Consider the following 72,089-nt stretch of genomic DNA (forward strand, 5'->3'; position numbering starts at 1 on the left):
GGTGTTCGAAAATAATAGTTATGTCACGAGACAATAATTCATAACTTAGATTCAAATAAATTTTACTTTGCCGACTTACTTCATCAACTTCTGTGTAATTAACTGCAGGAACGACGACACTCTTCTCCGCATTCGAAGCTTCTGCTTCTTCCATTTCTTTAATTGAAATGTAATAGTTTACATCAATTCGACAGATTTATTCGTATTACTTGAATTTTATTAAAAAAACGCTATTAAGGTAAACATATAAACTATTTACCTCATATATAACACTTGAATATAACGCTATGCCGATAGATTTTCAAATACAGGATACTTTAGTAACCGAATCCTTCTCTATCGATAAAAATAAATTAATTTTAAATACGATACTATTATTATAGTCTGTATATATTATATAGATATAAAAGGTAAGTAATTCTTACATAACAAATATCTACGTTCGATACACAAAAACTTATTTAATAAGTCTTGTAAATTGACACTTGACAGGAAATCTGTATAATTAATGCTTATTTACAAGTGCAAAATGTTTGAAGAAATTACACTTCGAAGATCGCATTTGGCAGGTGTGCATTCATAAAAATAATATTTTGCATCAAGAAATTGCTGCCTTGTCGAGGCTTCCAGGTTATACTGAAGTCATAATATCATGGCCAAAAACCATTTTCTAAAGTAAAAAGTGAAAATATAAACCTAATTAATGCTGAGTGTAATAAGGTAAAACTATCTCCGGTGCATGTTCACATATGTTGTAATCATATAATTACCTACACTAACCACAGAAAAAATTCCGCAAGAGAAAGAAAAAGCTTTAATCTTATACGAGTTTTACACGGGAATGTGGACTGCCCAATTATATACGAACTTAATAGGAACAATACATATATAAATGGTTTGCTGTATTTGTAGATAATATGAGGAATTTAGCCTCTGTAATCCAAATTATTATTGGTAGACCAATCTCACAGCGATGTCATTGGCAAATTGATTTTAGTTTGTAAAGACTACATCATATGCATTTCGGGCTGGTCTAATATTTTGCAGCCCCTCTTCAGTGCTAAAACACTAACAAAAAAGTAAAATGTTTAACTAAACATGACATCAATGTATAACTCCAACAAATTTACAAACTTCGGAGAGAAACTTACAATAAACGTGGTGGTTTGCCCTTCCTATCCATGGAAATATTGTTGTAATTCCCACCACGTTTATTGTAAGTTTCTCTCCGAAGTTTGTAAATTTGTTGTAGTTATACATTGATGTCATGTTTAGTTAAACATTTTACTTTTTTGTTAGTGTTTTAGCACTGAAGAGGGGCTGGAAAATATTAAACCAGCCCGAAATGCATATGATGTAGTCTTTACAAAATAAAATCAATTTGCCAATGAGATTGCTGTGAGATTAGTCTACCAATAACAATTTGGATTACAGAGGCTAAATTCGTCATATTATTAAGAACAATACAGCCAATTCAATGTGCCCGAGATTTTTGCAAAACACGCACGTTCCGAGGGCCGGCCCAGCATAAACACGACATAAAGTTTAACTGACTTGTGTTTGAAACTTATCAATTTTTCGTGTATTATCGATAATATATTCGATAGAAACTAGTGGGATCGAACTCCTTTTAGCTGTCTGTCTGTCTCTAACTTTTTTCCCCTCTTTGCCATTATATTCTTTGTTTTAAATGTCGAAGGATTGTTGATTGAGTTTTAACAGCTACCAGTTTATGTTTGAATGACCAGAGATAATTGTTGCAGGTTGTAAACATTTCTGAAAGTGTTATTTTCACAATGAAGGAGTTTAAAAACTGCTTTGATACCTACAAAATATAATTTTCTTTTTTTTCTGAATAGAGGATACAATACAAATATATTTTTGTAGGTTATCTTTTAAATCTGTTACGTTGATTGTGACGATCACAGGTTTTATTTTCAAAATACAGCAATAGGCCAAGATTAAATGACAAATTGAATAATATATGTATCAAATAAAATAGGGAAAATTATTATAAAAACTTGCCATTTTTGTATAATAAAGTGCTGGTTTCAATCAACACTTAATTATACGCAAACAGAATCATAATTTCTAAAAATAATTTTATACACGTATTCTTAAAACACCACACAACAAAATCTCGCACGTCTGTAAAATATTTTATTGTGAATTATAAGTATAGAATTTACAGTAACTTTACTATGTACTTAAAAATGAAAAATACCTTCGTTTTTGGTGATATTTTTCGAAATTAAGGGTGGGGGTAAATAGACATAATTAAATACATCCCTACAGTGTATTTACAAGCACTCACGTTAAATTTCACACTTGGTTTCATTTACCGAGTTTCGGAATGAAAAGTTCGTTTTGATAAAGCCACTTCTCGAATTATTATTATTATTGGAATTTATAGTGATAGGACTTACGCATGTCTTCAAATTTTTATTCTTTCGTTTTAAATATAAGTAAATGAAATTCCAGTTGTAATATATGAAGATAAAACTTCAATCAGTCGACTGTAGAAATATGTTTTTGCTGGGTTATCATATTTTATTTTTTATTAGTTTTTATTTTCATATACAGCATTTAAGACTCAAGTTAATACTTAGCGATAAACAGAATTTATGTATATACGGTATATTATACAAACACGCAGCATATAACAGTGGCAGAAGTACACTGGAAGAAATCTCAAATATTTAGAAAGTAATGTTTGATATATCATTTCACAGATTAGACATAGAAATTACTGCAGATTTCGATATAATTTGATTCTTATATCACTTATGAAGAAAATCTGTAATGCATTATGTTATTTGTATTTTAGTACATCTGACAATAATGCTAAGATTGTGTATTAATACATGATATACAAATATTTATTTTCGTTATTTCAGTGTTTACAAAGTTCATATAAAGCGGTGTTAAACAGCGTTTTTAGTGATTAACGCCGGCTCGAATCTCAAAACAAGGTTTCATATTCCCCTTGAGTATTGTGTTCAAGATGCCATGATGCAAAAGGAGGGTCCTGGACAACAATTACAGTAGTTTCCAGTTTTTCGACAGATTTCATAGTACCCAGTAAGACCTGTCCAATTTATATAGCATAAGACTAAATAGTATATCACGCATGGAAATGTTAAAAACTCATTGTTACCAATCGCACCCCTGGAAATGCTTTCTCGAATTTTACGTTAAGTAATACCGATATAAGCGATAGATATCGATTACAAATAAGTTACAAAATAGAAATGTTTCGATAATTTACACATGTCTACAATAACTGAACTGAAAAATTAAACGTTTTGTTAATAACGAAGCCTGGGTCACACTGTTGTACTGCTTGTTTTGCATTTCTTCTCAAAACATTTACATTTGTTTTTATTATAAGAACTTCCTTGTAATAAGATATTCAAATAAAGACAATTTACAAACCTTTCGCAATAGTAAATTTCGTATACGTTTAAGTTTATGAAAATCTAGCAAAAAGTTGGTTAACTTTCAAGGCAATATTTGCAGGCACTATATGTTATGATATTTTATTAAAATTTATATTTTATATTTTTAACAATTATAAAATTAAAATATCTTAACATATAGAATAGGGATAGTTTTCGTAAAAAATTGTAAATTGTCATAACGAGTAAAATCGTCATTAAGTCGAGATATGCCATGCGATTTTGCTTTATTTCTCTACTGTGTCGTGCTTCAATCACCGAAATTTAATAGTATAAATTTCCCTAATACGCAAACGTTCTAAATTTCAGAATTTTTAAACAAAAATCTGGAGTTATTCAGCATCATACAGGAGAGTTCCCATAAACACAAACGCACAAACACTAGCATTCATACATGCAAGTAAAAATCCCTAAAAATTTCTACACTTCTTGATGTTTCAAGGCGTCCTAATTCTAAACGTACAACTCTTAAAGAGTCATTTTCCGAACGATTCTTTGTTATGTTTAACAGAACCGGAGAAGTGAAAATTACTAATCTGAGAAAAAAAGAAATAAGAATAAAAGACAAATATACAGTTAATTATTTTATTCTTAAAGTTTTGACCTTCATAGTAGTGCTTTTCTGCTTATTCTATAATTACGTCATAAATACTTAAACACATACCTATATTTTATGCTTTTTCGTAAGTACATACAATACGTGTGGATTACTGTGAATTTTTACTTACAACTTTACCCATTGCAGTGTGAGAAACAGCAGTTTTAAATAATCGCACACAGTAGAAAGATTTTTAAATGTGTCGTTACACAAGTATACAATATTTCACACCAATGCGCAATTGATTTTTTATCTGCGGAAAATTTAACTGATAAGCTTATTGATCATTTATTTCTGATAATCTATTTGTAGGAGAGAGCCAAGCATAGCAAAAATACACATTTTTGTAAAAACAGTGATACGTGGCATAAATTATTGCTGCGATTTCAAAATAATGTGATCAGGCTGTGAGCTATGACGAGGTTTTTAATACACATAAAGTCCTTCAGATTGTGAAATCCTAAATACACATATTCTATATATTTAGAGCTAAACGTTCTGCTCTGTATTGTTCACATTGCATACTATAATATGTGGTGAAATTTTCAACCCCAGCTAACTACCACCAGGAAAAGTATAAGAACTTAACGTTAACGCATTCGTTAGGTCCGATCATTCTTTATTCAACGAATATATATATATATATATAATATAATAATAATAATAATAACAGATTCACTATAACCGTAAAATAGTATAAAAACACTACACTCATGACACCTTATAAATTTGCAGCCGTGTGTATTCGGTACAAACGAACGTTTTCGGTCGTGTTTAACGACCTTCTTCAGGAAATATCCAAAAAAAAAAAAAAAAAAAAAAAGAAACAAAGAAAAAATTCGAACACAACGAAAATCTGCAAAAACGAACAAACTTCGGAACGTTTTTAAAAATATTCTAAAGAGAATTGCGTGCGCCATCTCTACATCGATGCGTATTAAATAACACATTACATGAGAATAAAATAAAAATAAATAACAGACAATAAAAAGTAATATGCTCCTTGGAGACATTAAAAATAAAATACAAACATGTAAAAACATGTACAAACAATAAAATAATTAACTGTATATTTGTCTTTTATTCTTATTTCTTTTTTTCTCAGATTAGTAATTTTCACTTCTCCGGTTCTGTTAAACATAACAAAGAATCGTTCGGAAAATGACTCTTTAAGAGTTGTACGTTTAGAATTAGGACGCCTTGAAACATCAAGAAGTGTAGAAATTTTTAGGGATTTTTACTTGCATGTATGAATGCTAATGTTTGTGCGTTTGTGTTTATGGGAACTCTCCTGTATGATGCTGAATAACTCCAGATTTTTGTTTAAAAATTCTGAAATTTAGAACGTTTGCGTATTAGGGAAATTTATACTATTAAATTTCGGTGATTGAAGCACGACACAGTAGAGAAATAAAGCAAAATCGCATGGCATATCTCGACTTAATGACGATTTTACTCGTTATGACAATTTACAATTTTTTACGAAAACTATCCCTATTCTATATGTTAAGATATTTTAATTTTATAATTGTTAAAAATATAAAATATAAATTTTAATAAAATATCATAACATATAGTGCCTGCAAATATTGCCTTGAAAGTTAACCAACTTTTTGCTAGATTTTCATAAACTTAAACGTATACGAAATTTACTATTGCGAAAGGTTTGTAAATTGTCTTTATTTGAATATCTTATTACAAGGAAGTTCTTATAATAAAAACAAATGTAAATGTTTTGAGAAGAAATGCAAAACAAGCAGTACAACAGTGTGACCCAGGCTTCGTTATTAACAAAACGTTTAATTTTTCAGTTCAGTTATTGTAGACATGTGTAAATTATCGAAACATTTCTATTTTGTAACTTATTTGTAATCGATATCTATCGCTTATATCGGTATTACTTAACGTAAAATTCGAGAAAGCATTTCCAGGGGTGCGATTGGTAACAATGAGTTTTTAACATTTCCATGCGTGATATACTATTTAGTCTTATGCTATATAAATTGGACAGGTCTTACTGGGTACTATGAAATCTGTCGAAAAACTGGAAACTACTGTAATTGTTGTCCAGGACCCTCCTTTTGCATCATGGCATCTTGAACACAATACTCAAGGGGAATATGAAACCTTGTTTTGAGATTCGAGCCGGCGTTAATCACTAAAAACGCTGTTTAACACCGCTTTATATGAACTTTGTAAACACTGAAATAACGAAAATAAATATTTGTATATCATGTATTAATACACAATCTTAGCATTATTGTCAGATGTACTAAAATACAAATAACATAATGCATTACAGATTTTCTTCATAAGTGATATAAGAATCAAATTATATCGAAATCTGCAGTAATTTCTATGTCTAATCTGTGAAATGATATATCAAACATTACTTTCTAAATATTTGAGATTTCTTCCAGTGTACTTCTGCCACTGTTATATGCTGCGTGTTTGTATAATATACCGTATATACATAAATTCTGTTTATCGCTAAGTATTAACTTGAATCTTAAATGCTGTATATGAAAATAAAAACTAATAAAAAATAAAATATGATAACCCAGCAAAAACATATTTCTACAGTCGACTGATTGAAGTTTTATCTTCATATATTACAACTGGAATTTCATTTACTTATATTTAAAACGAAAGAATAAAAATTTGAAGACATGCGTAAGTCCTATCACTATAAATTCCAATAATAATAATAATTCGAGAAGTGGCTTTATCAAAACGAACTTTTCATTCCGAAACTCGGTAAATGAAACCAAGTGTGAAATTTAACGTGAGTGCTTGTAAATACACTGTAGGGATGTATTTAATTATGTCTATTTACCCCCACCCTTAATTTCGAAAAATATCACCAAAAACGAAGGTATTTTTCATTTTTAAGTACATAGTAAAGTTACTGTAAATTCTACACTTATAATTCACAATAAAATATTTTAGACGTGCGAGATTTGGTAGTGTGGTGTTTTAAGAATAGGTGTATCAAATTATTTTTAGAAATTCTGGTTCTGTTTGCGTATAATTAAGTGTTGATTGAAACCAGCACTTTATTATACAAAAATGGTAAGTTTTATAATAATTTTCCCTATCTTATTTGATACATAAATTATTCAATTTATGTAATTTAATCTTGGCCTATTGCTGTATTTTGTAATTAAAACCTATGATTGTCACAATCAATGTAACAGATTTAAAAGATAACCTAGAAAAATATATTCGTATTGTGTGTTGTATTCAAAAAAAAAAAAAAAAAATTATATTACAGATATCAAAGCAGTTTTTAAACTTCTTCATTGTGAAAATAACACTTTCAGAAATGTTTACAATCTCCAACAATTATTTCTCGTCATTCATACATAAACTGGTAGTTGTTAAAGATCACTAAACAATCCTTCGACATTTAAAACAGAAAATATAATGGAAAATAGGAGGATAAAGTAATAGACAGACAGACGAAAATCAGTTCGATCCAAGCAGTATCTATTGAATATATCATCGATGATACACGAAAAATTGAAATGTATTATTGCACAAACAATCAAAATGCCATTCTTTTGAAAATAAAACAACTCCGCTAAAATCAGAAAAAGTTTTTTTCTTACTTCCAGTTCTGTAAACTTTGTTGCATCTTTTTAACTTTCTTGATCAGCAATTTTATGCTCAATTGCCAACATGGCTAAACCATTAAGACAATTTTGTGTAGTAGTCGAACGTAAAAAGTTCTTAATTAATTTTAACTTAGACAAACTCCTTTCGCCACTCGCTACAGTTATTGGTATCGTTAGCAATATTCTTAAAGCAATAGTAAGATTCGAGGCAAAATTTAACTTTGTAATTAAGCTCAGTACATTGCTTAGGCTTTCTTTTTTGCTAAAAAGCGCAGATACTGCCGAAATTTCCTGTGCTAATTCTACCCTATTTATGTCAACAGAATCACCATCAGTTATAATGCATTCTAAATTCTTACAGTGTTTTAGCAGCATTTCTTTGGACAAGATATTAAATCGTATATACTATATAAGAATCGAAAATAGTTGCGAAATTTGAGCAACTTAGTAATCATAGCATCTAGTGCGTTTAGTGCTTCATCGATTGTAAAATGAAAAAATCTACTTTATATTTTCTTTTGTATCTTGATGAGTTCGTATAAGAAGTTTCTTTTCCTTCTTGTAACGTGGTGTCCTGTTATTGTTGATACATAATTAGTCTCCACATCAATTTCGGTAGCAAGTTTTTTTGCATCACTAATAGTTTCATCGAAGAACGAATCCGATCGAAGATTCTTAAAAACATATTTTGCAGTTTTGTAAAATATCGAGTGCAAAGGCTAGAGCAAAATCTTTTGTTTGCATCAACTTGCTTATTGAATTAATGGCATTTAGTATTTTGTGCCAAATAACTAATGTAAACAAAGACTTAAATTGTTTAATTAATACAATTTAATAAACTCGAGGCCTCGTCTCTTATTAAATTATCAATTTCTTGGTTTTCGTAAATGCTTAGCAAGGCGTCGTATACATCCACCAAATGAAATCTCAAAGGCTCCTAATCTCCCATCTAGTGTCACTAAATGGTTTCAAAGTTAAATCTTGAACATGTTTTAAAAGTATTGCCCATCGAAAAGTAGATGCTGAAAAAAATAAGTATATTTTTTGCACCGTGTTGAAGAAATTAGCGGCTTCCAAGGACGCTTTTGCCATATCATTAACAAGATTGAAGGAGTGGCCACTACACGGAACATAAAATGCTCGCGAATTATATTGTTTAATTCTAGACTGCACTCTCGCTTTATCGCCCCTCATATTGGACCCGTTGTCGTATCCTGACCTTTGATATCCTGCAAATTTAAACCCAAGTGATTAAGTTCTCCAATTATATTATCAGACATTTGTTTTCCTGTGAATCTTTCGACTGGTAAGAAGCCTAAAAAGCTTTCATTAATTTTAATTTCAACATCAACGTCACATTTATTAATTGAAATGTACCTGATTACAAGAGTCATTTGTTCCACCTTACTAATGTCAGGAGTACAGTCTAAAATTATGAGAAAATATTTTGATTTTTCCATTTCATCAATAATATGAGACTTTACACTTTGATACAGCGGATCTATTATCTCGTTTTGTATATTTTTTTCGAGATAGTGAACTTTAGTCTTCTTTTCTCTACTGTACGCACGTGCTCTCCGATAATAGAATCAAATTAAGATAGCAACTCAACTATTTTTAAGAAATTACCGTGTTTATACTCAAACAACTTGTTGCTTGTACCTCGAAAAGCCAGACCACTTTTATCAAGCGTTTTAGTAATTGCTACGATCCTTAGAAGCACCTCGTTCCAACGATTTGTTTCGGCATTAATAATTCGTTGAGAGGCCGCATCCATAGTTTTACAACAATTTAACTTTAGGTTCATGTCTATCCATGATTTTTAGAAATTTCATGTTCTTTTAAAGTTTCGCCGAGATGCTTCCAACTTTTAAAACCCTCCTTTGAAAGAGAACTGACTACACAGCCGAAAATGTTGCAACAGAAGCAGTAAACGCAGTTTTGTGAAAGAGAATACACTCGCCAGTCTCGTAAAACTTGCACTCCGTTGCTTAAAATTCGTGTATAATAATAACGCTAAAATGTCGACCAGTGTCATTGAAAGAAAATTTATAATTATGCAATGGTTTAGGTGGACTTTGTCTTACTAAAATCTTCTTTCGACGTCTCCTAAAATACTTGGCCACAATTCTGAATCTGTACTCAACGCTTTCTGTGGGAGTGAGTCACGTTGGTGTTAATTTTTTCAATGCCTTTCATCTGGTGATGATAGTCAGAGTGTCGTCAGTTCCAATTAGTTCATTTGTTTGTCATCATTTTGTGACGATTTTGTATTTTCTTTTATAACCGGACTTGATCTTGAATTCTCAGAGTCGTCATTTGTTTTGGTACAAGTCTAGATATAACTTTTTAAGACGCCAGCTTGCTTTTGCCCTTAAGCTTCCTATTTCAGCCTACTTTTTTGTACTGGTAACCAGACAGTTTTCTTTGACCTTTAGACATTCTGGAAGAGGCACGCACATAACTCAAATTAAACAATGTAAACCATAAAATAATATTTAAAAAAAATAAACATTTATCCTTGTTCTAAATAAGCTAAAACTGTAATCAACATAACTACAAAATTATATTGTGTCAATGGACATAAAAAATATTTATGGCTTACACATAATATTTTTCGTATCCTGTGAACAAAAGTCTGGTGTTTTTATATATGTATTTTTTATAATAACAAATATTTCAGCAAACCACAAATAGTCACTAAAACAATTTTATAATTCTCGATTTTGAGATTTTATTCAGTTCAATTATTCAAATACGAAGTATATTATTACGAAACTTGTTTTATGGAGGCAATAAACTTAATGAGAACAATAATTTTCTTATTCCCAGCAACTACAACATTTGGTAATATATAATACAAAATTTAATTTTGAAAAACGTTTTTAAAAACAAAAAAATATAACACTTTTAAATTATATGCAAATGAACCATCTTGTTCCACCCATGGGAACAGATGGGGATATAATTTTTATATACAAGAAGGACAATTAAAATGGTTAAACTGTCGTTTTCTTCAATATTGGCGCACGAACAGTGTGCCCATTTATGACAACGGCGACATTTATCCCAGCTCTCTGTAGATACAGCGTATAACCCTTTACAGAATGCCTCCATTAAGGCATTCTGTGTCATTTGTCTTTTGTTTCTTGTTAGGCGTACCCTTGCTGAAGGGGCCTGTTTGTCGTCTCTGCAGCAATAAAGTGTGCCTCCGAAAATACTTTTGAATTCATAAGCCATATTCGTGGTCAATCTGGGACTAGACGGGTATCCCATCTTGCCCCCAACGTATACTTTTCACACTGACTGCGAACACAGGTAAACTTCATTTCAAAACTAAACAATTACAGTCTTAAAGGTTACTTCGAATACCATAATATCTTCATTTAAAAAGTAATGTAAAAGTTCACAATGATACTTTTAGTAGGCGTAAAATTAGATGAAGTATTGCTGAAACCTGAGAAACGTGTCTTACTTCCAAACAAAGAGAGCGATTTGGACGTTCTCTCGCTTCATGGTCCCTTTTGAGGTAGACATTTATTTCCCCAAATAACAGCTAGATAAAAGCACAGTAACCACAAATAAACAGACGTCCCCGTCTTACCCCATGAGTCCATCTCGCACCACCTTCTTTTACATACCTTTAGAAATTGAGAAAACGCACTTAAGTAAATTTTATGAACTTCCACTTGTTATCACTACCGACGTAATAGCAAGAATAATGCTATTGTTTATCGAAACAGGTCTTTTAGTAGTAAGTATAAGCGAGTCTATGCATGTTCAAACACAAGCTGAAGCAGCGCTCTGCTCGCGTGCTAATGCTATTCTGTTCAGAGAAGTATCAATGTATGCATGTCCAAACAAGTTCAAGCCTCATCCTTTACAAATTCTGCGTTAATTTTTCAATAATAGTGTAAATATTTTTAGCTTTTAAACTTAAACAATATAAATTTTTTAGAGAACGAAAAAATCGATACGTGAAATTTTCTATTAATTGAGTATTTAACACATCAATATTTTTCTTACACTTACAGCCAAAATGGCGCACCTAAACTTTGGCGCACCACAAAAATGTCCGGGTTGCCCGCCCCTAGAGCAGGTCCTGCTAACTAAAGTATTGCCATTGAAATAAGGATTCGATAGTATTAAATCACTACTGGAAAAAGATGAACCTTGGCAAAACTTAAATACTGTATACAAGTGCGTCGCCAGCAAATGAGCCAGGGAGAGTAAGATGATATAAATTGATAGATATGAATTGTATGTAGGTAAAATAAAAACGATTCATAAAGTTTAATCATTTACTATGTACCGGAGAAAAAATATCTTAATGAAAACATTTTTTTTTAAAGTTGTTAATATCTGTTTCTGATTGGACAATTAGAAAGGATAATTCTGCATTGACCAAAAATTATTTGTATGGTCATAATACTGATTTAATTTAATGAACAAAATTAATCCTTGAAACTTTGTTAATACTTTATTTATTTCCATGAGCTATTGAAGCTGTATGACTTCAAAAAATTATATTTCTATTTTCATGAGAAAATGGAAGTATACGATAAAACTGAGAATGATGCAATTTATTACTTGAACAATTGTACTTTTCCGTATAATTTGAAGATTTTTTAAATTCTCCAACTTGACGGACCGTTTGCGAGAAATAAATACGATATCAGAAAAACTGTTTCACTTCTTGTCAATTTGCTCGATAAAAACAACACAAATAATTAGGAAATTTTTCTTGTTGCCGTGAAAATGTTTGCCTGAAGTCCATTGATCAGATTCAAGAAAGTAAATCACGATTTGAATTTGTCTCGTGACATGTTGAAATTATTAAATGTAAGTGAAGACGTAGAATTGGTTTCACTAGAATCTGAAATCGCCGGAATACTTTCTATGAGTTTTATTATTTCATGGCAGCAATACGAAACTGTTCGTGATCATATTATACTTCCACTCTGGTCCTAAACAGAATTGAAAATGTGTGATGATGTATAAGGCTTTAAAAATATGCATCAGGATTTTACATGGAAGAATCGTCTAATTTTTGAATGTCGAAGCTGCAATTGATGAAATGAGTAAGCTGAAATGTTAAACGATGCGAGTCTTCGGTTAAAATATCCTTGTGAAAAAATAAATTAGATAAAAAGTAAAATAATTTCCTTCAAGTTCATCGTATAATTTTTAATTTTAAGATATTTTATTTAGAGAATATTAACGCACGTTTTGCAGTGCTGTATGTTTTCATTTACGTGAAATTATGCGTCAGGTTATTTTAATGGAAAATACAAAGTGAATTGAATAGTTGTTCCTCTCGTGAATAGAAAAGGAAATGAAATTTGTATAGTTTCTTAAACAGTACGGTAAACAAGAATGTTTCCTGTAGCAAATACTGTATTCGAAACAAATTGTTTACTACATTAAATTAGGAATGAAATCACAAGTTTAAATATGAGAGTGCTCTGTAATTGACGTATAACAATTACAAGCACTTTTGTATTGTACTGATAAATAATGACAATAAACGCTGTGTTACTTAAAGTGTGTTGTATTCTTAACAATTGTTAAGGCTTGAAAACAAATACGAATGAAAAGTGGCTATCGAAATAGCGCCAAACAAGTAACAATTGTCTTTTAGTACTATTATTATTTTCATTTCATTGTGCTTGTGAGGTATTTATTGAAGATGGAAGAAAACGAAAGGCACGGTTGTTTAAACGCTAAATTATAATTTATGTTTTCATTTCGATAAGCAAAGAAAATAAATTGAGCAATTAATGTATGTTCGTCAACACATAGCACCACGTAACAGTACACTATCGAATTCATGTGTATTACGCGCTCAAAGTTAAATGAGTATGCTAGGGTGTCAGCTGTTTGTGGTTGTTACAAACGAGACGATGACTAAAATTGCTTACACCGGCGTTCATTGATTAACACAGGTAACCTTTTCTATTCTCTATAAACTCGGAGTGATATTATTAACGTAGCAGTCACGATTAACGTAAAACAACAAATTCGGTATTATCGAACGTCTGACGTCACTGGGAAATTACGAGTGACGTTGAACTTTAAACGTATTAGCGAGTGAACTGATAACCTATGAATTATACAACGGTTTCTAAACGATCCAAATCTGCCGTAAATCTTACAAGAAAGGATTTTACGTAGATTTGTAATAGAGTCAATAAGAGTAAGTTATTCATAATATTTTTAAAATCTGGTTATGGAAATAGAAATTACTAATTATTCAATAATTATTTATGTAGTAAATTGCTTAATGATATGTGATATTATTATTATTATTATTATCGAGAGAAAGAGCAAATTCTCTCTCAAATTCGGCAAAAAATGGTGAAAATTCGAGAAATTGAGAGACAGTAGTAAGACAGACAAAAAATAAACATACATAAAAAGTTAGTCTTCGTGTTTTTATTTATGTAAAGCTATGGACTACTCAATTATATATTGAATTGTATATTTAATTATAACTTACGTTATTGTTCAGTTTCGTTTATAATTAAAATCATTGCCATGAAGATAATACGCTCAGATATTTTGGAATTATCACCACTTTAAATGTAAAATAAACAGGAAATATTATCGAACGTTACGAATTCTTAACATTGTTCACCATAACTGTCAAAACTGCTGTTTAATTTGTATTTGTTTAGTACAAATGCAGGGGCCGTATTCTGGTCACTTATCTCTCTCTCTCGTCTCTTCTTTCACCGATGAATAACGTCAAAGCGAGAGACGAAATTCCTCGCGATTCTGATCGTTCGTAACGATCTCGTCTTTGTCGTTGACGTCACGATTCTATTCGGTTGATTATACATGTTCGGGTTATGTGCGCGCGCAACACGGTATAAAATTTTAACCAATGAAATTGTAAAATTTTCGAAAATGTAGAGAACGTAATCATAGACTACATGGCAAGGAAAACACGTGTTCAAATAAAACACGTAATTTCAAAGATGTTATGTTTTTTGTTTTGTAACGATTTTACAGATTGTAACGTCAATTTGTCACTTGAATAAAAATTTTAATAACTTATCATAGAAAAGCGTGCGTACTTAGATATTTTTCGAAATATTACCATCTAATTTCTCTTTGACTATCTAAGTAAGATTAACATCATATTCGATAGTTCAATAATTGATGTAGAATAATTAAATTTTTAAAAAAATGGAGTCAGTGGCTTTTCCGAATAGGCACTGGAAAAAAAATCAGAAGCGTTTTCTCTCTCGAAATATTCTCTCCCGAGATAAGGAACGTTTTGTAATGCGATCGTACAGCACGAGTAGCATCGAGTCGTCCATATTGGATATATCGAAATCGAGGCGAAAGACGATAGAACAGTCGAAAGACAACTGTCCACTCGTCTCTGATAAACGAGAGAAGAGAAGAGAGAAAAAGTTGTCCAGAATCGTGTTTAGAGAGACGTAAACAAATGATTATCCAATAAGTGACCGGCATGTGAGAGACGACAGAGGAGAGACGATGACCGGAATACGGCTCCAGGTAGTAGATACGATATTAACAGTATTATATCTATAATCACTGTATTTAAACAGACAGCAACCTTACGTTCAGCAACCAAGAACGTAGATGTATGAAATGACGAGGCGAACGTCCTTGAGAAGAAAAAAAACTTTTTATATAGAATACACGTCACTTCTGTCTTTTAACAGCATTTCATTAATCGCAATATTTTATTATTTAATACGAATAACGAGTGAAGATTGTAGTTATGGATTCTGTATTTGTTTATATTAAGTGAAATTGAATTTTGTTTATATATAGAGTTCAACAGTATGAAATGGGAGAAAAGTAAGTAGATATTGGGAAATCGCTGTAATTTCTATACTTCAAAGTAAAGGGGATGAAAAATATTTCACTTGTACTTTATAAAATGGAAAAACAGACGCATACCGAAAGCGTGAATGTGAGCACCGCTGCCATTCACCAAAGATTCAAAAATTCGTATTTTTTAAATGGTGACGTGGATGATAGCCAATTCTCTGCACGCTTGTGACCCAATCTATGGTCATTTTAACTTCGTATGAAAACTCTATTGTTTTTGGAAGAATTGTAGCATGACTTTCTTATGCTATACTTTACCATTTTGCATAATAACTACTGATATCCACACCTCGTTAGTGAGCAGCGATCAGCGCTCGCTCCCGAAGAGACAAGCGGTTGACCATCTAACTTGCCGCTGCCCATTTAGCCTGCCCTTGTCACTGCTACATTGCTCTTGCCATAATTCCAATACTGCATTGAGAGTAGTATAGAAAATCATAAATTTTTTTATTATTGCTTTATAAGCACAATAAATAGCAAAACATAAAAATGTCTAGTTACTTTCCACTCTTCCTGCATGCGACTATGGAGTGTTTGCCTCAATTTTAAACTTTTTATTTCATTATATCCAGGCGCAGGAAGTGCCAACATAGTCAACTTATAAAGAAGAGCTCCGAAATTTAGTCTCTTACGTAAATATAAGAAAAGAATTTTTAAAATGTAGAATGCAAAGTAGAATTTGCCATCTAATAAAACAAAACGTATTGAATAAACTACACTCCTGTTTGCTCTTATAAAAAGGTGCAAGAAAGGGTCAATAAATATATATTACCAAGCAAGTAATAAATAGAATCATTCTCTAAATAATGGAGTTATACAAAAAGTAGTGCCACAGCGAGTTAAAGCGATCAAGCTTGAGGTAAAGCGACTCGGTTGACGTTGCTTTCAACACAAAATAATATTTTAGTGACTTCTTTAAGCATTTTTCTTTTTTCAATATCCACGGATTTACGCTTGTATCTTCTAGATGCCATATAAAACTTTACGCACTCATAAAGTCTAATAAGTTCATCTTTCAAAAAATGCTTTGGATAAATGATTATCTTCGATATACAATTAGAATATGCAATAAGTGGTGTTTTCACTGTAAAAATAAAGTTGACCACTTCTTTATTGATTGTGGTGCAATCTATGATGAAATCGAAAATCGATTCCTCTATTTTGTGGCACCCCTCGAAGACACATTTTTGGCGTAATGGTTTTTTGTAGGATGCGTATTTTTTGAATTATTTTAGTAAATTAACTAAAATTGACTTTTTTCTGCATAATTATATACATTACTTTAGTGTTATATTGCACACCACTTCCTTATTTTCTCCATAGGAACCGTCCATAAATTACGGAAGGGCGATTTGGGCCATTTTAGACCCCTACCCACCCCTGTGTAAGAAACTGTAATATTTTCTTTGATCCCTCTTTCCTTCTCAACTTTACGTAATATTTAGGCATAATTTTATTGAAAGATTTTAACAAAAATAATTTTTTTAATGAAACCCTAAAAATCTTAGTTCCAAAATATAACTATTAATTAGTTAATTAATATGTACTATTATTTATAAAAGACTATGTGAAAAAATTTAAAAATATAAAAATTTAATAAATTCAAATGAACAATTTATTCTAAGAACTTTATTTTTTAATTATTAACAATGTTTTTATTGTTATCTTTAATCAACGTCATAACATTCATTTTTATATTAATTTTAATTTTCACAAAAGGATGCAAAAAACTTTGACAGATCGACTAGCTTCTGCGCGTGTAAACAGAAACGTCATACAAAATAAAACGAGAGAATAGAGAGAAACCACATTCCGTTGCCATATTGATTACATATTGGCTAAATCCAAAATAATAAACTGCATGCTGCTAAAATGTACTAGGTGCACCGGGAACTAAATCATAAAGCTTATAAAACTGTATATAATGGGGCAATACGACCAATGCTACTTTACGCGGCCTCTTGCTGGAGGTCGTGTAACTAGTAAAAATTCAGTAGCAAGTAAAACTCTCTTTTCAAAGACAGTCTGTCATCAGAATTTCAAAGTGCTACAGAACTATTTCTACTAATGCCTCTCAGATTCTAACAGAGTTCTTTCCTTTGCCACTATGTATTGTAGAAAGGTTCTAGACTACTACATCAGAACTACAAACATCAAGGCTCAACAATGGTCTCTACTTCTGTCTACGGCTGTTCATATGCTACCATATTGCAATTATCCTATCTTTGATCATCACCCTGTAAACAAGGTTATCCCCAGGGTACATTTGGTGTCATCTGTTTCCTCCATGGATAACTATGCAGACATTAATATCAACACAGATGGGTTCAAAAGCCCCTTCATGTCTTCTCAAATATCTGTATCTTCCTCCAAACTGACACATTTCGCCAAAAATATGTCAGAAGGTACAGATACCCTCACATATCAAACTGAAGAAGACACTGTTTACCGAGCTGTTCAGTAGGCCACTTCACTACCAAACAAAACTCTGTCTATCAACATTTACAGTGATTCTCAGTCTGTCGTGAAAGCTCTATTAAATCCCAATTGCAATAGCAATAAAATCACGTATATCCAGCACCATATTAAAAATATTGTAAATAAGATAACTTTTATAATTGTTGCTGTCCATACTGGTATACTACGAAATGAAAAAGCCGAATTTGAGGCTAAGTCAGCTGCAAAGGACACTGACTGAACTACACTCACATCTCTCTCTCACGTAGCAGCCTTAAAAATTACATTAATGACAACTCTACGCAAGAGTGGAATCAATAATGGTTGAGCAGTAAAACTGGTAAAATAACAAGACTATTTTCTTACTGTTTAAAGGCAGGTTCTTATCATCACTTAAAGATTTAACGTTTGCTACTGCTCAACTACTTACTGTTCATAATTTTAGAAGCCACTTGGCGATGTATAAAGGGGCAGAAACTGCCACTTGCGTTCGCTCTACAGAAAACCTAGACACTGTCGACCATATGATCTATCATTGTCCAATTTACGATCAAGATAGACTTATTCTGAAATTAGAAATCTTTACGCTTGGTTTCAAGTGGCCATATCCACTCGATAAGCTTGTTCAGAAGCCACTATTTGATGCTTTTTATGTTAAAAATAAGGAAGATAAGACTATTTATAATTTATAATTTCTAGTTTCACATTTTAGTTTCCACTAAAAACCGAATACTAATTTTATGTTTACTTTGTATTATGTATTTTGGTTTATGTATTCTTAGTGTTACACAACCATAGCAGTGGTGCATTGATTCTAATGAAAAAAAGAGAGAAACCACCACTGGGCCTTTCTCCTATAATAAAAAACGTGTCTGCTAGCGTTATTATTGTGTCATGTCACACCTGATGATGTTAGTACAACGAGCGTTCTTAATAGAAACCGCCAAATTGAAGCCAAATTCAAAATTCCACCACTCAACGAGATAAAAAAATAAAAATAAGAATATTACGTAAGACGAGATTTATTACCCTTATACCCCTGAGTAAAAATCGTAAGAAATCCTTGACCCCATTTACTTCAAAATACCTTACGTAATTTATGGACGGCCCCATTACATGTACTTCAGTATCATAGGACTTCAGAATTTCATTCTTTAGGTTTTCATAGTCATATTCGGTTTCGGAGAAACATACAAACAATTGTTTAAATGGATACAAATTCAGTAATTGTTTCATCTCATTTAATTCTATATCATAAAAAATTGCTTCGAAATGTGAACAAAATTCCTCCCCGTTCTGTTTTAATAATTTAATTTTTTTGTGAGTTAGAAGCATGAAATTCAGAGTGAATACTCTTTTTTTTAAATTACATAGAAAACTTTCCGAAAATTTATCACTTCCGAACAATCCCAATAAAATAACAATATGTTTTCTGTGATCAAGTTTGAAAAAAAACCGCTGTATTATCTATCGAATAATATCTATTATTTAATCACATTAGTATTAATTTATTTTAGATTTTATATTGATAAAAATTCAATTTTCAGATACAGAGATTAAAACTTCCTTCATATTTTTTTATGATTTTAATTTGAAAAATAAATATACAAAATGGAGGTGAATCGTGAACTGAAAATGGCGGAAAGTGAAGCTGCGGTATATTTCATATCACAGAATCAAGAATGCCAAATTGATCAGGTAAAATAGTGTTTGTTTTGCACATTTTAATTAATATATTCTATTTGTTCTCAATCTTACTTAAATGTTTATATTGTATCTGAAAATACGTATTGCCTGTCATAATATATTCTCATAGTCTGTATAGCAGAGGTGGCCAACAAGTCGATCGCTAAGCCAATTTTGGTCGATCGCTCGCGATGTCTTGACTTAATGTATTATATTTGTAAACGAACGCAACAGTATGCATGCAATTATGACTCGACTCATAAGCTGTGCACCTCGTACTGAAACACAGTGTACAAACATAGTATGTATTTCACACCTCCCTCTTTCCACTTAGACTGTGCCTATTACAACAAGTAGATCGCGTCACATTTTTAAAATAAAGAAGTAGATCTTATGTAGGCCTACACGAAAGTTGGCCACCCCTGCTGTACAGTATATGTATGTTTCCGGCATATCATAAAAAATAAAAGTTATTAGATGTATGAACCTTCTATCTTTGTCGGGGTTTCGATTATACTTATCATTGTGTTTGCATAAAGAGCCATTTTTAAGCTGTCTTTTCGCGCTTAACATGTAAATGATAAGACTTAATCTTTTTCAGTTATCAGTTTAAAGATTAGATTTCATTTGCTTCATTGTTTTAAATGATTTTGTAATTGCTAAATAATTAATTACAGAATACAAACATAATTTATAAAACATAAAAACATATAATTAAAATACATTACCATAAAGGATATTCACGTATGCTGCTGTATGTTTCTATCCGAACTAGGGATTGCAATTGCTGGATCCCTCATCCAGCAATCCAGCTGGATCCAGCGCATTCTTCGGCCTGCTGGATCCAGCACCAAGTGCTGGATCCAGCGCTGCGGATCCGCAAATACTCAATTAACTTTCTAAATAATTGCGAAAAAGTCTACGTCGTCGCGTTGCCGCTTTGCTAACTACTAGACTGCTACTAATTACTTACTCACTACTTTACTAACACTAATAATTAAATTACTCATAAATAAACTATACCTTAATCAATCCAGCAAAATTTAATAAAATAATAACGTATTCAATCGCTTTTAACGATCTTTCTCAGTTACAAAAAATACATTAACTATAGAACATAAAGTGTGTTTGGAATAAATATAAAAAGAATAGTGCTTAATTACATCCCATTTTTTAAAACAAGATACATAGATGTACTGCTAGGTCTGATAATTTTCGTATTGTATACCGACGTAATCCCACTGTTTTCAAACTTTTAAGAAACGATAAAAAGAAAGAGGATCGGAATTCAACAACGGGTATATATTCGGTGCCTTTACACAACCAACGTTTCAATTCCAAGCTTGTTTATGTGGGTGCAACGATGCGCAGTTTAAAACAAAGGCTCAAGAGCACAAATATACAATCAGTAAGAACCTTGACAACACTGCGCTGGCATCATACACAAGACAGAAGGATGTTAACGTCCAATGGGATCAAGTGGCAATTATAAAAACGACGACGAATAGGCAAACGGTCAAACATCTTGAGAGATTGGAAATCTGCAAGGCGCACATGACAACTGGTTGTATAAACCATAGAGATGCGGACTCATTGTCTATCATGTGGAGATCCTTTTACATTAATTAATGTTATTAACGGACAATGCTGGTTTCATTGGATCTTATATACAGGGTGTTTTTTTTTAAACTGGCGGTACTCAGAGACATCTGTAGAGCAATCTAGCAGCCGAACTGTCGCCAAATTTGGGAGAGTGACTAAGGACCACATGGGAAAGAGATTCCGCGAAGAAAAAAGTAGTACCCAAATTTTCCGGTAGGGGTGGATTTGGCGCTGTTGTAGCAAAACAGCTAAAAATCTGCGTAAAATCCAGCTGCAATTAACAAACACACGAATGAATAATCAGACAGAGGTTTCAGTGTAATAACGAAAGTTTAATTAATCAGCAAATAACTTTCTCTCTTTTTCAATGTGATCACCGTCCTGCTGAAAAAGGCATTGCATCCTGAACACCGTGTTCTCTATGGCCGAACGTAACATGTCCGCAGGAATGTTCATCACAGTTCGAGAAATGTTGTCCTTCAAAGTCATCAAGTTTGGGACAGTACTAAGATAGACCTTGGACTTTAAGTAACCCCACAGGAAAAAGTAACACGAGGTTAGATCCGGGGAGCGAGGCAGCCATGCAAGTGGAAAAAAGCGACTGATGACCCTTTCTTCAGTGAAGTGCTGGTAGCTTTTTCGCTACAACTGCGCCAAATCCTCCTCTACCGGCGAATTTAGGTACTACTTTTTTCTTCACGGAATCTTTTTTCCATGTCATCCTTAGTCACTCTCCCAAATTTGGCGACAGCCCGGCTGCTAGATTGCTCTACAGATGTTTCTGAGTACCGTCAGTTTAAAAAAAAACACCCTGTATATATTTTTTCCGCTATTTATTTTGTTTATTTATCTACATTTTGTCCGTTTCGGGCGTTTTCCGTTAATTTTCATATTTATTCCGAACACATTTTATGTTCTATATTTAATGTTCTATTTTTTTGTAACCGAGGAAGATCGTAAAAAACGATTGAAAATGTTATTATTTTATTAAATTTTGCTGGATTGATAAAGGTGTAGTTTATTTAACTTATTCTACTTCCAGTACATAGTTTTACATACCTATAAATAACTACAGACTAATATGTAGAGCCTATATATATGAAAACTGGTAAGACTGATAGCCACTTAGCCACTGATTATCCGTCCTTACATTATTATAATATATTAATATTAATTAATCAGTAGAATTATCTTTGCTATTATTTAACTTAAAGATTACATTATAATTATAATCTAACTAAACGTTTAAAGTTAATTATCTCTATCACAAATGTTAAATTGAACCAAAGTTAATTTTACTACCTAAATGTGTAAGAAGTTTTACTGATTTATAGTGACCAGTCTAAATAATAAAAGCTTTTAAAGTATTTTTTAAAAATGTTTTATTTCATTAAAAAAACATAAATTGCAGGATAGATAGATAGATAGATAGATAGATAACACTTTATTGCACCAAAAATACATCCACGCTGGATCCGCGCTGGATCCGCGCTGGATCCAGCTGGAATGATTTCAATCCAGCAAAAATCCAGCTGGATTCAAAACACTGCTGGATTGCAATCCCTAATCCGAACGATGTAAGCTTCGGTATATCGACTAAAAATACTTTATGGCGCAGTACAAGAAACATACAGAATAAATAAGGTGGTGTTCTCTCTCAATTTTCTGCTTTATTATAACCCAGAGACACTTAGGGAGGTGTGCATTAACGGATTAGCCATACGCAATATATCATGGCAAAACCTGCTTCTGTTCTCTGAGCAGAAAGAGTAAGAATGGGTTCTTAAATGAAACCTCTTTGATAAAATAAACACAATATGCCATAGCCAACAGCCATAGAAACTACATAGTAAAATCTATTCCTATTTTTCATCTACCAAACGCACGCATAAATACAATGTCATTCGAGAGACGTGGAGCGGATGGTGTGTTATTTATTTATTTATTTTTGCATAGAAATTTATAGGGTAAAAGAGTTTGTTTTCCTTATAATTATAAGCAATTTTTATTTATTTTTTGACAGATTACTTCAGCGGCAATATCGAGCCAACACTTATCCAATAATTCCACAGAAGGTAAGGCAACTTTTAAATTCTGTTCAAGAGTTACTCAGATGTAAACTAAAATCAAATGAAAACTGGAAAACACAATTGTAAAAGCGTTAATATAAGTTATTTTATTTTAGTTGAGAACGGTAAACAATTTTCCGTATTATTGAAACACTGTAAAGACGTCCATATCGGACCAAGAATAGAAAATTACTTTCAACAACCGATTGTGGATGATGTGACAAAGCAAGGTAAGTTGTCTTCGTACATAAAAATACTTTTAATGAAGAAAGTTACACGAAGAGATTCATTACAATTCTCAGTGTGCATGCATGTATAAACCTGTTTATGTATAGAACATGTAGAAACAAACTACTATGTCTGACCTGTGCACTGCAGAGGGTCTGTAAAGATAATGAATGCATCGTCTTAAGGCCTTAGATATAATTTTTCATCTTCATTGCTGACAATCTTTCTTCGTTTTCATATAAATTACATCATTTTTTGGCACTATATCTAAGTTTCCTGCATGTATTTGCAAAATACGTTATCTTACATGTTTAGAATAGTGTTAAAACTAATTTTTTAAAAATATTTTTATCGTACAGAACGCCTTTCAAAGAACGTCAAGAGGCTGAAAAACGTGTACCAAACCAAACACGCTTATATGAGGTCGTTTTTATGGCAAGGGAAGAGGAAAGATTTTGCCATAAAGGATCATTTTGTGGAATTAGTTGTGGAAAAAGCCTCTCTTTACGGAAAGAAATTGGGAGAAAAAATAAATATAACAGAGATATTTGGCGATAAAGAATCAGAAGAAGATCATCAAACCATTCTAGTTACTGGAGATCCGGGTTATGGAAAAACAACTCTGTGCAAGAAGATCGCATACGATTGGTCATCAAAAGAACCATCAATAGATTACTGCAATCATTTTCACGTAGTAGTGATCATAATTTTACGTGATTTAGGAGATAAAAGTATAAAAAACGAAGTTTTAAATAATATTTTCCAGAATCCGACGGTACAAGACGAGAATCTGTTGCAAAATCTAAACATTTTAGTAATTTTAGATGGATTTGACGAGGCATCAGATAAGAGCAAAGTTGTGAAATTTGTAAGAAATGAATCTTTTGATATATCTTTTTAAATGACAATTATCGTAACAAGTCGTCCTGAATCCGCCGAAGATATTAGAGAAGATATGAAATTTCGGTTTTCGGTAGAAGGATTTACTGAAGAACAGCAGATAAGATACGTTTCTTTAATGTTCTGTGAAGATGTTGTCAAAGGAAAAGATCTCCTGCGAGCACTTAGCAACGATGAGTTCTATAGAGAATTAGCAAAGTGTCCATTAATGCTACACATGTTATGTTGCCTCCAGCAAGTAGTAGGCATTGAAAACATTGAAAGTATCACCGATTTATACATCCGCATCATCTCTCTAATTACCGAACGTTATGTGAGAAAGCACAAAGTGGATAAGTATGAACGAGGTATGTTTTTCATAAGAGAAAAACTGTTAGTGACTCTTGGAAACTTGTGTTATCCTCCCTTTACCTTAATTGAATCTAGTGATTTGGAAATCATGTTTCCAAAGAAAGAAGAGTACAACTTTATTATAAAATTGGATGTGCTTACATTCCATTCTTTTGCTCCACTTACTGATGATGTTAGGTATGCATTTGTGCATAAGTCTTTCGAAGAATTTTTCGTAGCATTGAGTATTTGTCACAAACAATCATTCTGTTTAAACAAGGATTATTCTGAAAACACTCTGTTGTTTGTACTGGGTCTGTTACGAAGTGATAAAATACCGAGTCCTGTTTTACGTTACATGAGTAATAGCATATTTACGCCTTCTTTTATGATTCGTGCTTATAGGGAAATTAAACTGAAAAGCAACTGGGAATTGTTCTGTTCGTCCGTTCGTTTGAAATTCTTCGACTACGAAATATCAATGATGAAAGAATTGTTACGTCTCTACAAATTCTCTGAACTTTATTTTTGTTTTCCCCGCGTGAATGTAGATTTTGGTATAAGTTCACCGGAGATTTTTGATCTATTCGACAACTTACCTTCGTCGTATGATTTAAAACTGAATGTTTTTATTTCAGCAAATAAAGAAAGTTGGATGGAGCAGCATAGATGTACGCCATGTGTTATTGATTTCATTCATCATCTATTCATAAATTCAAGCATTAAAGTGTATTTTTGCGGAATATGGAAAAGTGGAGAAATCGATCGTTTCATTGATGTTCGACCTATGATTTTTGATAGGGAAGTTCCAATGTGTTTTGAGCATGCTTTGCAAGAAAATGTTGCTCTTGATACCATTGACTCCACCTTTTATATTACAGGGGAACAATTTGAAATTTTACGCGATCGTATCGAAATTGATAACGCGTTTTAAGGAATCGTTTTCACTGCATGAACCTGAAGATTCGACTTAGCTTAGAATTTTAATACATTTTATAAACATTCACGAGTCAAAAAGACCCCTATTATACACTTGAGGATTAAAGTACTACCACCCTTTCGTTTAATATATGTATTTCAGTTGTTATTTTATATTGTATTTTATATTAATATTTTATATTAAACGATGTAAGTTAAAATTGTGTCTGTTGCCATCAGTTATAGCACTTTATTTAAAGAATCTTCATATAAGGAAAAAATTAATTTTGAGGGTAGAGTGAGTTTTATACTAATAACGAATAAATTGCTTTTTAAGTCGAGCCCACACGAGATATGACACATTATCCCTCTATCTTTTTACTCCGTTGTCCTTTAATTAACCAACAAAATTTAACAGAGTCACACCCCAAATACACCAAATTTACTGCCAAATTTCAGAAATTTTCGGAAAAAGGAATAGGAAGCTCTAAATTGGATGAACAGAATCGTGCCCCCATACACTGTAGTATATGTACAGTACAGTACATACAGATAAAAACCTTAACTTTTTTTCATTTTTCGTCATTTCAAGATCCCCTGAGTTTAAACATCAAAATCTTGGAGTATCATTTTTTCACTGATTGCCATACTTTTTCTCTGTTAAGTCTCGTGAATAGTAGTATCCACAGTGCTCATTATCAGGACTGTAGATCTGGAGCTTCTTTTGTATACATAATACATCACACAAGGGCAAATTGAAGTACTGTCTTCTGAACCAGTTTGCCGGGATTCAGGTTTCTGGAGTAAATAAATTATCAATTGCTGCTGTGGAGTCCACTCGGCCTCATTGTAATGAGTACAGTACAGCTATTATGAAATATGCAGTCATGTACCTTTTTGGATTTATAAGTACCTAATGTGTCACTCGGGAATACAATTAAAATGAAAACATTTCCTAGAATTCAAAACTAACTAGAAAATAAGGTAATTCATGAGGAAAAATAACAATTACAAGGGTAGAAGGATAATGGAGACAGGAGTAGAAAGAAAAACGAGCAGGAGAAGGTTGTGTTGCAATGAAATGGGCAATCTGTTTAAATGCGGTATCAAATAAAATGTCTGTAAAATATACAAACCTTTTTATAATGTGGAAATATTTTCAGTAGTATTAAGTTTATGTAAAATTTTATCATAAATACTTTGATGTTTTTTATTGTGGTATTTATACTGTACAGTATATACCCGTATATATTAATAATTATATTCAATAAAAGTTGAAGATATACTGTTTAATATATTTACTTTACATATTTTACTTTTTTATACACTCTTTACACACTAAGATAGGCAAAATATGTCCTTGTACCGAAGGATATATCTGGAATTTAATTTAATTGTTTATTCCTTCTTCTGTTAAATCTTTAATTTAAAGTAAGTGGGACTGGCTGGAGAGGAGGTTAACGAGAGGACCGGAGGCATTAATAAGAAAGAGTAAACTCGTACAGAACACGAGTAAAGCTAAATACAAAGATATTGTTTAATTACGTTAAAATTTTCACAATGTCTTATTCTGAAATTTAAGTTGACCTTTTTCATTGGTTGTTTTTTGTCGTCTGTCTTGCATCATCTGTTAATGTAACTCCTTTGTATTGTCATTTTTTTATCTCTCCACCACAGAATCTTCTCCCTTGATTTCTTCTATATAGCAAGCTGATTTTTCTTAAATGTAGAATAAATCTTTGTAGGCATAGCCGTGTAAAGACAGGCGGATCCAAGGCAGTCCCTTTACTTATACCGAGCGATAATTATATATACAGTACATACGTGTTTAGTGTATTTATTTGTTAATTTATTTTTATTCTGTTTAATCTTCCAAAATTTCTTTCTATTTAAAGAACCTGATGCGGAGCATCAGTTAAACTTTCATTTGCGAGTTTCTATTTCAACGTTTTATGTAACACCTATTTTACTTGCAATTAACAAATAGTATTTTAGATAATACTTAAAATATAAATTTCTATTTAAAGTTTCTCGTTACAATTATAATAAACATAAAAATAACAAAAACTAACAGTCACATAGACACAGAGTGAAAAATGGAGATTATACAGTATCTCTAGCAGGTTCCTTTTTCCAATTTTTCATTTTTTGACAAATGAAATACGTCGAATGTTTTTTAAATTAATTTAATAGAAAACAATCTTAAACAATTTTATTAGTAGTAAAACTTCAGTTTAGAGCTATCCTTACAAATTCATATTATTTTCCTCTTGGCCACTACGAACTCCTAGTTCTTTCCGGCCTGGGTGGAAATTCTCAAATTTCCCTCTCGACATGGCTCTATTGCAATGATTGTACCTGTTACAAGCTTTACAAGTTACAGATTACAAGCCCGTAGTTCACCCAGGAGATGGGCCAAGTGGCCCTGGAACACCCGAAGTAAAAGGAAAAAAAAAAAAAAACACTAGTAAATTTTCCAAAATTATTTTCTTAATTAATATATATATATTTTTGAAGTTACATTGTGTCTTGTGTGCTTTTTCTATATTACGTATGAATTAGAAGTCTTATAAGGATTGAATTTTATTGAGTTCGCATTAAAAGTTGTTCTATCCGTTCAACTCTGCTTCTCCACAATTAAATCTTCAGTCACTACTGAAATTAAATTTAACACAACGCACAACTTCTAATACAGCACAAGCCATACATTATTGGATAGACGTTTACGTCAAACTTGAATTTTTCTTACAATCGAATCTCAAAACAAGTCTAAGTCTCGAATGAGATCACTCAATTCCACTTGACTCAATCTGTGTCATCTTTTACCTCAAATTTAGGGTCATAAAATGTCTCAAGCTTGTTGAGTGTTTCTTCTACCACACTTTCCACTTCAAGCTTATAATGTTGCAGTGGAGTTGAGACTGGTAAACTATCTGAATGTGGAATAGGTCGGATAGCAGATGCAAGATTTGGGTATTAAACTATTCCTTTTTTCTTCATTGACAATCCTGCCATTATAGGTGGAGGCAAGCAGAAATAACAGTTACCTGTATGGTTTGTAGGCTCCTGCAAAATCATAAGCACAGCAAAAGCCATAGATCCTTAGGCTTAAAAAACATAGAGCGAGATGAAGTAAATATTATCACAGTCCTATCTATGTAGTTACTAATGTAAAAACTATTTAAATTTTTCTAACATCCGGCAATCATTAAATATAAGCGAAGACGAGCTATTGATTGCATTGCAATGTTTAAATAGCCTAGTAGGTAAACCCATCACTTGTATTCTATTATTGTTGCAATACGAAACTTTACGTCATCGCATCATATTTCAGCCTGACATTAGAGTTTAAACTGTGTGATGACGTAGAATACTTTAAAGATATATATTAAATTTCAAACTAAAAAATCGTCTAAACTTTGCTTATAAAAGTAAATCAGTGTATCAGTGACGAAACTCTAACTAATAATAAATAAAATATAGTTTATATATTTTATAAACTCTTAAAGACTTTAAACATTAAATTCCAGACAAAAATATACAATAATGAATTATATGAGTATTAATTTAAGTTTTAGGTTAAGGTTAAATATCAAAATAAAAAATAAATATTTTAGCTCGCTTATAGGTTATCTACAGTTACCAAGTAACTTTGATAAACTCCTTCAAAAGATAGCAGCAGTAAACGGTGTGACATTTCGAGATAAAAATCGTTTCGTTTTCGAATTTCGTAAAACTTCATGTCTGAGTGTGATGTTTGCCAGCTGTTAATACGTTAGAACGAAATACACAAGTGCTGGCGGAAAATAATACAGGTAATCCTTGATAGTAACCATATTTATCGAGTAGTTGTTATTATTTAAAACAATTGGCATTTTGTTACTTTCGAAAGTTACTTTCAATATCATAAAGTATATTGATGACGTGATGCAGTCACGCGCTACTCGACTAGATTGACACTTACATTTCATAATCCGTAATCATCAATTGTATGAAATGTTAATACAAAAATTGGACACGGAAGAAATATTCACTTTGAAAAGTAAGATATTTTTAATATTTTTTGAAATGAATTTATCGAAGCCGCCATTCCCAACCGGAGTTACGCGTACCCTCGGGGGTTTGCCTTTGTGATTTAGGTGTGCGCGAAAAAAATTAGTAATGGTGACTATAAGAACATTTGGCTTCGGCGTTAAAGTTTTGACGCTCATTGTTTATTTGTTAAATGAAATTATAATTCTGCCATTTTTTGAAACCGTGTCGTATATTTTATATTTTTTGCGCTATATTGCGCTTATAGAACAAATATTATAATTATATTTTTATATTTCTGTGTGTAATTTTTCCAATGCTTTTTTATTTTGAAAAAAAATACTTGTATACATCTAGTTGAATAATTATTAAATTTTTTAATAATTCGTATTTCATTAATCTAAAAATGTACTTCTCCTCAGCAACAGGAAATTTTCCTACTGCTAATCAATTCACTGCTTTTCATAATTTATCACTACGAGATAAAAAATCTGTTAAATTTGAAAATTTCTTAGACGAGCTGTATTTATCATATAAAAAACATAATTTTGGAAGTTGGGAATGCCGTAGTAAGGTATATGAAATTTTATTTAACTTATATAAAAAGTACGATACAATTTATTACAAGGGAGAACAATTTGAATTTAATTGTTTAAACTTAACCGAAGCAAGATACAACATAAAAAATTCTATCATTTGAGATTGAAAAGTTAGAAGTACCTAAATCCTCAAAAATTAGCAAAAGATGGACATATAAAAATTTTTATTTTTTTAATGGAACTACAATTATTTAGACATCGAACTTCTTGGGTGTCGAAGATTAGATAAAATTTAAAAAATTGTTATTACCACAAATATTTTTTTAAAAAAATGTTCTTTATGCGATATTCTATCTTACGAACAATTTTTAATTAGACAAGTAAGAAATATAATTTAGATAATTATGATATTGAACTATTTCTGTATTTTACTTTGTCTTATTGTTAAAATGTTAAATTGTCGTGTTTTAATTTATCGTTTGTATTAGAACAAATTGTAAAACTTATTAATGGAAATTAATTTTATAATAATAAATCTAATAATTAGAAAGAATATATCAAACTTTGCCTAACTGTTACACTGTTACATGAAAACTAACAAAATAAATTGAATTGAAAACTTTTCTAAATATGAAAACTGAAGAAATAAACTGAATTGGAGTATTCGACAAATTGTTATTTGTAACCTTAAATTAATATACTCAATAAATTTTTATAATAAATATCAATTTAAAAAACAATTAACTTAAACACATAATTTCAAAAAAGTAATTTCAGTGTTGATAATCAAACTATCACTCGACAAATTTTTATTTGTAATCTTAATTTAATTTCCTCGATAAGTTTTAAATAAATTATCAATGCAACTTAATTTTATAATAATAATAAAAGAAATCTTAAAAATTAATTTTGTGATTCAAAGCTTTCCAAACCACTACTACTCATGTTTGTAGGTTATTTATTATCATCAGATTATATTCTGGGAGAGCTTTGGCAAGAGATAAACGCAATTAATGGCGAGGAATGTTTCAAGATTAAAATTTACGTTCGTTTTAAAAATTGCATAAAAGTATCCCCTATAATGTCTAGGTGTAGAGTTTTCCTGCTGTTACCACGGGTAAGACGAGATGTCCAACTGTTGGTTTGACTGAAAGACAGTGATTAATTAATACAGGTATATTTTTTAGTCATTACGCAATTATACCGGTTATCAAATACCTGCTATTATTTTATTTTAATCTAAGATACTTTCAATGTCGCGAAGTGATATCACTGAATTTACTGATGACGTGATGCAGTTAGGCGTTACTTGAGTGAGTGAATACATACATTCAGTACTTCATAATAGTTATTTGTACGAAATGTTAATATTACAGTCAAAACCCGTTTTTAGTTAGAACACGTTTTAACTAGTTGAAACCAGTTTATACTGAATGTTTTTGCTAAAACCCGTTTTGTCTAGTTAAAACTTGTTTTAACTCAAATTCATTTTTAACTAGCAGTAAATTCTAGTTTAAACTCAACAAAACTGGTTTTAACAGAGACATCCAGTATCAACTAGTTTCAACTATTTTCATGTCAACTCAGGATGTTTTCTTCACAATCTTGAAGTTTAGACTATTCACAAAAAATAATAAAATATTTTTGAGTCTATCATTAATCCTTTAATCCGACCACCGAAGTAACAGCAATAATGGTTAGAAGAATAAACTTCTTTAACAACAAGTAAAACGTACGTAGAAAATTCACAAAGTTAAAACCGATTTAGTGTCAGCCTTTTATTGGAGGATCTGACACTTTTCTATTAAAACCACAAAAAATTCTTCTCATACATACTGTCCTTATCCCATTTTAACTGCTCCTAGCCCTCTGGTGGTAGGTACGTTCTACCACCAGAGGGCTAGAAGCATCTACGTACATTTTACTTGTTGTTAAAGAAGTTTATTCTTCTAACCATTATTGCTGTTACTTCGGTGGTCGGATTAAAGGATTAATGATAGACTCAAAAATATTTTATTATTTTTTGTGAATAGTCTAAACTTCAAGATAGTTTCAACTAGTTAAAGCGCATCCTAACTAAAAAATGGTTTTGACTGTAACATACAGAGTGATTCAGGGTAAGATAGTAAGGGGTGGAAGATGCCTACTTTTTGATATTTTCAAACGATGACGTCAGATATTGTCATGTGTTTGTATGATTAATGGTTGGGCCAATATTGAGTGCGCAAAGCTGTAGTTGGCTACCATTACATCGATTTCTACATCTGAGAAGAATAAAAGCAAGATAAGAACAAAGTTTTTGTTGCGAAATGTTTCTAGAATTATTTTAAAACTGAAAGTTAAAATAGAATTTATTAAAAGTTAACAATTTGTATGTGATGTAGTTAAGGTTCTAAAGTTTCCATTGTGAGCGACCGCCGATCCCGATCGGACACGCTAGAACACGTGACTCCATTAGGCATCTTACCCCGACAACTGGGAAAGAGGCCACATTTTTCTTGGGGTAACATGCCTATTTTTTGTTCATTGAATTCCAATATGCCTATTTTCAATAAACTTTTGCTTTCTCGTTTTATTAAAGGATATGCATAGAAATTATACAAGGACTTCTCAAAAAGGTTTTTGGACTGAGAAAAGCTTTCAGCTAGCTATAGAACACGTTAGAACGGGCGGAATCTTAACAATACTTATACTGCGCTGTTATACTTACTATGAAGTACATTGTACTACATATGCAATAAATTAAATTTGGTTGAGAAATCCGAAAATTAATTTTATGCAATTATATTTGTTATCTTACCCTAATGTCATTTGGCATCTCACCCGGATACTTGGGGTTAGATGCCTAAAATGCCAGACAGTAAAAAAGTCGTCATTGCAAACAGAATATACAATTATTTTTGATATACCCCAAAGTTTTATTTGAAAAACATGCTCAAGAATATGGTAATATCGTTAGAGGCCTCCAAAACCCAAATTATCGCTATAATTTTTTTCATAAGCAGAATGTTAAGTATCTTCTTTCGAATCACTATACATAACTTTATTTATTTCCTTCAAACATATTTATGTAGCTAAAATTAGTTTTAACTAATGTCAAAAGTTAAAACTAGTTTTATCTAAAATCAAAACATGTACAGTACAGCAGTAAATTACTTAAACAAAATGAGTTTCATCTAGTTAAAACTAGAATTTACTGCTAGTCAAAAATGAATTTGAGTTAAAACTAATTTTAACTAAATAAAACCGGTTATAACAACGACATTCAGTATACACTATTTAAAACGCGTTCTAACTAAAAACGGGTTTTGACTGTAATATTAGTGCAAAATTTGGATGTGAAACGAATCTTTACTTCGGAAAAGTAATATATTCAATAATTTATAAATAATTTATAAGTTATTAAGTTATTTAATATATTAATAACTTATATATTACTTTACGGTTATAGTGAATTCATTATTATTATTATTATTATTATTATTATTATATATATATATATACATTTTCGTTGAATAAGAAAAGATCGGACCTAAGGAATGCGTTAAATTCAAGTTCTTATACTTTTTCTGTTCGTATTTAGCTGGGATTTAACATTTCACAAAATATTATAGTGTACAATGTCAACAATATAGAGCAGAACGTTTAGCCCTAAATATATAGAATATGTGTATTTAGGATATCATAATCTGAAAAACTTTATGTGTATTAAAAACCTTGTCACGTCTCTCAGCCTGATCAAATTATTTTGAAATCGCAGCAATAATTGATGCCACGTTTTACTGTTTTTACAAAAATGTGTATTTTTGCTATGCTTGTCTCTCTCCTACAAATAGATTATCAGAAATAAATGATTAATCAACTTATCAGTAAATTTACCGCAGATAAAAATTTATTGCGTATTGGTATGAAATATTGTATACTTGTGTAATGAAACATTTAAAAATATTTCTACTGTGTGCAATTATTTAAAACTGCTGTTTCTCACAATGCAATGCGTAAAGTTCTCAATAAAAATTTACAGTAACTCACAAGTATGTATGTACAGTCTAGGCCACTGACGTTGACGCCAGGTAGATCGATTGCGCAGCTCAGGCAGTTGATCGCTTAGTATGCCTGGACGTCCTATCTGTTAGCATAGGCGTTTCAGGTGGACTGACCCGATTTCCGCCATAATAGGGGCGAGGAAATCGAGCTGGAGGGACTTACCTGTGCAGTCAAGCGTGCTACAGGTTGACAAGACTAATCGCTCATCGCTTGCCTAGCACTGGGATCGAGGCATCGGTCGTTTGTTTTTTTTTAATTGTAAATTTCCGTCACTGATCATCAGAAATATAATTTTAGCTGTTATTTTCATACGTTTCTTTCCTTATAACGTTTTATTCGCGTTTATTTTCCTGTAATTTGAGACGATACAGCTTTAAAATAAACAGATCAGGTCTCACTTGCCAATAGACTATCTCAACTTTCACAGATTGTCGTCGGTTCCTTTGTAATCGGAGAGGAAAAGATCGTGTGTCCGTGTTAAGTGTTTATTGCTTTTGCGGTAATCTGAGTAGAGCTGGAGAGGTCACTTAATAAACCGCCAAGTGTTTTATTATCCTTTAAACAACTCCTCCCCATTTGTTATTTTTAGTAATCAGAGAAGGGTAGATCGTGGGTCAAGGTCGGTGAAAGTTTATTGCTTTAGCAACAGGGTGTCATATGAGCTGCCACCCACTCCCCACTCTTAATGACAACAACGCGCTAAGTGTATTATTACTATGTAAACAAAAACTCCTTTCCTTGTCAGAAGTGGGTCAGATGTCAAGGCTACTGTTTAATTGTATTGAACAGAATGCTGTCCATGATATTTACGAATCATTTTGTCAGAACTGTTTACTTTTAATACCTTTCTTGTAATTTATTTCCGTTTCGGTTATAAAATTGTTTTTATCATATTTTAAATCTGCGCGTTTTATAATACGCTTGTATAAAGTAACGAATTAAAATTGAAATGCACATTTCATTGTTTCATAAAATATTTATTGATTATACAGAGTTGAAGTTTGCAAAAATGTTTCCATATCTCTACATCTTCGTTATTACATATATATGAATAAAATATATTGCCATTTTATAAACAGATCTTATTGAATTCAATTTGTTTTATTTTCTTGCATTTATATTCGTATTGTATTCGAATTCGCCATTTTATAATTTGTAAATATGCACGTATCACATTATATTTCATTCGTTTAATTCTATACTACTTATGTAAAAACTATTTTTATATCATTTAATTTCCTTTTATATGTTTTAATTAGTTTTTTAAGCTAATGCGACCTAATCTACGAATGGCAGCTTCCCACGCATCACATAGAATTCTACGGGGAAGCCATCATTGCAGGCGTAAAGTTGCCTCTGTAAAGTTGTTTATCTGGGTAACATACCGATCAGGAATCCTTTTCGACATTTTAAAAGAAAATAAATATACACACTTGTTTAAATTTTTAATGAATACTTTTTTATTTTAACAAAGCTATACATTTTTCTGAGCACGATTTCGATAGAAGCCTTCTAATGAAGAAGTTAACATATTGGAAACAATCTGAAGATGTTTTGAACTACAATGACAATATTTATTCTAAATGGCATAATTGAGAGCGATACATCGCATTATCGTCATCATCAATTTTCGGGTTCTGAGTTGACTCGACAAACACACGATTTGTAATGCTACGAATGTCAAACCAGGTAATGAAACTTTTATTCTTACAATTCGGTTGATGAATATCGAACATTGTTCTTTCTCTACAACTGATCTAGTCTGCCGTTACCTGGATATAGAAAAGAAATTAATTGGAGAGCAACGACAGGAAATTGGGACTCATGTGTTGCTTCGAAGACCCACTCTTTAAGATTCCAATTTGTTTTTCTAAGTAAACAGGTTCAACTATAAAGGTGACATGCTTTTGTTTTTTTCCACATCTACGTTTCTTTCCTAATCGCTTTTTCTTTCTGAATTTTATTTCCCCTCCCCTTTTCGCAAACACACCACTGTATTGCTTACTGATTAAGTTTTGAAAGTTGACAGACAAAACACGAAGTTTATTGGTTTGTTATTATCCAATAAAACATTGGAAAATTTCCTTGAACATGATTTGTTAAATGGTTTTAGCCACACCTTCTTCTAATTGCTTGATTGGTCATTATTGTTGGTCACACCCTGCATAAAGCGTATTGGCCGTAAATCATTACCGACCTATATCAGAATCGCCAATCAGAGGTCACAAATATATGTAAGCGACCAATCTGCCAGCAATGCACATTAATATCAAGTAACAGTTATAATAACTATTATAACATTTAATTCTGCAACGATTTTATGACTTCTTTGCAAAACAATCAGATTAGAAATGAGTAAATACATTTATTAACTCTAGTTACAAACAACTCGTTAACAAAACTCGCTCTTAATTACGCCATTTAGAATAAATATTGTCATTGTAGTTCAAAACATCTTCAGATTGTTTCCAATATGTTAACTTCTTCATTAGAAGGCTTCTATCGAAATCGTGCTCAGAAAAATGTATAGCTTTGTTAAAATAAAAAAGTATTCATTAAAAATTTAAACAAGTGTGTATATTTATTTTCTTTTAAAATGTCGAAAAGGATTCCTGATCGGTATGTTACCCAGATAAACAACTTTACAGAGGCAACTTTACGCCTGCAATGATGGCTTCCCCGTAGAATTCTATGTGATGCGTGGGAAGCTGCCATTCGTAGATTAGGTCGCATTAGCTTAAAAAACTAATTAAAACATATAAAAGGAAATTAACCCCTAACGCCCATTGACGTCTATAGACGTCAAGAGTTTTCTTAATGCTACAGCCCATTGACGTGTATACACGTCAAATTTTCAAAAATCGTTTCTATTTTCCCTATAGACGAGATAAGTCAGGAAAGGCTTTTGATACATTCTATTGGATGTCGTTTATGACCTCAGCAAGTTTTGAAATTATACATCCAATAGAAGTTTATATTTTGGACCATTTTTTCGGTCCCCACCTATTGAAAGAGTATTCATGATCGAAAATTTCGTAATGTATTTGAGTATTCACGGTAAATGATGCACATCTGGCTAAAAGCCAGTCTTCCCCTGAAAGTTACTTGGGAATATCCCGCCAGCTTAGACAAACAGCTGTTTTCAAGGACATTAAGCATAGTACACCGAACTGCGGCGCGTGTCACGTGATCCGTCGCGATTTTTTGTTATGTGACAGATAATTCGTTTCTAAATAATACCTAACAAAAGAAATAAAGTTTTATGCTAAAATCTTTTAGAAATGTATTTCATAAATTGGTGTATTAAAATGTTTTTTTATTTTTGTGGGTGTTTTTCCTGTAAAACACAAAAAAACAATGTTAGGTTAATGATATTAGTCTCAACATATAATATAAATGATAAGAAGAAACTGGTATAAAAATTATTAGAAAATAACGAAATACATTCGAGTATTTACAGTAACTAGTTCTGACGTGTGTAGAAAACTTACACCCCCTCAAGCGTTGTTTTGGAACATCCCGCGAAAAGTTTACAATCAGCTGTTCTCAAGGTCATCCAGCTGTGTATCTGCCTGTGCTAGGTGTCTCCTTGCCAGTTTTGTGTTATATGAAAAATAATAAGTTTCTAAATAATAGATAATAAAATAAATAAAGTTTTATACTAAAACTTTATAGGAATTCATTTTATAAAATGGCGTAATATAAATTATTCTGATTTTTCGTGGGTTTTTTGTAAAGCTTTTATGTCAGCATATAAAGCTAGAAACTAATAATTATAAAATAAGTATTATTGTGATATAAGAAATTGTTTGTACTGTACTTGTGTAAAAATTCTTTTTTGTACTAAACGAACTGCACCCTTGTATAGCCTTATGGTGTCAAATTTCATTGTTTACAATATACTATTTCTCTCTTCATGACAAAGTCCAGGGGGTAGTGTGGCTCAAGCAATGTAGGACAGATAAAAATCTTTCTCTGATAATAAGATAATGAAAAATATTCATATACAGAATTTTCATAAAAACTCTGCGTTCTTCTATCAAAAACATGATGTTTTGCAGGAAAAGCATGTTTACAGATGCAAATGTCGTTTCAAGTGTTGTATCTCGCTTCAAATTCGCGCTATATTCAGTCTGTTTTTTTCGTTTACTAGCAAAGTCATATTACAGTTTACCGTAGTTTTGTATTTTGTTATTCACTAATTTAAAATTATAATAAAATTTTAAATTTCCGAACAAAACAGAAAACAATTTATTTATTTATATAAATTCGCTAAAATATCGTGCATTTATTAGTTACACATATCTTTGGTTTGAAAAGAAAACAAACTGCTAGCTACAGCAAGTGAGAAGTTATTGCCATTATTCACACTACTTCTCTAATTACTCTCCTAGGAGGGGAGTGGATGAGTCATCTGAGGGTCAAAGTCAACAAAAGTTTTTTTAGTGATAATGTATAAGAAACATTATTTTTATATTATTTCGGCAATTTTTACAATAATCGACTATACTACGCAATTTTACATGCAATTGTTTACATATTTTCTCATATTATGTAACAGCGAGGGGAAATGTTTACTTTCACAAATAATTTATATCTTCACATTTCTAAAATAATGTTTACTCACCTAAATACTCTCCAAGAACAATAAATTAGCTAATTAGAGCTAAAAAACGATAGAAACAAGCAATTTTATAACGATTGTTTACATATTTCAAAGACTGTAGCCTGTGTGATGTTTAGGGCGACAAGTACAAGGTCCAGCAAGCACGATAGTAGAAATAAATAACTATATTTTATTCACGTGACAAAGTAATTTATTTTCGCTCTAAACAGGTTCTTTGGATCCCAACAACTACAAGTAACTACTATACACACACACGTTACAATCTATACTAACGAACAAAAGATCAACGAGCGCGACAACTATACGCGGGCCGAAACTTACAAACTAATACTTATGCTAATTATAACTAAGGAAAGAAGAGAAGATGAAAAATAGAAGAAAAAGAAAAAAGGTAGAAATACCCGGAACTTTCCTGTTTTTTTCAAAGACTTGGGTGGGATACTAGTTTGATGTTTTTCTTGAGGTGAATGTTGCTCCTCGTGTTATCCGTCGGCACTCTTTTCAATTTTTCTCGCTAGCTTCCTTGGGGTGAACGTAGCCTTCAATCGTCTCAAATTCGATCGGGTGGCTACCCTAATTCCGCCCTTATTCTTCAGAATTCGAGTATAAGTTTCTTTATCGAAACCTAGTTGTCTCCGATTGTCGTGCTAGCTATCTCGTGCTTTCCTTCTCTCCGTCCGTCCTCGTTGAGAGTTCTGACCAAAAGTGTCTCTTCCCTTTGTTCGTCAGCCCCAGGGCCTTGCCTCACCCTTTGTTTACGTACACCTTTCTTGGAATTGGTAATCCCACCCAAGGGATAATGAACCAGAAAGACAAAGCAAGAAAGTTCTAGAAGATGAGACAAAGAATAGAAAAAGGAAAGATACTAAACTAAACTTAAATCTATATTTACAACAAAAATATATAGCGTACAGCTACACCTGAGAGGGATGGTACTTAGTGGAAATTTGAGCTCCACTGTTTTCACAGGTGGATGATTCGTCGATCTAATATCAACATAGACAGAAAGTAACCGACTACAGTGTAAAAGAAGTTGACTATCGATTTTATCAGCCAATAATCTGCCTCCTCACCCTCTAATTGCTTTACAATGGAAGAGGACGGTATTTCGCGAAATATTTATGGTTCAGAGGTGGTGACAAAACATTTATTGGTTGAGTCAGTCAAAAGACACATACAAACAAGCAAATCAAAGCTCAGATCGCTACAGACTTGATTACAGTTTGTACAATACTCCTCCTTCCCATGTTATATCTATAGAACAACCTTCTTTTGTTTATTGGATAAAACAAACTGTCGGTCACATGCTTGTTGAGCTGTAATTGATACATTATAGCTAATTGACTATCCTTCGACAAATAAGCTTCGATTCGGGTTTGTGGGGTGGGAATTTTCAAGCAAAAAGCCGTGCCTTCTCGAAGATACTTTGTCAGCTATAAACATATGCAACCAATCATAAATCATTACTCTCATTTATTTTTACTCGAGTTTATTAAATTTATATGTATATTCATACTATTTTACGTTTATAAACGTTATTTCAGAATCATCCAGCCACAAGTCTTTCTAAAAAACAAAGTAATTCCGGTTTATTGTGGTACTTCCGTAATACATAAAAAAATAATACATGTATAGTAGTTCATATAATAAGGTAATAATCGCTTATTATAGTGCTCTGTTATTATAATAGTATAAATAACATAAACAAATTCAAATACACACCATCGATGCACAAATGTGTGTTGACCTACTTTTACAACTTCAACCGCCCCCCTCAAACTAGTGGCGTTGTAAACTATAAGCTATATTGTATGTCTACGTCAGTTTAGTAAGCTGCGTGATTTTTTTTGAGAAAATATACCTGTCTACGTAACATATAACAGATTGATCGAATGTTTATACGAAAAACTTTTTTGATTTTTTCAAGTCTTGAATTTTATAAATTTTTGAAAACATATATATATTATACTCAACAATCATAAACGGTGATATGTTATTCATATTTCTGTAAAATTATTTACGTATAAAGGCATTTAGAAAGAACTTCCAAACACCTGCATGTAATTCTTAGATGAGCAACTTGTAATAAACATTTGCTAAATGGAAATGTGTATTGTACAGTAAGTACAACAGTTTCCGATAGCAGGTGTAGCGCTGCCTGTGCCAATATCTTTGGTCTTAGTCCGAGAACTCCAGGTCTGCTTAGACTGACGGAAAGACATTTCCTGGACCTTCTTCCGGCGACTGACAAAAAAAAAAAAAAAAAAACTCCCGCTAGACGCTGTGCCGTATGTAAAACTAAGCATGACGGTGCAGGGAAAAGAATAGAAAAAGAAACCCGGTATTACTGTCAAATTTGTGATGTGCCATTGTGTCCAGCACCCTGTTTTAAAATATACCATACAATGGAAAAATTTTAAACAAACTTTACTCTTTTTTATACCATAAATTTTCTTACGTCTTAGATCACAGTATTTTTTGAAAACTTTCATTATTATCACTGTAAATAATTTTGTAGATATTGTAAATAATAATAAGATATATACTTTTATTCGTAATTATATGACTTTTATTCACTTTTTTATATTATTTAGTTGTGCAAATGTATCACTTTATATCGCATTATTGTTTTTTATATTTGGTATATAATCACAGCAAATATATAAATAATATTGTATTTTATTATTTTTTTCTATGTTTGGTATATATTCATAGCCAATTCATAATAATGTATTTTATTATTGTTTGCTACATTCAGTAAATATACAGAGTACTGTACATTCACGTATGATAGTATAATATTGTATTTTATAATTATGTTTTATTCTTTTTATTATTTGTAATGATTTAGAATATGTCTTTGTCAATAAATTTATTTTCATTTTATGTTTTGTCATGTTTTCGTTTTTAAATTATTTTTAAAGATAAACGACGAATGGCAGCTTTCCAGCATGACAGAAATATTATGCAAAGAAGCCACCGTTTCAGGCTCTGAGGCCCCTGTAAAGTTGGCTATCCATAGGAGAAGGTGCCATTTAGGAACCAATTTTTACAAATTGATAAAAATTCGAAAAAACAACTTTTTTCAATTCAAATAAATAATATTTTTCAATGGTATTTTCAATTTTTTTGTCGAAAAAGTTACTTCAATAGTAATTAAAGGAGCTAAGGGGTTAAACAGATCTAGAAATAGTTATTTACATAATGTAGTATAGAATTAAACGAATGAAATATAATGTGATACGTGCATATTTACAAATTATAAAATGGCGAATTCGAATACAATACGAATATAAATGCAAGAAAATAAAACAAATTGAATTCAATAAGATCTGTTTATAAAATGGCAATATATTTTATTCATATATATGTAATAACGAAGATGTAGAGATATGGAAACATTTTTGCAAACTTCAACTCTGTATAATCAATAAATATTTTATGAAACAATGAAATGTGCATTTCAATTTTAATTCGTTACTTTATACAAACGTATTATAAAACGCGCAGATTTAAAATATGATAAAAACAATTTTATAACCGAAACGGAAATAAATTACAAGAAAGGTATTAAAAGTAAACAGTTCTGACAAAATGATTCGTAAATATCATGGACAGCATTCTGTTCAATACAATTAAACAGTAGCCTTGACATCTGACTCACTTCTGACAAGGAAAGGAGTTTTTGTTTACATAGCAATAATACACTTAGCGCGTTGTTGTCATTAAGAGTGGGGAGTGGGTGGCAGCTCATATGACACCCTGTTGCTAAAGCAATAAACTTTCACCGACCTTGACCCACGATCTACCCTTCTCTGATTACTAAAAATAACAAATGGGGAGGAGTTGTTTAAAGGATAATAAAACACTTGGCGGTTTATTAAGTGACCTCTCCAGCTCTACTCAGATTACCGCAAAAGCAATAAACACTTAACACGGACACACGATCTTTTCCTCTCCGATTACAAAGGAACCGACGACAATCTGTGAAAGTTGAGATAGTCTATTGGCAAGTGAGACCTGATCTGTTTATTTTAAAGCTGTATCGTCTCAAATTACAGGAAAATAAACGCGAATAAAACGTTATAAGGAAAGAAACGTATGAAAATAACAGCTAAAATTATATTTCTGATGATCAGTGACGGAAATTTACAATTAAAAAAAAACAAACGACCGATGCCTCGATCCCAGTGCTAGGCAAGCGATGAGCGATTAGTCTTGTCAACCTGTAGCACGCTTGACTGCACAGGTAAGTCCCTCCAGCTCGATTTCCTCGCCCCTATTATGGCGGAAATCGGGTCAGTCCACCTGAAACGCCTATGCTAACAGATAGGACGTCCAGGCATACTAAGCGATCAACTGCCTGAGCTGCGCAATCGATCTACCTGGCGTCAACGTCAGTGGCCTAGACTGTACTTTACCGAGAATGCATAAGAGTATACGTATGTTTTTTGAGTCTTACAGCATCAAAAATAATGTTTTTTTTAGTTCACCTGAATCAGGTAAACTAAAAAAAACATTATTTTTGATCTGTAAGACTTAATATCTGCATCTATAATTTCTAGTATAATAAGTCATGTTAATATATAGAAAGTACTAGTATACAAAATAAATTTTAAATAGAGTTATAAAGGCCACAAAGGCATAATAATTATACGTGTGTGTTTAAGTATTTATTACGTAATTATAGAATAAGCAGTAAAGCATGACTATGAAGGTCAAAACTTTAAGAATAAAATAATTAACTGTATTTTTGTCTTTTATTCTTATTTATTTTTTTCTCAGATCAGTAATTTTTACTTCTACGGTTCTGTTAAACATAAGAAAGAATCGTTCGGAAAATGACTTCCTAAGAGTTGTACGTTTAGACTTAGGACGTCTTGAAACATCGATAATTTTCGGGATTTTTACTTGCATGTATGAATGCTAGTGTTTGTGCGTTTGTGTGTGTGTGTAGGGGGGGGTTCTCCTGTATGATGCTGAATAACTCTAGATTTTTGTTGAAAACTTTTGAAATTTAGAACGTTTGCGTATTACGAGGATTTATGCTATTAAATTTCGGTGATTGAAGCACGACACTGTAGAGAAATAAAGCAAAATCGCATGTCATATCTCGACTTAATGACGATTTTATTCGTTATGAGAATTTACAATTTTTTACGAAATCTATCCCTATTTTATATATTAAGATATTTTAATTTTATAATTGTTAAAAATATAAAATATAAATTTTAATAAAATATCATAACAAATAGCGCCTGCAAATATTGCCTTGAAAGTTAACAAACTTTTTGCTAGATTTTTATAAACTTAAACGTATACGAAATTTACTATCGCGAATGGTTTGTAAATTGTCTTTATTTGAATATCTTATTACAAGGAAGTTCTTATCATAAAAAACAAATGTAAATGTTTTGAGGAGGAATGCAAAACAAGGAGTACAGCAGTGTGACCCAGGCTCCGTTATTAACAAAACGTTTAATTTTTAGTTCAGTTATTGTAGACATGTGTCTACAATAATCGATATCTATCGCTTATATCGGTATTACTTAACGTGAAATGCGAGAAAGCATTTCCAGGGGTTCGATTGGTAACAATGAGTTTTTAACATTTCGATGCGTGATATAGTATTTAGTCTTATGCTATATAAATTGGACAGGTCTTATTGGGTACTATGAAATCTGTCGAAAAACTGGAAACTTCTGTAATAACTACTGTAATTGTTGTCCAGGACCCTCCTTCTGCATCATGGCATCTTGAACACGATACTCAAGGGGAATATAAAACCTTGTTTTGAGATTCGAGGCGGCGTCAATTACTAAAAACGCTGTTTAACACTGCTTTATATAAACTTTGTAAACTCTGAAATAACAAAAATAAATATTTGTATATCATGTATTAATAACCAATCTTAGCATTATTGTCAGATGTACTAAAATACAAACAACATAATGTATTACAGAGTTTCTTCATAAGTTATATAAGAATCAAATTATATCGAAATCAGCAGTAATTTCTATGTCTAATGTGTAAAATGATATATCAAACATTACTTTCTAAAAATTTGAGATTTTTTTCAGTGTAGTTCTGCCACTGTTATATGCCTCGTGTTTGTATAATATACTGTATATACAGAAATTCTGTTTACCTCTAGGTATTAACTTGAATTTTAAATGCTGTATATGAAAATAAAAACTAATACAAAATAAAATATGATAACCCAGCAAAAACATATTTCTACAGTCGACTGATTGATGTTTTATCTTTATATATTACAACTGAAATTTCATTTAATTATATTTAAAGCAAAAGAATAAAAATTTGAAGATATGCGTAAGTCCTATCACTATAAATTTCAATAATAATAATAGTAATTCGAGAAGTGGCTTTATCAAAACGAACTTTTCATCCCGAAACTCAGTAAATGTGACCAAGTGTTAAATTTAACGTGGGTGCTTGTAAATACACTGTGGTGATGTATTTAGTGATGTCTATTTACCCCCACCCGTAATTTCGAAAAATATCACCAAAAACGAAGGTATTTTTCATTTTTAAGTACATAGTAAAGTTACTGTAAATTCTATACTTATAATTCACAATAAAATATTTTACAGACGTGCGATATTTTGTGGTGTGGTGTTTTAAGATTACGTGTATAAAATTATTTTTAGAAATTATGATTCTGTTTGCGTATAATTAAGTGTTGATTGAAACCAGCACTTTATTATACAAAAATGGCAAGTTTTTATAATAATTTTCCCTATTTTATTTGATACATATATTATTCAATTTGTCATTTAATCTTGGTATATTGCTGTATTTTGAAAATAAAACCTGTGATCGTCACAATCAACGTAACAGATTTAAAAGATAACCTACAAAAATATATTTGTATTGTATCCTCTATTCAGAAAAAAAAGAAAATTATATTTTGTAGGTATCAAAGCAGTTTTTAAACTCCTTCATTGTGAAAATAACACTTTCAGAAATGTTTACAACCTGCAACAATTATCTCTGGTCATTCAAACATAAACTGGTAGCTGTTAAAACTCAATCAACAATCCTTCGACATTTAAAACAAAGAATATAATGGCAAAGAGGGGAAAAAAGTTAGAGACAGACAGACAGCTAAAAGGAGTTCGATCCCACTAGTTTCTATCGAATATATTATCGATAATACACGAAAAATTGATAAGTTTCAAACACAAGTTAGTTAAACTTTATGTCGTGTTTATGCTGGGCCGGCCTTCGGAACGTGCGTGTTCTGCAAAAATTTCGGGAACCTTGAATTGGCTTTATTGTTCTTAATAATATGACGAATTTAGCCTCTGTAATCCAAATTGTTATTGGTAGACCAATCTCACAGCAATCTCATTGGCAAATTGATTTTATTTTGTAAAGACTACATCATATGCATTTCGGGCTGGTCTAATATTTTTCGCCCCTCTTCAGTGCTAAAACACTAACAAAAAAGTAAAATGTTTAACTAAACATGACATCAATGTATAACTACAACAAATTTACAAACTTCGGAGAGAAACTTACAATAAACGTGGTAGGAATTACAACAATATTTCCATGGATAGGGAGGGCAAACCACCACGTTTATTGTAAGTTTCTCTCCGAAGTTTGTAAATTTGTTGTAGTTATACATTGATGTCATGTTTAGTTAAACATTTTACTTTTTTGTTAGTGTTTTAGCACTGAAGAGGGGCTGGAAAATATTAGACCAGCCCGAAATGCATATGATGTAGTCTTTACAAACTAAAATCAATTTGCCAATGAGATCGCTGTGAGATTGGTCTACCAATAATAATTTGGATTACAGAGGCTAAATTCCTCATATTATCTACAAATACAGCAAACCATTTATATATGTATTGTTCCTATTAAGTTCGTATATAATTGGGCAGTCCACATTCCCGTGTAAAACTCGTATAAGATTAATCTTTTTCTTTCTCTTGCGGAATTTTTTCTGTGGTTAGTGTAGGTAATTATATGATTACAACATATATGAACATGCACCGAAGATAGTTTTACCTTATTACACTCAGCATTAATTAGGTTTATATTTTCACTTTTTACTTTAGAAAATGGTTCTTGGCCATGATATTATCACTTCAGTATAACCTGGAAGCCTCGACAAGGCAGCAATTTTTTGATGCAAAATATTATTTTTATAATGCACACCTGCCAAATGCGATCTTCGAAGTGTAATTTCTTCAAACATTTTGCACTTATAAATAAGCATTAATTATACAGATTTCCTGTCAAGTGTCAATTTACAAGACTTATTAAATAAGTTTTTGTGTATCGAACGTAGATATTTGTTATGTAAGAATTACTTACCTTTTATATCTATATAATATATACAGACTATAATAATAGTATCGTATTTAAACTTAATTAATTTTTATCGATATAGAAGGATTCGGTTACTAAAGTATTCTGTATTTGAAAATCTATCGGCATAGCGTTATATTCAAGTGTTATATATGAGGTAAATAGTTTATATGTTTACCTTAATAACGTTTTTTTAATAAAATTCAAGTAATACGAATAAATCTGTCGAATTGATGTAAACTATTACATTTCAATTAAAGAAATGGAAGAAGCAGAAGCTTCGAATGCGGAGAAGAGTGTCGTCGTTCCTGCAGTTAATTACACAGAAGTTGATGAAGTAAGTCGGCAAAGTAAAATTTATTTGAATCTAAGTTATGAATTATTGTCTCGTGACATAACTATTATTTTCGAACACCTCGCAGATTTTATTTAATGTTTTATAAAATACTGAAACACGTGACTTCGCAACCGGATGATTTTAAAGTGCTGAAAATTAAGAATATAAACTGAGGATAGAGTTGTTATATACGGAATTTTCAAATTATTTAGCTGAAAAATTGATTGCCGTAATTTCAAACAGTAACAGTTACGATGTGACGCTTGCTGAAGAGGTTACTCAAGTAAATTCTTAACTAAAACTTAAATAAAAATGTACAGTACGTGTCATCCACTATTAAATGATCATAATGTATTTATTTATAGCAACAAAAATTAAAATTGTTGCAATTAATTAATGACGTAAGATTTTGAATACATAACTGGAAACTATCGAAAATTTTATTTTTTATGTAACTTCACAATAAGAAGAGAGAGATATAACAAGAATTATATTTAAGTTCCCTTCGTGGCGTGTGAAATATATTCATAGCCACCAGAATAAAACAGTTAAGTGATGAAGAAGAGTTTTAGTCAATCGCATTCAAATTGAGTGCTTTCTAAACGTTATAGTGGTGCAATAATATTAAATAGACTTTATATTGTTAATTTTACTTTGTATAAAGTGTACTTTAGACTAGTTTAATAAGTGTAATTAATATACTATTTAATTACAGGCTACGTATGGGGTGAAGCAAAATGTTAATATAGTTAAAGAACTTCAAAACGGTAAATGTTTTTATATGTCTTATTTCATAAATGTAACTGTATATATGATGTAACAGAAGCTATTCGCAAAAATTTATTTATTTTTGATTATTTTCTTTCTCGTGAATTTCATGCGACGCCATGAAAATTCGCCACTTATATTTTCTATAGAACATATATATATACTAACAGATGAGCCTGGTGTTGCTCGGAAAGAAAGTAACGATAGCGAAGATTAATATTATTAGATTATAGCCAATCTTATCTGTTTTAACCGAGTGCAAAAATTGGGTTTACTTTCTTCCGAGACTAATTAGAGAATTTTTAGATGGGTCTTAAAATACTGTTCGACTTCCCGAAAAACTCGAGAAACAACATTTAGAGAAAAACAGTGGAGTTCAGAGTAATCTTTAATTGTGCCACACTCTTCCTTAAAGGGCAGTCTACAAAAATTCCTTTTTGGTGTTCATTGTTATGACCTGTTTTAACTGTTTAAGAAATTTGAACTTTTTACTCCTAACTGTTTTAGATCTGCGCTTATATAATGATAATAATAATTATTATTATCAACCCATCTCGATTATATATATATATATATACAGTCGAGTTCGCATAAGTCCACGCCTCAAGAAGAAGTGAAAATGTGTCGAGTTATCCGATGTGACGACTAATACGAAGTTGAAAAGAAAACCACAAAACTACAATTAGGAAAATACGGTAGTGTATTGTACTGTACCTCTCTTATCATTCATCACTGGCACTAAAGTCGGTTTCTACTCCAAATACCCCAGCAATTTCTATCGCAATTTTTTTCACTATCGGTCCCGAAACAGGAAGATTTAATGAACGAATTTGTTTAACAAACGTACCAGAGCATCTTCGACATTATTGTACGGCGATTTTCTCTGACGTTTTCGAGACAGCTGCGACGAAAATACAAAAACTATTAGTTAATTTTTTCTTTTCAATTCAGGATTCTCACCAATGTTGTGTATTTTTTGTTTTGCAAATTCGGTTAGCGAAGTTTTCTTACCTTCAAATTCAGAAACAGGTTCGTATTTTTTTTCCGCGGAAGCGTTGTTAGCTTCCGGATACTCATTTCTAACAGAAATGTGAAACACATTGTACAGATAACGCTTGACGTGAGAAAATGGAAGATCGGATTCCGATGTGACGTTGATATAGATTGTGTATTTTTTTTTTTTTTTTGTTTATCAGTTATTATTTCATATATAAGAATGAATAAAACGTTAAGGCATTTTTATTAATATGTATATATTAATAAATAAGTCGACTCACCTCCCGAAAAAATTAGTTTACACCGTACTGTACTGTGTGAACTCACTTTTTTTCAGGACGGGAGTCGACTTATCGGACGTCTAAACGAGTGTGGGACAGAAAAAGTATGTCGATTTATGTTGAATTCACTGTATATATATTTAATACTTAAATTTTTCAGCGTATAAAGAATTTATTATTTTAGATTTTTACAAAAAACTAGGAGAAAAAATTACTATTATCAGTTTGTAAAAGCACGAATGGGATATAAAAAATAGGAAAATCCAGAAAAACGCATTAAACATTAAAACACGGTAATTTACTGTCATTAAATTATTGTATTTTATACAAAGATAACCAAAAGCGTTTGTAGATTTACTTTAGCCTGGAAATAATAAATATTAAATAAATTTACAAAGATTACTTTTATCATTATTTACGTTATTAAATTACGATGTACACTTATAATTCGGTAGAAATAATATGAAATTGCCTATTAATTTCAGAGGAGAAATGTAATCAGTATCTGACGAAGGTGAAGAAATCTAAAAATGTTCACGTTGGACCAAAATTTATAGTTAATTTCCCAGAATCGAAAGCAAGTTCCTTAAAGAAAGAAGACGAAGAAAGAGATGGTAAGTATCTGTTTTTACAGTAAACGTACGAAAGAGAATCATTACAGTTATAAATTTAGTGTCCTTCATGAAAAGATTGAATACTCGTAATTTATCACAATAAACACTACTTAAGTACATATAGTGTACTTATGTAGTGTTTATTGTGTAAGTAATTGCGAAGTTGTCACACCTTATGAAGCAAATTAGAAATATACGTATATTTAGCGTGCGACAAAGATATCTTATGTAAATATATGTTTTTAAAAACTTCAAAATGTAAATATTACATGTTAATAACAAACATAAATAATTACAAAAACTACCGTGTTATTGACAGTAAAAAAATTATACTCACACAAAATAAAAATAAATGCAATTCGATTTTTGACATTACCTTTTTTCATTTATTATTAATATGTGCTTTTCTGGTACTACTTTTAATTCTAAGGATGTAAGTTAAATGAGTATCACTCAACCTACTTTTTCAGCAGCTTTTATGTTTTTCATGTACGTAAAGAATTGTTTACAACAGTATTTACTACCCCAAATGCATAACAGTTTTCTAGATAAACCAATTTTCTAGCATTAATTACTTCGTTACGACGTCAAAGTGTATCCAGTGAAACGAAAGTATATTTTTACGACATACCTTACCAAAAATGAATGAAAATGTACCTTAAAAATTTAGGGTGCAGTTGACCGCATAAAATCATTAAGTGAAACTCGAATTGAATATTTGTGCTTAATAAAGAATATAAGCTTAATGAAAACAATTATAATTTTTTTTGTTCAGTTTCTATAAAACTCCAGTGTTTTGTATTTAAAAGAAGCGTAGTATATTTTGAACCTAAAATAATAGAAACTAGTAAAGATTTCAGCTTGATGAAGTATTTGCAATAAGTTTTATCGCAATGTTTAATTCTTTCAAAATTAATTTATAATCACAAAACTCAGTTGTATTTCTGTGTTAGTTCCTTATAAAATAACTTACAATAAGTATCTTTTACTAATTTTTTACTCATGATTTGGTTATTCAATAAACCTCCATTTTAAATTTATAAAAGTCAAACACAATGGACTAGCGTGATAGGCCTTCTATACTTTTTTTATACTTCTAGCACATAGGGGATGAAGTCCCGGGAGTACTGACAGGTATTGCACTGGTGTGAAGTGAAGAGAAAAGTAATATTTACAGAAGAGGCGAAGGTAAAGTATAAAGAAATATAGCAAAGGGAATGAAAAAGGAAGGCTCATGGGCGTCTGCATCGTTATATTTTCCAAAACCAACAAAATGTAACAAAAGATTGAGTAGATAGTGGCAGCGTCGTAACTAGTCTTTTATGCGCCCGGTGCGAGCTTCTGTAATTACGCCCCAAAACTACGATATAAAACCAGGTCATTTCTACGCTCCCCAGGGTCTGCTTCCTGTGCCTGGGCACCGCTGGCACCGCTCTAGTTACGGCACTGAGTAGTGGTAACATAAGCACAAAATACATGTACAAAGCCCACCACCACTTGTGGGTACGGATAAATAGATATATACAGTATTTATATTACTGACAATTTTCAAGCTACAAAACAAAGTCATGGGAGACTCGATATACAAATTTTTTAGGCAGTTTATGGACTCAATAACGACATCTGTGTTACACGTTCATCATAGATAAGAAACAGGCTCTTTCTTATCTAGGATGATGGTTGAAGCAAACAGCACAAAGTCTTGTCTACACGTTGTCTGGCATCTGTAGAATTCTGTGAATGGAATTGAAAGTCCATAGCCAAAGTATGGGCTGCCTATCGGTGGTCAAGCGGTTTCCGTCTCTGAACGCTGCGAGTTCAATCGTGTTTTCGCGACGAGCTCAGACGGACTAGCCACGTGGAGTTTTCCGGGTTTTCTTGGCGTCTGTAAGGCCTAAATAGGCGCCAGTTACACTTAAAAAGAACTTTCAAAATGCGTCCCCCTAGGCAGATTCTCCTAGTCTTGCGTTAATAAAACAAAACAAAAAAACAAACGAAGTATAGGCTGATCCATCAGAACCTAGAGGCTTTATTTCTCGGGTTATTATTATTTGAAATGTCTAAATATGATTCGTCAACGACACACAGTCTGTTTACCGTAATGCAAGGAGACCACGTTTATTTCTACTATTTCTAGCGGTCGGATCGCCAAGATATGTATTTCTGTGTTACTTCGAACCTTGTTCTTCAAGAGAGAATATAGATCATCTTCCTAGTATACTCCATTACTATACAATAAAGCGATTGGAATTATCACGTTGGCAGATGACCTGTCCTGTCAGTAAAATGCTGTTCATTGTATTATTAATTAAAGTTGCAGTTTCATAGAGAAGTGAATTTATTCTCAAAATTGAATCGATGGACAATGATCAAAACTTCGTCATTTTACTTCGTCATATGATTTCATTGATATAAGACGAGAAAATTAAAAATGTAATAAAAACTCGGGTTCACGATTTCGTTTTTAATATGAAAGAGAACAGAAAAAGGGCAATTTTCTTTTTAAAATTTTTTTAATGCAACAAGTGGTCGTTCCCGAAACAATATTAGATACTTCGTTGAGCTTCGACTCAGTTCTAGTTTTACGTAAATACACCTGTCTGATGCTATTGAAAGTAATATTGTACTACATTTCACACAATTTCGAAAATATATTCATTGAGATTTGTTAAATTTACGATTTTAACAATATTAAGAGCAAACTGTAGTGATTCGATTTTCGAGTAAACATGTCATATTCTTATTATAATATATACTAATTAATGCCTATTGTTTATTCGAAGTAAATAGTTTCAAATCACATGAGATTCTCTTTCTATTTATTTTGTCAGAATTTCTATTCCGTTTCGTTCCCTGTGAACGGAAACCAATAAAGAATCAGGAAAGAAAATTCTTAATAATAGTTTTGTTAAAAAAAATACTATTTAGCAGTGAATTTATTTTAGTATTTCTGACCGCGCGTGAAGAACTTGCTCCCAAATTACTGTGTTTATCGTTTATGCCGAATGAAAATTTACTTTGTTTTTATTCGAGAAATTGCCAAGTTTGTTCGAGTTTATTTTATTTTTTTGTTGTTTAATGTTTCATCCGTGTATTATTCGATAATATGATACAATGCTTGAGTTCTGCTTTTCATTTAATTTTCCTATTATTTTGTCCTACACTAATAAAAGGCACATAAGGATAGTATAATTTTACAGAATCAGTTTATCTTTCATTGATTATTCAAAGCGTAATATTTTTTTTTGTACATTTACATCTGACAGACAAACAACTTCCAGCGGTCGGTAGTTTTTACACATGTATTTTAGAAGCACATTACGTCAAAAAATCAAACGCAGTGTTTAAAGTGTTCGGTAATTTCTTATAATACTACGTAATATACATTTTTCCACTTAACATTCAGCATCACGCGAGCTGACTTGCCTAATTTACACACTTTTTCATTCAGTGACGTTACATTATTACCTCGAATTTAAGACGAAGTTTTTATTTCAATTTTTAAGACGTAAAATTAAACCCAAGTTGATATTCGAAGCGAAAAAAATTAGAATGTTTTTCTTATTTTAAAATCCTACTGAACTGATATTCGAAATAATACGGTGTTTGTTTATATAAATATATATAAACATCAATGTTTTAAAGATATTTCGAGTATTTAAAACTTTATCTATATATATATAAAGAGAGATGAAATTTCTGTGTAATTTCTAATACGCAAGTATCATAAACTTTACTAACTAGATTTTCGATTAATTACTATTATTATTATTTTATTACAGAAATATTCGACATTTGCTGCAAGAAGATGAAGAACAAATATGTCACTCGTTTTTCCTATATGAGATCTTTCTTATGGGAAGGCAAAAGAAACGGTTTTCCACTAAAAGACTACTTTGTAGAATTAAAAGTAGAAAAGACAGATTTATTTGGAAAGGAAAACGGAGAAAATATAGGTTTGAACGAGATATTTTCCACCCAACAAGATGGACTTCAAACTATTTTAGTTACAGGAGATCCCGGTTATGGCAAATCTACTCTGTGCAAGAAAATTGCGTACGATTGGGCATCCGCGGATTATCTCCAACATTTTCAGTTAACTTTTATTGTAATTTTAAGAGAATTACGCGATAAAAGTGTAAAAGATGCATTACTCGATGACATGCGTGAATACTCGCCAACTAATAAAGATTGGAAACTACGTGACAGGCGGCGGAATATTTTGGTGATTTTGGATGGTTTCGATGAGATCGTAGATAAATCTAAAATTAAGAAATTTATAGGAGAAGAATTTTCCGATATTTCTTATCGAATGACGATTGTTGTTACGAGTCGACCTCACGCAGCGGAAGAAATCAGAGAAGACGTAAAAATGAGGTTATCGATAAAAGGGTTTTCTCCTCAAAATCAAAAAAAATACATTCAAATAATGTTTAAAAAACAGAAAAGTAAAGCCAACGAACTCTGTTCTGCACTGAATGAAAACGGCTTTTACAGAGAAATATCAGAATGTCCTCTGATGCTGCATATGTTGTGTTGCCTTCATAACAATGGAGAAATAGTAAAACTTGAAACTATGGCTGATTTGTACATAAAAATATTCACTCTTATAACTGAACGTTACGTGAGAAAAACTAATCAGGAAGGCAAGTTCAAAAAAGGAAAATATTTCGTGGGAGAAAGTTTGTTACTTGCATTGGTAAAGGAATCATCAGTTTCTGTCGATTCAGAAGATTTAAAGGCTTTATTTCCGAATGAAGATGAACGCAATTTTATCATTGGACTGGACATTCTTATTCTCGATCACTTCTCTGAATGCGATAATATTATTACATATAGTTTTTTACATCGCACATTTGCCGAATTTCTGCTCGCTTTATCGGTATATATCGGTTATTCGACCGATTCAATTCGCTTTTATATCGGTTATTCAAATAGATATAGTAATTATCATATGGAATTATTATTTTTACTTGGATTATATAAGCATGATTTTTTACCCGAACAGATCCTAAAAGTTGTGGAGAATCGTACGTACCCGCCTGATGTTATGCTTCGCGCTCACAAAGAAATCAAACTGAAAGAAAATTGGGTACAATTTTGTTCTCATGCAAAAATTACATTCGATTCATACACAGATATTAGTTTATATCGAGCGCTATGGAAGTTGTATGAATTCAAAGAATTATATGTATATTTTAACATGCACCTTTCTTTGAACGAAAAACGGAAATTTAACGAGAATTTCTTGAATCACTGGAGTGTAGCGAAGAATTGTAAGATTTATCTTATTCTCTTAATTTACAAAAACTGTTCAATTAGTTTATTCGATATAAGAGAACCTGTTTCATGCCTTATCGATTTTGTTCAAGCATTGAACCGAAGTAATGAAAACATTTATTTTATTGGAGTAAATCATTTGTTGGATAATTTTATCTATAGATTCACCAATGTAAATAACTCATTAATTTTCTCTAACATTCGGAAATCATTAAATATAAGTGAAAACGAGCAATTGATTGGATTGGAATGTCTGAAAAACGAAAGAATTGGATTACAATCCATCAATTGTATACTATCGTTTTTGCAATACGAAACTTTACGTCATCGCATCATATTTAAAACTGACACGGAACAGAGTTTTAAATGGATGATGGTGTAGAAGACTTTAAAAATATATATTAAGTTTTCAATCGAAAAAAGTCTTCTAAACTCTACTTGTAAAATTAAATCAGTGTATCAGTAACAAAACTCCAACTAATAAAATACATAAACTAAACTGTATTTATTATGCATACTGGATACATTACCTTATGCGAGCAGCAATACCATCTCTCAAAAACAAATTACTTAAATACATTGAACATAAAATCACAGACAAAAATATACAATAATAAATTATATAAGTATTTAACTAAAATTTAAATCAAAGTTAAAATTAGAATTTAATATTTAAAATTTGGAAGGGTCTGTCAATAAAATAAAAGAAATAATACCAATAAAAAATATATATAATAATTTATTAATAATAATATTAAAAATATAAAAAATAAGAAATATTAGTATCGATGATACAACAGTGACAGGTGCTCCCAAACCGCACCAGCAATGAAACCAAATTTAGCAGAGGAATCACGCCCACTTAACCAAAAGGTCAACAGAATTTTTTAGAAAACAAAACACTTTAAATTGAAAACGGTTCCGATAAAATCTTAAGAAAAAAAGGATCAGAAAGAACAACGCAACTAAAAATTTTTTCTGTTAACAGTTAAGATGCCAAGATTTAGCCAAAATATGCCAGCATTCGCAGTCTCTTCCTCCACACACAAATTACACAATTTTCTCAAGTAATTATTTAAAATAGTACGGTGAACTACACCTACCCTGTATAAATAAAGACAAAATAATAAGAGAAACATATTGATAATATAAAGAATTATGAAAAATGTTAACGAGAAATAGAGACCAGTCCATCATATCTAAATTTTCACTTATAAAATTAATACCGTGATCGTTACAAGTCCTAATAAGATAACGTGTTCAATTTATGAAATTCTTACCAAGTAGAAATTTCAAGCAATCCTTACTCAAACGACAGTCATCAAGGTTAGAAATCCTAAAAATCGAATTTCCTATGCTACTAAATATAAGTTTTATTGGAGTCAAGGCACATTCCATCATAATTAAATAACGTGGTGTACAACGAAGTAAATAACATAGGATTTCAATGAATTCAATCTCTATACCATCACCATTAACCAATGAAGACCCCAGATCTGTGAGGCATAAAATAACAGGCAAAACTACAGTTTTCAAAAGACATAAGTATTCGTTGAAATTACATAACGTCTTCGCATTCTTACCATCTACAAAAAGCAACAAGCTTTGAAACTGAATTAGAACAATTCTAACTAATTTCATCTAATTTGTCAATTTATCAATGAATCTTTGAAGCCCAACCACAGAATCAGATAAAATTACAATATCGTCTTCCTAAGCAATTATTTTAATTTAGAAACTTTCTGTTTCTATATCATCACGGGAAGAGTTAATAATACCGAAAAGATGATTCAAACAATACTAAACAAAACTCGGCTCAATATACAGCCTTGCTTAATACCAATCTTAGTAAGCATTAATGGCGAAGAGTTAATCTAAAACGGGATTTCTGTGTAGAACGTGGTTAATACGAAATGTGTCGTTATTGTTAGATGTTAGTAAATAAATATTACACTTACCCAAAGGGCATAAAATACTAGTTATGGGTTTAATTATATATTATTAAAATTACTAGAAATTCCATATTCATAAATTCCTATAAAGTATTATAGAGATAAACTCCATTTATTTTACTGGAATATTTTAATAATAGATGTACAGTACATTTTCGAGCATTGTAGCAAAACCGTTTTTGGTGTTTGCGTATAATTAATTGTTAATCGGAACGAACATTATATTATTCAAAAACAGTAAGGTTATGCAATACTTATCGCTGTTTTATTTTATGTATCTATTCTTAATTTGTTTCATTTTGTTCTGAATTGGCAGAGAGATATGTAACTCTATCTTTTAATTTAAATCTACGTTCCTCCCAATCGATATGAAAAGTTTGATAGAAAACAAGCAACAAATATTTGAATGGTGTCTCAACTTTAAAACATAAGATCAATTATTTTACAAGTCTTGAAACTCCTCCTTTATAAAATTTAAACTCTTTCAAAGGTCTGCTGGACCCAAAAGTGGATTTTGGTGATTATAATGTAATTTCGTCTTCTTAAATCAAAATTAAACCATTTTTGGCAACTAAACTAATGAAAACTATAGATGATATATATATATATGTGTGTGTGTAATATGTGCTATATATATATATATATATACACTAGCACATGACAACGTTGTTGCTCGGGCAAATGCAATGATAGAAAAGATTATATTTATTTGATTATAACCGATTTTACTCGTTATCACTGGATGCAAGAGTTAGCTTCCACCTCTTTTGAGATTAATTAGAGAATTTCTCGATGGGTCTAAAAATATGTTCGATTTTCCGCAAAACTATAAAAACCACATGTAGTATCAGTACAGCAGAAGCCGAATATTTAAGGGTAATGCTTAATTTAACCTTCTTACTCTCCCCACTATAGGGAATTTACAAACATTATTTGTTAATGTGTATTCGTATGACGTACCCGAACTGTGTACCAAATTTGAACTTTTAACTCCTAACCGCTTATTATTATCATCATTATTGTAATTAACCCATTTCGATTATATATATATATATATAATCGAAATGGGTTATATATATATATAATCGAAATACACACACACACACACACACACACATATATATATATATATATATATATATATGTGTGTGTGTGTGTGTGTGTGTGTGTGTTGTGTGTGTGTGTGTAGAAAAAAAGAAAAAATGAAACGAATGAATTAAGAAAAATATTTGCTTTTATCTTTTCCGACAAAAAATGAAACAATTTAATTTATTAAATATTTTAAAATAAATAACGTTTTAATATATGATTATACAATTGATAACAAGTTTGTAAATATGAAACCGAAACAGAAAATTAACATTTTATCATTTGTGAACCACCGGGGAGGTACTAAGAAGTCGTATCTCCCTTTTTCGGCAACAGGTCGTTGATCTGCTCACTTGTCAAAATGGCGTGTTTACGTTAATAGTTCCGAGGGGACGGATTGTTTTGCCCAGTCGAGTGGACGGAGAGAGGGGGGTTCGTCGATTCGGCGAGAGTGATATCGGAGTAAATGACGACACCATTTAACAATGAAATAACAATTTATTGGTTAACTCAATAGACGTTACAAAAATCTAACATCGAGGAAATTGAATATCTCCTCCCTATCTAATTAATACTGTGAAGATTGGAATCTTTATATTGTGGACTTTAACATCTTTATATAATCTTAATCAAAATATTTAACTACATTGTATACGAAAACGGAACGAAGTAAACCGAAAAAAATTAGTTTAACGGAAAATCGACTAATAAAGCTTTCTGATAAGATCGGTTTAAACTCGATTCCCACGAGTTGAGTTTCTTGTTAAGATGAGTAAAATTTCTGTCACGACTATGTCACCCATCACTTTATTGGTCCAAGAAGATCGTCTCTTCTGACGAAATCAAGGAAGGGCCTGAAAAACACCTTTCCATATAAAAAGGATGTACGGTGAATAAGACGGTGGAAGTTGTCACTTGATGTGTGTGTGTGCGTGCTCTGTTGGATATCTACCGCCGATGTCCATCCTCATCAACTCGATTTTCGCCGAACTGGTTGTCGTCAAGTTTCCAACCCTCCTTTCTGAACAACTTATAATACTCCGAAGATAATTGGAGACTTTCCTGCTGTAATACTTGCAACTGTATTATCGTAAGATATTTATCTATTTGCGGCATATTGTAAGCTCTCTCTCTCATCCTTTGTAAAGTTGATTACGGTCGCGTGCTTATCTAAATTATGTATACTTATGATATTCATCTAGAAAACCTGTCAATCTATATAGCAAGAAATTTAACTAGATTACCTGTACTTAACCGATATTTACATCTAAATAAACAAGTATTATTTATTTACAAAAACTTCTCCGAGTGCATTTTTTCCGCCATTCTCTCTGTTAACTCCATTCCAGGTCTAACCCATGCGTAACCGCTCGCGTGAATTTACGATATCTGTATCGATTTAAGGATACTGTGGTGTCATCCTGGCGCGGTATCGAAGAGATGCCGGCCCTACGGTCACAATACTAATTTACTAAAGCGAGACGGGGGCTGAGAGAGAGTTCAGAGGAGATGGTTTCATATCTCTTTGATCACCTGTATATAATCCTTATAAAATCTGTAGGCACAAGGGAAAAATTTAAATCCACAGTGACTCGTTCGGGGCGATGATCGACTTTCTTCAGGGGAGAGGAAGTAGCTTTTATAGCTTTGTGATGGAAAAAATCGGTCATGTGATAGATCGTTATAGGCGATAAAGGCCATAGGTGTTTTCGGGACCCAAAACAGATGAAATTTTGATGTTAACTATAACTTATCGTGCAAATCAAGCTGCATGCTTCGTGGGAACGATAGAATGTCGCTAGTTATTCGAAGAGGGTTTCAAGTTGTCCCCGCTAAAGGATTTTGTTTCTACTAACCCGTTATAAAAGGGAAAAGAAATGAATTAAAATTTCTTTAGGAAAATTCCGGATTTTACATTCACTTCACGCTTTCTTTAAAATCGCACTTAGTAGTTTGATTTTAAAAAGGTATTAGGATCGTGTAGAGTTTAGTACACATTTTTAAATAAATTTCACACGTTAGTAGTAGTGGTTTGGGAAGCTTTGATATACAAAATTAATTTTCTAACTACAAATATGACACATACCGAACAGGAATTTAAATTAATTATTAAATGTTTTTAAAAAATTAATTATTTCTTCTAATTCACTTTATGAACTAATTTTTGTTTCGATTATGAAAAATTTTATAGAAGATATTTGATTGGTTGGTTTTTGATATAAATAAAGTTTTAAGAAATGTTAGAATTTATTTTAATTTTCTAATCACAAATTTTAATTAAATTAATTTTATTTTAACAATATTAGAAAGATTTGATCACAAAATTAATTTTCACGATGGCTGACGATAATTCTTCATTTAATTTTTGATAATTTAAAATGTGACACCACGAAAGTTGATTGTGGAACTCGTCAATAAATTGTTTTTCAAGATTTTAGTAACGAGAAACAAAATTCCAGTTTAAGTAATCTTTTAATTCGCATAAAGTTGTAGTTTATAATTTTTGGTATTTTAAAACTTCTTTTATATCTAACTTATGTATGAAAAGAATAATAAAATTATCTGGAAGAGGTTGGAACTCGGCGACTTTATTCTAATCAAATTTTAAATAAATTAATTTTTCAAGAAAAATCTTAATCACAAAATTAATTTTAGATGTCGATTAAATTAAGATTACAAATAATATGTTGGGTTTAATTTTTCAAATTATAAATTATTTTCAGTTCAAAAATTTCTTGGGTAAATGACAATTATAAATAATTTCCTTCTCAATCTGTTTTTTTAGTCTTCATACTTAGAATACTTTTCAATTTAATTTATTTCTTTAGTTTTCATGTAACATCTTGTAACAGTGTAACAGTTAGGCAAAGTTTGATATATTCTTTCTAATTATTAAATTTATTATTATAAAATTAATTTGCATAAATAAATTTTACAATTTGTTCTAATACTAAGGATAAATTAAAACACGACAACTTAAAATAACATTTTAACAATAAGACGAATTAAAATACAGAAACAGTTCAATATAATAATTATATAAATTATATTTCTTACTTGTCTAATTAAGAATTGTTCGGAAGATAGAATATCGCAAAAAGAACATTTCTTTTTAAAATATTTGTGGTAATCACAATTTTTTAAACATTATCCAATTTTAGACACCCAAGAAGTTCGAAGTCTAATTAATTGTAGTTCCATTAAAAAAATATAAATTTTTATCTGTTCATTTTTTGCTAATTTTTGAGGATTTAGGTACTCCCAACTTTTCAATCTCAAATGATAGAATATTTTATGTTATATATTGATTCAGTTAATTTAAAAAAATTAAATTTAAATTGTTTTTCATTGTAATAAATTATATCGTACTTTTTATGTAAATTAAATAAAATTTTATATACCTTACTATGACATTCCCAACTTCCAAAATTATGTTTTTCATATGATAAATACAGCTCGTGTAAGAAATTTTCAAATTTAACAGATTTTTTATTTTGTAGTGATAAATTATGAAAAACAGTGAATTGATTAGCAGTAAAAAAAGTTCCTGTTGATGAGGAGTAGTACATTTTTTAATTAATAAAATACAAATTATTGAAAAATTTAACAGAACAGTAGTTGTAATCAATTAAATTTTAGTTTTACTTTGATGTATTTAACAATAAGTTAAATTACAATTTACTTTTTATATTAAAATAATAGTAATACAACGGTATATATATAATAAGCATTATTTTTTCTAATTTAGTATGATAAAAAAATGTAATAAATTGATCATAAAAATCTATCTTCTCAAAACTGTTTGTATGTCTTGCTACAAACCCAATTTGTCTACATAAGGTGTTAAATGGAAGATTTTCTTCTCGAATCGTGAAAGCTTCGAAGTCAAGGATAACTCGTATATCACTGTTTAATGTTTTTATGGCCAACAGTCAATAAGTGAAAAATGCTTCAAAATCTATCCGCATGGCATTCTGTAATTTTATATAAATAAAAATTAGGATTAATATTATTTTATATTTAGTAAGAAAATAACGAAAAGATTTCATACATAAATATTTTTTACTGACTATATGAAATGTTCATTGATATACCAAATTGTTAATGTAAAATCTATAAAAATATAATTTTTTAAATTTATATTGTAATTGAATTGAAATGAAACTTGTTTTTTTTTAATTGAAAAAATATAGTTACTAAAGTGAAATGAAAGTAAAATATATTATAAGAATCTAACTCAAATTGTACAGTAGCAATAATAATAATAAATATTAAATCTTCAAATCGAATTTATATTGTGTGATCAAACCAACTCAATAAAATTTGAATTACTCTATAAATTATATTAAACTTCATTTATTTTTCGAAAGAATATTTGTTGACTAGAGTCGGTACATGGACAGAGTCAAAAGCTTTAGAGATATCAATAAAGGCAGCGTAAATTTTTCTTCGTTTTTTTTGTAAATATATTTGAATAATCGAAGATAAAAGAAAAATAGCAAATTCCGTTCCTCTGGATTTAGTGAAAGCGTATTGAAATTTTGAATTAAGGTTTATTTCTTGAGTCCATCGCTGAAACCGGATTACAAGAATAGATGTAAAACATTTCCTTAGTACTGGGAGAAGAGCTATTGGTCTGTAGTTCTCAGGTTCTAAACGGTTTCCTTTTTTGTAGATCATAATTAGTTTAGCTGTATTCCAATTTTCTGGATATTTAGACGTTTTGTAAAAGAAGTTAAATGAGTCTAGTAATATTTGTTTGCCCGATGGTGGTAATGCTTTAATGAATCTGGAAGTTATTAGGTCCATACCAGGAGCAGACTTTAATTTCAGCTTTCGAATTGAATCTTCAAGTTCATCAGAGGTAAACGGCAGATCGAATAAATCATTATTCGGAATGAAGGAATTTGGAGATGGTGGTCTAATAATGTTTGGAAATCTATTAAAAAATTTATTCCAAGTTGAAGTTTCTATATTTATTCGATAATCTAGTTTTTTCCTCCTTAGTCTCTGAATAGTTGTCCAGAAAAAATCAGTATTTTTTGTAGAAATCAACTTATGTTGTAAATTCTTGAAGTAGTTGATCTTTTTTGACTTTAATAAATTAAAATATATTGTTTTTAATTTTTTATAATTCGTAAATGATTCATTTGAGAAGTTTAGTCTAAATTGTTGTAAGGCTTTATTTTTCTTTCTTTTCGCCACATAGCAATGGAAGTCATACCAAGGTTTTTTGAATGTAGAAATTTGTCGTCGTTTGAGAGATCTAATTTTTATAAACTGTTTGATTAAATTTACCAGTTGTAAGTATTTTTCGTTGCCATTATTTTCTTCACTAATCATAGTGTTCTTGATATATTCGCTAATCTGTGATAAATATGCTTGGTAATCATAATAAATTGTTTGATGGAATAAAGGTTCTTTCTTAGTAGTAGTTTTATTTGATATCTCAAAGGAGGTACAGGTCGGGAAATGGTCAGACATATCACAGTTCAACACTTGAATAGATGCGCACAGGTCCGACATAAGTTCTGAACAAATTGTTAAATCTATAACAGAGCATCCATTATAATTTATACATGTAAATTCCGAAGGGTAATCAAATCGCAATCTTCCATTCATAATGTATAGTTGTAAACGGTGAGTATGGTCAAGCAGTTGCAGACCAACTTTATTGTATTTTTTATCCTTGGATTCTCGAGTATTATTAATTAAGGTATTGGGGCCGTAGTATATGGTATCCATTAGCTGAGCTATTCTAGCATTCATATCACCTATAATGATAGTGTATGGTGAAATGTGCTTCCATTTTTCGTATTGGTCAAATATTTTTTTCATAGTTTCTGGTTGTTCTGGAGGGACGTATATCAATAAAATTATTAAATGTTTTTTAAATAACAATGTTATAGTTGAATTCGTAACCTGTAGTAAAACCATTATATAATTATCAGTTTCTTGTTTAAATTTAATTTCACCAATATTTTTTTTAATCAGTAAACATAAACCTCCATACGGACGGCCAGGTCCATCAGGTTTTCGAGCAGTAGTTAAAAAGATATTCAATTGATCATTATTATTGTCCCATTTAATATTCGGATTAGTAATCCAAGTTTCGGTGATACCTATTATATGATTGTTATTAAGAAGGTAAGCAAGGTTATTACTTTTAATTTTTTTTCCTAGACCTTGGCAGTTCCAATTAATTATACGTAACAGATTATCTTGTTGAGCTTTTTCATTATTTAGTTCTTCTTTTGCGTTATTTAGGGTGGTCGAGTTAATAAATCTGTTGAAGGGATATACTCTAAAAAATCTTTTACGTAAACCAACTGTTGTTGTACTAAACTGTAAGTAATTTTATGCTGATTTAATAAGAAATAGTCATCTCTTAGTTTAATTTGAAATCCACGTTTTTTTAGGTCGATATAATGTGGTAAAAGCATTTTTCTTCGCAGGCGTGAATCTTTGACTAAATCCGCCGCCACATTTACATTTTGCCATTCTCCCAATAATTTATTTTGTCTCAGATTATTAAAATTCATCAATATAGTATTACGTATTTGTTCAGATTTTAGTGTTATACATTTAATGTTGATTCTAGAATTGGGAATGTCATGAATAAGTTTTATATCCTCTTTTTCGTTAAATGGCATTTTTGAGACGAATGTAAGAAAGGCTAGAATTTCTTTATGGTTCTTATCTTTCATAATGTTTGTAAAATCATAAATTATTAGCTTATTATTATTAATAGAGTTAGTCATAGCATCCATTCTAAATTGCGTTTGTTCTGTATAAGCAGGGCCTGATTTACCAATCCAGGGGCCCTGGGGACAAATTCGGTGGGAATCCCCCCTTTAATAGTAGGCAAATTTGATGATTTAGAAGTTTTAACACAAAATACTGTACTTTCAATTAGATTTTGAGACTAGGAAATTGTAAATTTCATTTAAAAATAAGGTTATTGTAAACATACACATATTTTATAGCGTAAAACTAATTATTTTAATTTAACTGAAAAATACCTATGTGAAATTCTTTCCAGAAATTTTCCGATGTTTCATAGGTTTTTTCCTGGGTTTGGTTTTCTCTGCCTGTTGCCCTCATGATTAGGCCACACTAGGCTGTCGCGGTAATAGCAAAAAAAATTATGTTTACACATAATTTTTTTTAGTTTTGTGGGGCCCCTATTTTGTGGGGGCTTTGGGCACAGGCCCCAAGTGCCCTTATGTAAATCCGGCCCTGTGTATAAGTATGCAGTTTTCGTTCAAATCTAGTTCAATTTTTTCATATTTTTTATTCACCAGTTGAAGTTGTTTTTTAAATTCCAATATTTCACTGTGAATATTATTAATTTCTTCTCGAATAGACGTAAATTGGTTATCGATCTTTTGGTTACTAGCCGTAATGAGTTCAACAATCTTTAACCATAGCTCTGTAGTTGAGATGTCTGGAGACTTAGGATTAGTTGTCTCGATTAAATTAGTAGATTTAGAATTCTCACCTGAAGTATTTGGGAAAACTGTTCTTCTTGTTTCTGTGTATTCAGTTATAAGATTTGCCTTGGATCCAGATGATTTTGCACTGCTAAGTGGTAGTTTGAACGGTTAGTAGGTGGTCTTTCTCTTTTAGTAGGAGTTTTCTGCAGAGGTCAAAGGGTTAGGTTCGATGCCAGAAATCAGCAATAGTAGCAATAATAGTGGTACAATTCTAGGTCCGAATGACGCAGTTGGGACTTTAACAGAGCTGTAGAGCATACTGATAGGAACAAAAAAAGTCTAATGAACTATGGGTCTACGAGGCGCGCCTTCGCGAGATATAGGCCCCCCAAAATGACTATATGTGAACTTTTCGAGACCCTCAAAAATGGGGTAAAATTTAAAATTCTTCGCTAATTCTGTCGGGCGTTTAACGGCAGTCTTGCCCAAATGAAGCCCTATTCTAACGACACTCGTCGACAACGACCAAAGAAAAGCCCGATTAACAAGACTAATTAGGCAACGCTTTCTCCGACGCCGCTCCTACGTAAACAGAGAGCGCTTCTTCTATTTCGAGCTATCGCTAACACGCTCTAACTACCGAAAAGGCCAAGAAAACAGATCATGTACTCACCTTCGACAGAGTCTCCTCCTCTCGCTACCGGACGACGTCTAGCATGTTTCCGATCTTGTGTAGAACGGGGTGAGGTCGCCGCCTCCTCCTCGGCTATGTCCCGGAGATCGACGACGACGAAGATGGTGTCCGAACAATCGCATATAATCCAGGTTTCGCATACAAGTATCCTTCGGTAACGAGCACTATATATATGCACACACACACACAAGCTTCACTGTTGGACGACGACGAAGATGGTGTCCGAACATTCGCATATAATCCAGGTTTCGCATACAAGTATCCTTCGGTAACGAGCACTATATATATGCACACACACACACAAGCTTCACTGTTCGCTGGGCATTCTTCTTCTTGGTTAAAAGGCTTGCCCGATATTGTTCAGCTGGAATGGATGTTCAGATGACGCACCCATTCCAGCCAAACAACATCGGGCAACCCTTTAACGAAATTCTCGGCATAAAAAGTTTTCCTTGCGTTAACACTCAAAGCTGCAAAGAGCAATGCTTTTCGAACATCAGATGTCTTCTGTTCCGCTTCGATCTAAACCCGATCGCGCTTCTATTCAGCTTCGATCTAAACCCGATCGCGCTGCTTCTATTTCGCTATCTCTAACACATTCTAACTACCGATAGAAAAGGGCAAAAAAACAGATTCTGCACTCACTTTTAACAGCGTCTCCTCTTGCTTCTCCCGCGACGTCCTCCTCTCGCTACCTGGCGACGCCTAGCCTGTTCCTGATGTTCTGTAGGTGAGGACGGGGTGAGGCCGCTGGTCCCCGCCTCGGCTAGGTCCTGGGGGTCGATGACGAAGGTGGTGGTAGTGGCGCCCGATGTTGTCTGAAAAAGCACATAATCCAGATTTCACATCCGCAAAGAAGTATCCTTTGGTCGCGCGCACTATACACAGGCTGCACTACTCACTGGGCGGTCGTCATCCCCCTGCCGTTCCTCTTCGTCGCCCTCGTGCACGGGAACATCGAAATAGGGCACGTCTGGCGGCAGATGTTGATCCACGGGCACACCGATCGTCTGGAGTTGAAGACCCTGGCGACCGGGGCCCGGGTAGACGGCCACGATGTCCCGTAGAAACTGCCGGAATTTGGCCGATGTTGTTGGCCACTGGGACAGGAACCGCGTCCTGTACACGTACGTGCAGGTGTAGCTTTGCAGGCTCCTGTCCGTGCGGAGCGACTTTATGGACTTCTTCAGCCAGCGATTTCTGCACTCGATGTTCTGAGTGTGGGCCTCCGGGTCATCAGTGTCCACGAATCTACAAAAAAAAAACAGATAAATGTCGCTTCTCCATAACGCCCGTTCATTTCTTTCAATTAGCACATAGCACAATTTCGTGCTTCTTACCTCCCGGGGCCCCGCTGGCTGTGGTTGACGATCTTATGTCCAGAGAAGCCCAAAAAAGCCGCACAACCGCGATATTGGGCCGCGCTGTCGGAAACGATGATGGAATTTGGAGCGATGTATCTGAGCATGTGGCTCCACAGAACACGTCTGCTTTTGTTGTCCACCTGAAAGAATACGAGAAAATATAACACGTCTGAAATGCGCCAATGTGTGCCGGACAGTGTGCCTTCCACGATAACTGAACAATAAAAGGAAGTAATGTTTCGCTACTACTTACATGCCAGTACATCAGCTCTCGCGTTTCCCGACAGTAGGCACCAAAGATTGTAATTTGGGTGCCTACACCTACGCGGCCGCGGTTGTATTTTCGCCTCCGGGTGAAGGTCTCATCGATCTGAAAAGATAGAAAAAATAACATTAATATAGACAGCCATTTCGGCAACGTCAGCAACGTGGGTCGACGGTCACCTCGACGTGCAAGCCTTCACCGCCAAGCTTGATGTTTTGAGCATGGGAGACGAAAACTTCCGCAACTTCCCGGCAGAAGTTGTACCAATCTACCGCTGTCGCGAGGGCCACGCGGCATTGCTCCGCCGCGATGGTGACCGGCAGCTGCATCACCCACGAATAGACCAATGTCAGCACCTGTAAAATACAAAGAAAACACATCTGTTATACATACGTCATCGTAATCGGCACGATCAAATTACAGAAAGCGACAATCGATTGTAATATCATACTTCTAGTGCTGACAGTTTCGCCCGTTCGAAGAACGTGTTGTGGGTGCATGACAGGCTACCGGTGCACACGGCCCTCCTGACGGTGCCGCCTGTCCGTCGTTTAACTGTCTTTTTTTGTTTCAGTTTTTCGCAGCGGTAGACGAATCCGAACCTCTCAGATGGAGCCGGTTCCTTCAGCATGGGTCCTGCAAAATTACGAGAAACACATTGAAATTGCTTCGAAACGTACCGAAACGCAGCGCTGCGAATATCGGCTGCTCCTGTATATGCGAGAATCAAGCGATGCTTACCTCCGCAACGAGGACACGGCGGTATGGAACCGGTGAGGTCCGGATGTGGCACGAGCCCCACAAGATGGCAAAATTTCTGAGCGGCCTCTTCGGTGGGGAGGTAGGTACGAAATTCGTACGAGGTCAAGTTGTCAAATATGTCGTCGGGATCCACAACGGGAGACGCTGATCCGTCACAGTGAAATGGCATTCTACAAATACAAGTCAATTACAAATACTCCAAACACTGTTAAACACTGATTGTCAAATACTGCTTTGCAGTATTTGACAATCAGTGTTATACAGTAGAGCGCCGTTAAGCCGCGGAAAGAGCTCGGATCCCAATTTTGCACTATCGCAGATTAAATATTTAAATGCTGGCTTACAACTTCAAACAGGCATTCATAGAAGATGAGTCTTATATTTATCAATAACGAAGAAAATAACTTACAATGAAATTCAAAGTAGAATGGCGAAGATCGAGAATAAGAACTAGAATAACGAATATCGAGAATAACGTAAATCACTTCATTTCTTGTAATTTATGCATTATCATAAAATCTTTCGGCCGCGGACCACGTACGCCGCGGCGGAAATATTGAATTATGGGTGTACTGTACGGGCGAGCCTTCGCGAGATCCGGGCCCCCCAAAATGCCTATGTAAGAACTTTCGAGACCCTCAAAAATGGGGTAAAATTTAAAAGTGAAAATTTTCGGAAGTACAACTAAAAATTGCGTTTCGAAGGCTTTCGGCAGTTTGGACCCCAATTGCCGCGGGTTAACGGCGCTCTACTGTACTGAAAAATTTGTAAACATACTCTACATACCTGAACGCAGTTGTGAAACTAGGAACAATGGCCCGAAGGCGGCGTACGGGCTTATAACACTTCGGTAGGCCGTGCCGTGGTCACGTGACCCGCGGTCGGCTCGCCATTGGCCGCGCGAAGAGCCCACTTCAACTTCGCGGCCGAGGTGGGGCCGCGTGGTCGGGCGCGCTGCATCTCTGGCGGAGGTGGGGCCCGCGTGGACGGTCTGTCATGCGCAGTGCGTTCCTCGGCCTCGCATGCCTGAAATATGAGTTCCGAATAGGTTCTGGCAGAGCGACTTGACGGGCGGGTGCGTACGGGAGTGGACCGGCGCCTGCCAGGACGGGGGTTCGAATCCCCGCTCAGGTAAGAGGTGTAATAATAATAGATACTTGTATTTACAGGCAATAGATGGCGACTCCGGACGACTGCGGGCGGGAGACTTGGCCCGCAGGCCGCGTGCGAAGGGGAGACGGCGGCGGCGGCTCGGACAGGAGGGGGGAGGCGCGCGTTGGGACTAGGAAAGGGGGGAACACGCTTTTTTTTAAACACTGAGAGGCGGAAAAATCGAAAAAAAATATATTGGGTCACGTGACCCGGCTTTTTTGCCCGCGAACCCGCGTGACGTCGGCCCAACTTTCGAGGGCCATATTTCGCGAATGCGCACATATACAGGTATGGTTCCTTTGACTTTTTTGCTCCCCCAGGGGGGTCGACAGTTTGCCCCCCTCCTCCCCGCGTCATTCGGACCTAGAATCTTGCCCCAGTAACTCTTAAAAAGACCTTCCGGAAAGCATTCCCCTAAGCCGATCGCCCAAGTGTTGCATTGCTATAAGTTAATAGGTTAATGTGAGCCTAGGTATACAAAATGGCGGCGCTTCCGGTCGCCATTTTGTTTGCACACGCAAATGTGCAAACAAGATGGCGACCGTCGACAATAACATAAACGCGCTTATATTTAATCTTTTTTAAAACTAAAACATTTTTAAAACGTAAATTTGCTACTTACGTTTTCCCCTGTTTTTGGTTACTTTTCCTACTCTTGGACCAAAAACGAAAAATAAAAAAGTCATCATACTACCTATAAATTCAATCGATTCATGGACGAATTGAATTACGAGATTCAATACATCAGTGAAGCGAACAAAATTTGCCTGTATTGTACATAAATTTTACTCCTCTTAAGAACTGCAGTCTTACGATTCACATCTCTCGACTTTTCATCTACGATAGGCAGCGTCTCCATAGAGGTTGGCACCTGCGATCCACGGCCACCTAGTTTTCCATGTGTCGTTCACGTTGTCTTTCGTGTCGGAAATCACTATTACATATACTTGGTTATGACAAATTTAACACGTTTAACACACATTTGCACACTATAAACGCACATTTATACCACGTTTAAACACATTTAACTCACATTTGCAAACTTTTAAACACGTTTAACACATTTACACACTTTAAACGCAAATTTGAACCACATATAAACCCTTTACAAAATTTATGCTTCACTTACACAATGTTAACACACCTTTAATACACTTTTATGACATTTAACACGCATTAAACACATTAATGACACGTTTATCATGTTAATTACCATTGACCGACTTTCCTCCTCGATAACTTTAGATTTCGAGTAAATTGTACAAACTTTGAAAAAAACAGACACTTTAAAAAATTAACAACGTGCATAATCCTTAACCAAAATTCGAAATTCACATAATTTCTCATGTTTTCCGAACGGAATTTTTTGATGAACATTTGCATACGAAGGCATCATTACTATCAGCGCCATCTACATTTCTTTTCTAAAAACACTTGCCATCGAGGAAGCGCTGCCATTTTGTATACCTAGGCTCACATTAATTAGTTTATAAAACATAAGAAATAAACAAACGAAGTATGTGCTGATCCATCAGATCCTAAAGGCATTGCTTTATCCGTTATTGTTATTTGTAATGTCGAAATAGTTTGCATCAACGAAACACGGTCTGTTTTCCGTACTGCAAGAAGACCATGTTTATTTCTACTATTTCTAGCGATCGGATCGCCAAGATGTGTATTTCTCTGTTGCTTCGAAGCTTGTTTTTGAAGAGGAAATATAGATTATTCTCCTAGTGTACTGTACAATAAAGCGATTTGAATTATCACGTTGGGCAGATG

The 72,089-nt window shown here is 32.4% G+C and overlaps 2 protein-coding genes across 2 annotated transcripts; one reads left to right on the forward strand and one right to left on the reverse strand.

The window, feature by feature from the left end:
• The first annotated feature begins 19,610 nt into the window (after nucleotides 1-19,610).
• On the forward strand, nucleotides 19,611-24,647 carry LOC136978391 (uncharacterized). The gene is made up of 4 exons (XM_067274093.1): nucleotides 19,611-19,697; nucleotides 23,311-23,362; nucleotides 23,473-23,586; nucleotides 23,944-24,647. Exons 1-4 carry the CDS (start codon nucleotides 19,611-19,613, stop codon nucleotides 24,483-24,485), a joined length of 795 nt encoding a protein of 264 aa, XP_067130194.1. The 3' UTR covers nucleotides 24,486-24,647.
• A 42,767-nt stretch (nucleotides 24,648-67,414) lies between these two features.
• On the reverse strand, nucleotides 67,415-69,327 carry LOC136978398 (uncharacterized). Its single transcript, XM_067274100.1, has 7 exons — nucleotides 69,138-69,327; nucleotides 68,848-69,032; nucleotides 68,576-68,752; nucleotides 68,385-68,501; nucleotides 68,108-68,271; nucleotides 67,670-68,018; nucleotides 67,415-67,585 (listed from the first exon to the last, which is right to left on the reverse strand). Exons 1-7 carry the CDS (start codon nucleotides 69,325-69,327, stop codon nucleotides 67,415-67,417), a joined length of 1,353 nt encoding a protein of 450 aa, XP_067130201.1.
• Nucleotides 69,328-72,089: the final 2,762 nt, after the last annotated feature.

This window comes from Centruroides vittatus, unplaced genomic scaffold (assembly GCF_030686945.1).
Source record: "Centruroides vittatus isolate TY-2023 unplaced genomic scaffold, ASM3068694v2 contig_526, whole genome shotgun sequence".
Classification (NCBI taxonomy): domain Eukaryota; kingdom Metazoa; phylum Arthropoda; class Arachnida; order Scorpiones; family Buthidae; genus Centruroides; species Centruroides vittatus.

Coding starts and splice junctions, on each gene's coding strand:
- LOC136978391 (XM_067274093.1), top strand. CDS start 19,611: ATGGAGGTGAATCGTGAACTGAAAATGGCGGAAAGTGAAGCTGCGGTA. Junction 19,698..23,310: donor AAGAATGCCAAATTGATCAG/GTAAAATAGTGT, acceptor ATTTTTTGACAG/ATTACTTCAGCGGCAATATC. Junction 23,363..23,472: donor ATCCAATAATTCCACAGAAG/GTAAGGCAACTT, acceptor ATTTTATTTTAG/TTGAGAACGGTAAACAATTT.
- LOC136978398 (XM_067274100.1), bottom strand. CDS start 69,327: ATGCCATTTCACTGTGACGGATCAGCGTCTCCCGTTGTGGATCCCGAC. Junction 69,033..69,137: donor GCCGTGTCCTCGTTGCGGAG/GTAAGCATCGCT, acceptor GTAATTTTGCAG/GACCCATGCTGAAGGAACCG. Junction 68,502..68,575: donor GTGAAGGCTTGCACGTCGAG/GTGACCGTCGAC, acceptor CTATCTTTTCAG/ATCGATGAGACCTTCACCCG.